This window comes from Salvia hispanica, chromosome 1 (genome assembly GCF_023119035.1).
Source record: "Salvia hispanica cultivar TCC Black 2014 chromosome 1, UniMelb_Shisp_WGS_1.0, whole genome shotgun sequence".
NCBI lineage: Eukaryota > Viridiplantae > Streptophyta > Magnoliopsida > Lamiales > Lamiaceae > Salvia > Salvia hispanica.
Genome location: NC_062965.1, coordinates 3,137,081 through 3,204,369, shown reverse-complemented (window position 1 = coordinate 3,204,369; position 67,289 = coordinate 3,137,081). Strand labels below are relative to the sequence as shown.

Here is a 67,289-nt window from a genome sequence, read left to right as displayed (position 1 = left end):
GATGCTTTCTTCCACTTCCCAAACTAATGTTGAGATTGAATATTTGTTTGAGGGGATAGATCTATTTTCGACTATCACTCGTGCTAAATTTAATGAACTCAACATGGATTTGTTCAACAAGTGTATGGAACTGGTTGAGAAATGCTTGAGTGATGCAAAGGTGGAGAAGAGCAGCGTGGATGAGGTGGTGCTGGTGGGTGGGTCGAGTAGGATTCCCAAAGTGCAGGAGATGTTGAAGGAGATTTTCAATGGGAAGGATGCATGCAAGACCATTAATCCAGACGAAGCTGTGGCATATGGTGCTGCAGTATTGGCTGCCAAGTTAAATGGAGAAGGCAATGAGAAGGTGCAGAATGTGGTTGTTTCAGATGTTACTCCTTTGTCTCTTGGTATTGAATGCAATGGAGACGTGATGACTGTAATTATTCCGAGAAACACACCTATCCCAACTAGGAAGGAGAGAAATAAATTCACAACAGCGGTAGACAATCAGACCGCTGCTATGTTTCGGGTGTATGAGGGTGAAAGAAGCAACACAACATACAACAACCTGCTGGGCAAGTTCAGTCTCGAAGGCATTCCAGCTGCGCCCAGAGGTGTTGCTAAATTCAAAGTGTGCTTCGACATTGATGAGAACGGTATCTTGAAAGTGTCAGCGGAGCATGTGGGGACAGGAGTGAAGAACAACATCAGCATTACCAACTACAAGGGCAGGCTTTCCGAGAAAGAAATAGAGACGATGGTGAAAGATGCGGAGAAGCACAAGAGGGAGGACGAGGAGTTCAGGAAGAAGGCTGAAGCGAGGAGAGCTTTGGAGAACTACGCCTACGACATGAGGAACAACACCAGAAGTGCAGCCGGGATTGTAGCAGCCGACAAGGAGAAGATAGAGAAGGCTTTCGAGTCTGTTATGAAATGGTTGAAGTCAAACAAACTTGCAAAGGTCGATGCTTTCAAAGAGAAGATGGAGGAGCTTAAGCTGATTTACAATCCCATCGTTGCCAAGATGCACCATGGTCCCATCCCAAGTATTTTAAAGCAGATTAGTAGAATCAAGAATTGGTTTAAGAGGGTAATGCCATGATCGTTGTGCATAGTCCTTTAATTTCTTTTTGTTAAGAGAAAATGTTGGTCGGTTTCCTTTAATTACACAATTAGTACTATAGGTTAAGGTTTGCCTTCGGATTGTTATGATGCACTACTTTTTAGTATAAGTCCATTGCTTGGTTTCAACTTTAATAATTAAAAGTGGTTTTGTACTACTGAGATTTGATATACTGAGCGTTTATTTTCACATCATTAATATCTTATTTTATTTTACTCCTTTTTTTTTTTTTTTCATTTTCTTTCTCTTCTTCCCAAACGCTTCGTTGTAATCCTTTCTCCTGCAACAAATCCTTGGAATTTCTTTTCCGTTGAAGTAATAATTGAATTTTTGGCTAAAAGTAACTCTCTTTCTCTCTCTCTATCTATCTTACTTTATTCTTTCTAACTTTATTCACAATCCATTTTAACACACTATTCTTAAATGGAAAGAAATGTCTCTATTACTAAGTAACGAAGAGAGTATTTATTTGGAACGTAGAAATATATAAAATGCCCTCAACCTTTGGTGGGCATTTTAGTCCAAATAAATTGTACCAAAATTCAAAAATATACCTTAATATGCAAAGATCAAAGCTTAGGGATTTTCAATGATAATTATGCAATGTGCAGAATTTAAATTTTAGGGGGCTATGTGCGTGCTTTTTCATTGTTCGGACTTGTGGAGTTACTGATAAACTTGTGATTTAATTTCACGACTGTATATAATTAATTACCTAAACAAATTTTTCTTTTTATTTTGTAATTTAAAATAATTAATCTTAAATAGAACTAAAATGACCAAATTTAAAAGGTCCAAATAAGTCATATAGTTGATAGATATCAAAATCTATCTATCCATAATTAATTAATACAGTTAAACAAATCCATGTAGGACTAGGACTCGGACTCTCTCAACGTGCGCTATTTAACTCTGCCTATATATATGCGCTAGTTTTATACTTTGCACATACGTTTCGTGAATTCTAGTCGTTCCTTGTTCAAAATATCACGGTTTCAAAGAGCAACTAACCTCGTTTGGATCAATGGCCGGAAAGGAGGAAGGACGGGCGATTGGGATTGATTTGGGCACGACTTATTCGTGCGTGGCAGCATGGCAGCACAACCGTGTCGAGATCATACCCAATGATCAAGGCAACCGCACCACGCCCTCCTGCGTCGCTTTCACCGAGAACGAGCGTCTCATCGGAGAAGCCGCCATGAATCAAGTCGCCAGTGCTCCAACTAACACCGTTTTCGGTTAGCGCTCTCTCTCTTCTAGCACTTACTAGTTAGTAGTCACTATCTCAACATCCATGTACTTACTTTAGTACAATGGAATAAAAACTAATTAATACTGGTAGTAAAAGACAATAACAATTGAAATATTTATAAAAATAAATAAATAAATAAACTACTTGTGTTTTGTGATAGAGAGATTGGAGAAGCGAATGAGTAAAATTTTCTTCATAAAGTTAAATAATAAGTACTATTTCTATTTGTATCCTATTATATGTAAGAATTTATTCTTGAAATATTCTTTTTTTTTTCCTGCCCTAAGAGTTGTTGCATTCTTTCTAATCTCTATCTCTACTATAGTTAATGTTTATTATTTCTCTCTTCAGATGCAAAGAGGCTGATTGGCCGTACATTCAATGACTCAATGGTCGAAAGTGACATGAAACTATGGCCATTCAAGGTCATTCCTCACCCTACTGACAACAAGCCTATGATAGTAGTAAGCTATAGAGGGAAGGAGAAACGGTTTTCAGCTGAGGAGATCTCTTCGATGGTGCTGTCTAAGATGAAGGATATTGCCGAGGCCTATCTTGGTTCATCTGTCAAGAATGCTGTCATCACCGTGCCTGCTTATTTCAACGACTCCCAGCGTTGTGCCACCAAAGATGCCGGAACCATTGCTGGCCTCAACGTTGTAAGGATCATCAATGAGCCTACTGCTGCAGCCATCGCATACGGTCTAGATAAAGGGGGTGATGTGCCTAAGAATGTGCTTATTTTCGACCTTGGTGGTGGCACATTTGATGTGTGTGTGGCTGCGATTGAGGCGGGTATCATAGAAGTGAAGGCTATAGCTGGAGATACTCATCTAGGTGGGCAAGACTTTGACAGTAGGATGGTGAATCATTTCGTGAAAGAGTTTGATAGGAAGACCGGTAAGGATATTAGTATGAATATTAGAGCTATTAGGAGATTGAGGAGTGCTTGTGAAAGAGCCAAGAGGATGCTTTCCTCCACTTCCCAAACTAATATTGAGATTGAATCTTTGTTCGAGGGGATTGATCTGTTTTCGACTATCACTCGTGCTAAATTTAATGAGCTCAACATGGATTTGTTCAACAAGTGTATAGAACTGGTTGAGAAATGCCTGAATGATGCAAAGGTGGAGAAGAGTGGCGTGGATGAGGTGGTGCTGGTGGGCGGGTCGAGTAGGATTCCAAAGGTGCAGGAGATGTTGAAGGAGATTTTCAATGGAAAGGAGGCGTGCAAGACTATTAATCCAGATGAAGCCGTGGCGTATGGTGCTGCAGTGTTGGCTGCCAAGTTGAGTGGTGAAGGCGATGAGAAAGTGCAGAATGTGGTTCTTTCGGATGTTACTCCTTTGTCGCTTGGTATTGAATGCAATGGAGATGTGATGACCGTAATTATTCCAAGGAATACACCTATCCCAATCAAGAAGGCTAGAAATAGTTTGACAACTGTGGAGGACAATCAGACCAGCGTGGCGTTTCTGGTGTATGAGGGTGAAAGAAGCAAGGCAACAGACAACAATCTGCTAGGTGAATTCACACTCAAAGGCATTCCAGCAGCGCCCAGAGGTGTTGCTAAATTCAAAGTGTGCTTCGACATTGATGAAAATGGTATCTTGAATGTGTCAGCGGAGCACACAAAAACTGAAGTGAAGAACAACATCAGCATCACCAACTACAAGGGCAAGGACAGGCTTTCTGGAAAACAAATAGAAAAGATGGTGAAAGATGCAGAGAAATACAAGAGGGAGGATGAGGAGTACAGGAAGAAGGCTGATGCAAGGAAAGCTTTGGAGAACTACGCCTACGACATGAGGAACGCCACAAGATGTGCAGCCGGGATTGGAGCAGCAGACAAGAAGAAGATAGAGAAGGCGTTTGAGTCTACTGTAAAATGGTTGGAGTCGAACAAACTTGCAAAGGTTGATGCTTTGGAGAAAAAGATGGAGGAGCTTAAGAGGATTTACAAACCCATTGAAGCCATGATGCAACCCAGCAACCCATAATCCACTATTGAAGAAGTGGATTAGTTATTAGCAAATGTGCAAGGGCATGATCATGTGCAGTGTCTTTTTTTTTGTGTGTGTGTTTTCCTCTTTGTCAATTAATTTGTTGGTTTATGTTTTTTTTACACATTTACAAAATTAATAAACTTTTATTTACGTTTAAATCGTGATATGATTTTGTCTCTTTGCTTTCTTTGCTTTGTTTTGATTGCAATCATTGTATTTTGTTCGACAAAGTATGAATTGTTACTTCTTTGTATTACTAGTATTTCCGAAAAAGCTTTGTAGGCATATTCCATGTTATTTTGTTTTCTTTATTGGAAATAAACATAAAATTAACTGTTACTTTACGGTAGATTAGAACTCATCACCTTTGGTTCAAGCATCAATCACTCTATCATCCGGCCAATGCATCCGCACCTACTCAAATTTGTTTTGTTATGCGTAATGGTTTTGGGTGTTTTTTAATTCGTTGAGAAATTACTACATGTCCTTGTCCAATTAGTGTGTGCTAAGGGAGGAGGTGGAGACGTGGAGTGATAGGAGATTAGTCATATCAACTAGAAAAATAAGACTACACGAGGTGTCACTAGAGCATAGAGAGCGGGGTATATAGGGTTCTAATATCATCAACATCTTATTTTGTTTTCTTCCTTTTTCTTTATTATTCTCCAATTTTCTTTCTCTTGGTCTTCTTCCCAAACGCTTCTTCTCTGCAGTCCTTTCTCCTGCAACAAATCCTTGGAATTTCTCTTCCGTTAAAGTAATAATTGAATGCACCTAGAAACTTTCCCCTTTGAGCAATTGCAATAAAATAGGGATTGATATGAATAAAAAGTATTTTTCCCATTTTAAAAAATAGATTATATTTACCATTTTCGAATGTCTACCAAAATTAAACTAATTCTAAATATGTTTATTTAACCTATCATGGTCATATTCTAATGCTCATAGCACCCTAATCCAAAATCAAGACCAAATCTTCATCCTTAGATTTTAATATGAGTGGATGAGATTAAATCTTACGAATCTCAATAAATAGTAAACAAAATATCAACAAAAGGATAATATCGTCATTATGTTATCATATGATAATTTTCGTGAATGTTTTTCTATATCAACATAGTGTATTACAAATATCAACAATATGACACAAGAATATCAACACTAGTACAAGAAAATATCAACACATTTTTATTGAGATTTTTACATGGTTTTATTGAGATTTTTTTGATGTATTTTTTGATAAAAAAAAATCTGGTTATCAACATTTACGAAAACTAAAATAAAAAATATCAAATTTCATCATCCGAACTTCATGGGAACATATGCAATTGAGATTTTGTTGGAATCCTTATAAAATTATCTTTAATTTGATATATTTTTTTGCGAAAAAATAATTTAAATCGAGGGAGTCACGTAAATTTAAAGTTTTAAGATGATTTTAATGAGAGGGAATTGACATTAATAACCTCTAATTTTATTTATTAATTTTCTTAATTAAAAATATAATTCATGTGACATTATTTCAACCACTAAATCTTTTAATCTAATGGCTAAGATTTAGTCTTAGTTTGAGATTGTTAATTAGTTATATCAATTGACCACTCCCTTTTAAATATTGACCCCAGAATTCTTTATCTTTTTTTTCATAAACATATTTACATATTTAAAAATATATGTCAGGTCAACTAGCTAGTGACAAGTAATGATGGACGAATGGAGCATTAGGAATAATATAGTATCTTCCAAAAAGATATCAAACAAAACTAGTACTCCCTCCGTCCCATTAAAGATGATCCACTTTCCTTTTTGATTTGTCCCAACTAAGATGACTCATTACTTAAAATGAAAACACCTTTATTTCTACTTTATTCTCGCTCTCTTACTTTACTCTCTCCTCTTAACACACAAAATATAATTATATAAAATCTTGTGCCGCCCAAGAAAGGGGTCATCTTCCTTTGGACGGATGGAGTACTTTATTTATCCCATTTTACTTAGGGAAAATGGAAAATTAAGAAATTATGTTAAATAGATTAAATGAAACATAAAAAAAGTATGCAATGCGCAAAATTTAAATTTTAGGGGACTACGTGCGTGCTTTTTAGTTGTTCAGATTTGTGGAGTTCTGTAAACTTGTGATTTAATTTCACGGCTCCTGATATAGTATGTGTTGTGAAAAGTAAATCGAGGACTCCCGACTCGGTATATAATTACCTCAACAAATTTTACTTTTTATTTTTGAATTTAAAATAATTAATCTTAATTAGAACTAAAAAGACCAAATTTAAAAGGTCCAAATAAATCCTATAGTTGATAGATATCAAAATCTATCTATCCGTAATTAATTAAGACAGTTAAATAAATCCATGTAGGACAAGGACTCTCTCAACATGTGCTATTAAAATCTGCCTATATATATGAACTAGTTTTATACTTTGCACATACGTATTGTAGTAGTTCCAAAGAGCAACTAAACTCGTTTGGATCAATGGCCGGAAAGGAGGAAGGACGGGCGATCGGGATTGATTTGGGCACGACTTATTCGTGCGTGGCAGCATGGCAGCACAACCGCGTCGAGATCATACCCAATGATCAAGGCAACCGCACCACGCCCTCTTGCGTCGCTTTCACCGAAAACGAGCGTCTCATCGGAGAAGCCGCCATGAATCAAGTCGCCAGTGCTCCAACTAACACCGTTTTCGGTTAGCGCTCTCTCTCTTCTAGCACTTACTAGTTAGTAGTCACTATCTCAACATTCATGTACTTACTTTAGTACAATGGAATAAAAACTAATTAATACTGGTAGTAAAAGACAATAACAATTGAAATATTTATAAAAATAAATAAATAAATAAACTACTTGTGTTTTGTGATAGAGAGATTGGAGAAGCGAATGAGTAAAATTTTCTTCACAAAGTTAAATAATAAGTACTATTTCTATTTGTATCCTATTATATGTAAGAATTTATTCTTGAAATATTCTTTTTTTTTTCCTGCCCTAAGAGTTGTTGCATTCTTTCTAATCTCTATCTCTACTATAGTTAATGTTTATTATTTCTCTCTTCAGATGCAAAGAGGCTGATTGGCCGTAAATTCAATGACTCAATGGTTAAAAGTGACATGAAACTATGGCCATTCAAGGTCATTCCTCACCCTACTGACAACAAGCCTATGATAGTAGTAAGCTACAAAGGGAAGGAGAAACGGTTTTCAGCTGAGGAGATCTCTTCGATGGTGCTGTCTAAGATGAAGGATATTGCTGAGGCCTATCTTGGTTCATCCGTCAAGAATGCTGTCGTCACCGTGCCTGCTTATTTCAACGACTCTCAGCGTCGCGCTACCAAAGATGCTGGAACCATTGCCGGCCTCAACGTTGTGAGGATCATCAATGAGCCTACTGCTGCAGCCATCGCATACGGTCTAGATAAAGGGGGTGATGTGCCTAAGAATGTGCTTATTTTCGACCTTGGTGGTGGCACATTTGATGTGTGTGTGGCTGCGATTGAGGCGGGTATCATCGAAGTGAAGGCTATAGCTGGAGATACTCATCTTGGTGGGCAAGACTTTGACAGTAGGATGGTGAATCATTTCGTGAAAGAGTTTGAAAGGAAGAACGGTAAGGATATTAGTATGAATCCAAAAGCCTTGAGGAGATTGAGGAGTGCTTGTGAAAGGGCAAAGAGGATGCTTTCCTCCACTTCCCAAACTAATATTGAGGTTGAATCTTTGTTTGAGGGGATTGATCTGTTTTCAACGGTCACTCGTGCTAAATTTAATGAGCTCAACATGGATTTGTTCAACAAGTGTATGGAGCTGGTTGAGAAATGCCTGAGTGATGCAAAGATGAATTGGAGGAGTGTGGATGAGGTGGTGCTGGTGGGCGGGTCGAGTAGGATTCCGAAGGTGCAGGAGTTGTTGAAGGTGATTTTCAATGGGAAGGAGGCGTGCAAGGCTATTAATCCAGACGAAGCAGTGGCGTATGGTGCTGCAGTGTTGGCTGCCAAGTTGAGTGGTGAAAGCAATGAGAAGGTGCAAAATGTGGTTCTTTCAGATGTTACTCCTTTGTCTCTTGGGATTGCAGGCGTTGCAGATGTGGTGCACGTGATTATTCCGAGGAATACACCTATACCAACAAGGATGGAGAAAATTTTCACCACAGAGAAGGACTATCAGACAGGTGTAACAATTAAGGTGTGTGAGGGTGAAAGAAGCAAGGTATTAGACAACAATCTACTAGGAGTATTCAGTCTCCAAGGCATTCCAGCGGCACCCAGAAGAGTTCCTAAAATCAAAGAATGCATCGACATTGATGCAAATGGTATCATGAGTGTGTCAGCGGAGCTCATTGGTACTGGGTTGAAGAACAAGATGAGCATAACCAATTACAAGGGCAGGCTGTCTAAGAAAGAAATAGAGAAGATGGTGAAAGATGCAGAGAAGTACAAGAGGGAGGACGAAGAGTATAGGAAGAAGGCTGATGCAAGGAAAGCTTTGGTGAACTACGCCTACGACATGAGGAACAACACCAGATGTGCAGCCGGGATTGGAGCAGCCGACAAGAAGAAGATAGAGAAGGCGTTTGAGTCTACTGTAAAATGGTTGGAGTCGAACAAACTTGCAAAGGTTGATGCTTTCATAAAAAAGATGGAGGAGCTTAAGAGGATTTACAAACCCATTGAAGCCATGATGCAACACAGCAACCCATAATCCACTATTGAAGAAGTGGATTAGTTATTAGCAAATGTCCAAGGGCATGTTCATGTGCGGTGTCTTTTTTTTTTTTCTGTGTTTTCATCTTTGTCAATTAATTTGTTGGTTTATGTTCTTTTTACACATTTACAAAATTAATAAACTTTTAATTCGAGTTTTACGTTTCAATCGTGATATGAATTTGTCTCTTTGCTTTATTTTCATTGCTAACATTGTATTTTGTTCGACAAAGTATGAATTGTTATTACTTCTTTAGATTATTATATTCGAAAAAGTATTATAGGCATTTTCCTTATTATTTTGTTTTTGTTTGGAAATAAACATAAAATTAACAGTCACGTCACGGTTGATTCAAACTCATGGCCTTTGGTTCAAGCATCAACCACTCTATCATCCGGCCAACACAACTACACCTACTCAAATTTGATTTGTTATGCGTAAAGGTGGGGAATTTGGGTGTCTTTTTTATTGGTTGGGAAAGTACATTTCCTTGTCCAATTAGTCTGCTAAGGGAGGAGGTGGAGACGTGGAGTGATAGGATATTACTCGTATCAACTAAATAAATAAGACGACGAGGGTGTCAACTAGAGCATAGAGAGTGGAGACATACCCAAAAATAAATGATAGTGTCTATTACTACCTCCGTCCCCCAAAATTTGATACACTTTGACCCGACATGAGTTTTAAGAAATATAATGAAAAGTGAGTTGAAAAAGTTGGTGGGAGGTGGGTCCTACTTTTAAAGTATTAGTTTTATAATAAAATGTGGGTAGGAATGAGTTAGTGGAATATGAGGTCCACTATAAAAAATGGTAAAAGTGAAGTGTATCAAATTTTTAGGGACGAACTGAAATAGTATACTGTATCAAATTTTCAGGGACAGTAGTACTATATAGGTTTCTAACTTTCTATATGGCTTAACTCTTTTGTGCAATTCAAAAAAAATTGACAAGGAAATATGAAAAGGGGCTTATAATCCACTCAATTGATTACAATAATAAAGTAAATATTTTCTTGGAAATAACAAATACATATTTTGATTAGAACAGGTTTTTATCTTATTTTGTAAAGTGTTACTATTATGGAGCAGTACATTCCTGATCTTTAAAGTCGGTACGATTATTTTTTATTTTGAAAATTATTGAAATGTGTTTTTATATATTTATACGTAATAAGGTTTCATTTATTTATCTTATTCTAATTAACAAATTTTTAATTTTATGCATCATTATCTCCTCCTCTTTTTCCTCAGTTTTATTTTATTTTACACAACTCATCATAAATTAAAAGTGTATAAAATCGTTTGCCGAATATGAAATACTTTATTTAAAGTGGGATGAGAGAAGTATATTTCTCTTTTTTGTTATTGTCTATTAGAGCATTCCCAATGTTCTCCCTAAAAACTCTCTTATTTCTCCCTAACTCCTGCCACATCAGCACCAAAATTTATCCCCAGTTTTTAGCCAACTGCTCCAATGGTTTCTCCCTTATTTTTCCCTAACTCAACATTTCATTTTTACATCATCACTAATATTGTTTAAGTTTTCCTACAAATGTGTTTAATAAATAGATTTATAATGAACAATTCATCGTTGTATTAATCATTGGAAAATATAATACAACGAGAAAAAAAAATACAAATAAAAAATCATAAAAAATAAAGATTTAAAAAAAAAAACGCCGAAAAATCGCCGAATCGCGCCTACAGTGGGCGCAGATGATTCGGCGATGAAACGGGAGTTGGCGTTAATTCTACCGAATTAACGCCGAAACACTCCCAACGGTCGGCGATAACTCGGCGATTTTCGGCGAAAAATCGCCGAGTGTTATCGCCGTACCATTGGGAATGCTCTTATGTTTTGAATTGTTTACATGTTCTTAACTATAAACATCATTATACTCCATTTGTCCTCTGATTTTTTTTTTTAATTTTAATTCGCTCATGTTAAAATTTATCTTCATTATTTGAAAAATTTTATGACCCGTGCATAGCACGGGCGGTAATACGAGTGAATTGAAAAGAGGAGCAATAAGTAAGTAGGAATGGCATGTCTCTTCCACTTCCTGTGTATTCCACTTCCCAACAATTTATCACGTTAATAAATGTATTTAACCATCACCAGCAAATAAATTGAAATAAATTGATCACTAATTAAATGAAGCTTTCTTGATTTGGACAATAATCTATCCGTTCACGAATAAGAGTCATTCTTTTTTTTGGCGCAAGTTCTAGCAAATATTAACAACGGTGGATGAGAAAAAGGTTAGTGAAATATGGTCCCATTTATATACTGTATATAGTTTTAAATAAAATGTGAGTATAATGAGTTAATAGAATGTGGGACATATATATCATTTATCATAAAAATGTAAGATCATCATTTAATTAACATATTATAATTTTCTTGTTTTTTTATATCGACATAGTGTATTACAAATATCAACTGACATGGGAATCTCAACAAGTACAAAAAAAATATCAACACAGTTTTATTGATATTGTATATACATTATATTAAGAATATTCGATACTTTTATTGATAAAAATATGTTTATCAACATATATGAAAACTTAAATAAAAATTATTAAATTTTATCATCCAAACATCTTCGAACATATGCAATTGAGATACTTTAAAAAAGAAGATGGAGGAGCTTAAGAGGATTTACAAACCCTTCGCAGCAGTGTTTTGTACCAAATTCACTATGGAAGAAGTGGATTAGCTAATAGCAAATGTGTAAGGTCTTGATCTTGCACTTGTTTTCTTTTTTCTTTTCTGTGTTTTCCTCTTTGTCATTGAGTAGTAATAATTGAATATTCTGTATTCTGTAATAGGCTTGAAAACCTATGCCGGCCCATTCCACCTCTTACCCAAATCCTTTTCGATTTAGTTAATTATCATACAATATATAGTTTCTTTATAAAACGCATTCCCTAATGGAAAGATTATTAGAAAAGATATCATATATTCATATTTACCTCTTCTTCATATAAAAGGTAAATATAGCAATTATTTACCCCTTTGATTTACCTTGTTTCCTTGTGGACTCACTACCTTTTAAGAAATTATATTTACCTTAAATATACTTTCATAATTTCCTTCTTCCCGTTCTCCTCACTACTTTTTAACAAATTATATTTACCTTAAATATACTTTATTAATTTCCTTCTTCCCGTTCTCTTAAGATACTCTAATTAGATCAAACTCCGCCGTATAATAGCACATTACCATCCAATTTATTCCCACCCTTTCAACTCCTAAACCCTAACCCTAATAAAAGTAACTAGGTTTTTACCTTCTCGTATATATCTACGTGAATTCAGAGTTCCTTGTTCAAAATTTAACTGTTTAAAAGAGCATATAATTAAACTCGTTTGCAACAATGGCCGGGGAGGGGGCAGGACGGGCGATCGGGATCGATTTAGGCACGACATACTCATGCGTGGCAGCATGGCAGCACAACCGCATCGAGATCATAGCCAACGATCAGGGCAATCGCACCACACCCTCTTGTGTTGCTTTCACCGACAACGAGCGTCTCATCGGAGAAGCTGCCAAGAATCAAGTCGCCAGTGCTCCAACTAACACCGTCTTTGGTTGGTTTTTTCTCCTTAAAGCACTTATTATGTTCGTTCAAGTTACTTTTCCTGGTGAACTATTCTCACAATACTCTAAATCTCTAATTATATTACTTAATAAATACTTATCTAAGCTAGTATAATGACAACGGAAATCATAAAACTAACTGTAAGTGGAGTCCAGAAATCCTATTTTCACAATAAGAATTACTCGAATTGACGGCGTTACTGATTCTTACTTTGCTTCGCAGATGCAAAGAGGCTGATTGGACATGAATTCAACGATCCAACGGTTCAGAGTGACATGAAACAATGGCCATTTAAGGTCATTCCTCACCCCACGGACAACAACAAGCCTATGATAGTAGTGAACTACAAAGGAGAGGAGAAACAGTTCTCAGCTGAGGAGATCTCTTCAATGGTGCTCTCCAAAATGAAGGATATTGCCGAGGCTTATCTTGGATCATCTGTGAAGAATGCTGTCGTGACGGTGCCTGCTTATTTCAATGACGCTCAGCGTCAGGCAACAAAGTCTGCTGGAACCATTGCCGGCCTCAACGTTGTAAGGATCATCAACGAGCCTTCTGCTGCAGCCATCGCATACGGTCTAGATAAAGGGGGTAATGTGGCTCAGAATGTGCTGATATTTGACCTTGGTGGTGGCACGTTCGATGTGTCTGTGGCCACAGTTGAGGCGGGTGTCATTGATGTGAAGGCTATTGCCGGTGATACTCATCTTGGAGGGCAAGACTTTGACAGTAGGATGGTGAATCATTTCGTGAAAGAATTTGAAAGGAAGAACGGTAAGGATATTAGTATGAATCCAAAAGCTATTAGGAGATTGAGGAGTGCTTGTGAAAGGGCCAAGAGGATGCTTTCCTCCACTTCCCAAACTAATATTGAGGTTGAATCTTTGTTTGAGGGGATTGATCTGTTTTCGACTGTCACTCGTGCTAAATTTAATGAGCTCAACATGGATTTGTTCAACAAGTGTATAGAAATGGTTGAGAAATGCCTGAGTGATGCAAAGATGAATTGGAGGAGTGTGGATGAGGTGGTGCTGGTGGGTGGGTCAAGTAGGATTCCAAAGGTGCAGGAGATGTTGAGGGAGTTTTTCAATGGGAAGGAGGCGTGCAGGAGCATTAATCCAGATGAAGCCGTAGCATATGGTGCTGCAGTGCTGGCTGCCAAGTTGAATGGTGAAGGCAATGAGAAAGTGCAGAATGTGGTTCTTTCGGATGTTACCCCTTTGTCTCTTGGTATTGAATGCAATGGAGATGTGATGAAGGTAATTATCCCAAGGAATACACCAATCCCAACAAGGAAAGAGAGGAAAGATTTCCACACGACATATGACAATCAGACCAGTGTGAGGTTTACAGTGTATGAGGGAGAAAGAAGCAAGGCAACAGACAACAATCTGCTAGGTGAATTCAAACTCAAAGGCATACCAGCAGCGCCCAGAGGTGATGCTAAATTCAAAGTGTGCTTCGACATTGATGAGAACGGTATCTTGAATGTGTCAGTGGAGCACGTGGGGACTGGAGTGAAGAACAAAATCAGCATAACCAACTACAAGGGCAGGCTATCTGAGAAAGAAATAGAGAAGATGGTGAAAGATGCAGAGAAGTACAAGAGGGAGGACGAAGAGTACAGGAAGAAATCTGATGCAAGGAATGCTTTGGAGAACTACGCCTACGACATGAGGAACACCACAAGATGTGCAGCCGGGATTGGAGCAGCAGACAAGAAGAAGATAGAGAAGGCGTTCGAGTCTACTGTGAAATGGTTGGAGTCGAACAAACTTGCAAAGGTTGATGCTTACAAAGAGAAGTTGGAGGAGCTTAAGCTGATTTACAATCCCATCGTTGCCAAGATGCACCACAGTCCCAGCCCAAGTATTGAAAGGCAGAGAAGTAGTATCAAGAATTGGATTAAGAGTGTAATGCCATGATCTTGTCATCGCGTGCATTGTCTCTTTAATTTCCTTTTATTAAGAGCAAGTGTTGGTCGATTTAATTTAATTAGTCAATTAGTTTAGTTTATGGTTTGCAAAGCTTTCGGGTTATTATGATGCACTTCTTTTTAGTTTAAGTCCATTTGAGCTATCCCACTATAATTGTTCATTTTTCTTATTTAGCTAAAAACAAAATTTCAATCATCTCTTACTTTATATTCCCTCTTTGTTACCTCATTTATTTTTGACTAAATTTCCTTTTTGGTCCTTAAAATATGACAATTTTTTTTATTTTGGTCCATAACATTATCTTTTGAATTATTTGGTCCTTAACAAATAAAAATCGGTTACATTTGGTCCGAAATTGACGGAACTGTTAAAAATTAACGGTCAACGAATTTTAAATCAATTTTAATAATAACTAATAAAAATCGGTCAGATTTTGGTTAATTAGTTATTAGACATTAATTAAAATTGATTTAAAATTCTTTGACCGTTAATTTTTAACAGCTCCATCCATTTCGGACCAAATGTGACCGATTTGTATTTATTAAGAATCAAATAATTCAAAAGATAATGTTATGGAAAAATCGTCATATGTTAAGGACCAAAAAGGACCTTTACTCTTTATTTTTATCTCTCTTACTTTTTCATTTCTCATATTTTATTCTCTCCACTTTAATTCAATATATATCATTTTCTTAATTCTTATGTCCGAAAGAAATCAATCACTTGAAATATGACGGATGGAGTAATTAAAAAGGGTATAGTGCTGCTGAGATTTGATATGCCACATCATCAATATCTTATTTTGTTTTCTTTTTTTAATTTATTATCCTCCAATTTTCTTTCTCTGTCTTCTTCCCAAACGTTCTATGTAATCTCTCCTGCAACAAATTCTTGGAATTTCTCTTCCGTTAAAGTAATACTATTTGAATGCACCTAGAAACTATCCCCAGGAGCAATTGCAATAATTGTACTGAAATGATAATCTCATAAAATTATTTTCAATTTAAAAATAATTTAAATTGGTAAATATATACTTTCTCCGTCCCACAAGCATATTCACTTTCTAAATTTGTAAACAATTTTTCTTAATAAGGTGGGACTCATTTTCTACTAATAATACTTTAATTAATTACTCTTTTTACTTCTCTTTTATTTTACTAATTAATATACATTAAAACTCATACCCAATCAAAATTAATATACATTAAAACTCATACCCAATCAAAAGTGCATATTTTTGTTTAACGGATGGAGTACAATGTGCTGTGATATATACTGTAGGTTCTGTTCAACTACAATGCTAAAGCATAAATATATATTTCTAATAACACAAAATCTATGAAATTTATGTAAAATAATTTAGGCTGAACATATCCTTTAATGCATTGACTTTGATTGTTTATTTCAATAGATCCTTAAACAATTTTTCTATTTTAGTAAGTTCTTGTACTTTTATATTCGATATATTTCAATCCTTATTTAACGCATCTGTTAACTTTTTCCGTTATAAAATACCACCTCCGTCCACGAAAATTTGTCCCGGTTTGACCGAGCACGGGTTTTAAGAAATGTAATGGAAAGTGAGTTGAAAGAGTTAGTGGATTGTGGGTCCTACTTTTATATATTAGTTTTGTAATAAAATGTGAGTAGGAATGAGTTAGTGGAATAAGGAGTCCACTACCAAAAATGGTAAAAGTAAAATGGGACAAATTTTGGAGGACGGACGGAAATGAAAAAATGGGATAAATTTTCATGGACGAATGTAGTAACACATTATTTATTAAATATTTAAATATATTCTTAAGTCATTGTACTTTGATTGTTTTATTTCAATAGATCCTAAAACAATTTTTCTATTTTAGTAAGTTCTTATAATTTTATATTCGATATATTCCCATCCTTATTTAACGCATCCGTTAACTTTTCTGTTATAATAAAATAAAACATTATTTATTAAATATTTAAATCAAAGTTAACGGTTCAGTTAAATAAGGATTGGAAAAGTTATCTATGTAATGAAAAAATGGGATAAATTTTCATGGACGGAGGTAGTAACACATTATTTATTAAATATTTAAATATATTATTAAGTCATTGTACTTTGATTGTTTATTTCAATAGATCCTAAAACAATTTTTCTATTTTAGTAAGTTCTTATAATTTTATATTCGATATATTCCAATCCTTATTTAACGCATCCGTTAACTTTTCTGTTATAATAAAATAACACATTATTTATTAAATATTTAAATCAAAGTTAACGGTTCAGTTAAATAAATTGGAAAAGTTATCAAAGTTAACAGTTCAGTTAAATAAATCAAAGTTAACTTTCCAACTAGGATATTAGGTGAAATATATTTAAATAATTAATATATGATGGGGTATTTTATAATGGAAAAGTTAACGGTTCGGTTAAATAAGGATTGGAATATATCGAATATAAAAGTAGAAGGACTTATTAAAACAGAAAAATTGTACAAAGATCTATTGAAATAAACCATCAAAGTATAAGGATTTAAACATGTGTTTTGCCAGTAATTTAAATCAATTTAGTGCACAATATTATAACAATACATACTCTCTCCGTCCGGCATTAGGAGTCACAGTTGAGTTGGGGGCTAGTTTTAAGAAATGTTTGAGTTTGTAATAATTGAAGTGTGCGATAATGGAATGTGAGACCCATTGCATTATTATTTGATTTATTCTTTGGATCTGTTTTTACTTGTGTTTTTTAGTGTTATTTTATAATATTTTTATTTCACTTTCTATGAAAATGTCTAACTGAGACTCCTAATGCCGGACGGATGAAAATGGTCAACCAAGACTCCTAATGCTGGACGGAGGGAGTACAATTTAGTGCACAATATTATAACAATGCAATGTATGTCGTCACTAAATTGATAGGAGTATAAATTATTTTATATAGATTTCATATATTTTGTGTTATTAGCAATATATATTTATGATTTAGCATTGTAGTTGAACAAAACCCGGCGGTATTTATTTAAACGGTTTTTACCTTGTCATGCCTATTGTGAACTATACTCTAGGTCCTTGTTAAAAAATTCACGGTTTGAAAGAGCATCTAAACTCGTTTGCATCAATGGCCGGGGAGGGGGAAGGACGGGCGATCGGCATCGATTTAGGAACGACGTATTCATGCGTGGCAGCAGGGTAATCGCACCACACCCTCTTATGTCGCATTCACCAACAACGAGCGTCTCATCGGAGAAGCTGCCAAGAATCAAGTCGCCGGTGCTCCAACTAACACCGTCTTTGGTTTGTTTTTCTCTTCTATGCACTTAAAGCATGTTGATGGATAGATAACTCATCTAGGAATGAAATTCTATGAAAAAGATGTCATTTCTTAATAAAATTTTATTCTTATATGAGTTATATACCGTACCTAATATGCACTTAATATATCACCTAGTACTAACATGTAGGGTTATTATTAGAAATGAGTCACTCACCCCTTAAAGGCCTCGTAATTGGGAGGGTTATCCATACTTATATAGAAGAGCTAGGATTATCACCAAGCCGATGTGGGACAATGATTTAGAGAATTTAACAGTTATTAACTCATTAAAGGATGGAATTCATTTCTGTTCATAGAATTTCGTGAATTATCTATCCCATCAAACATGCACTTGTTATCTCTTCAAATTAATTGGCGTATTAATTATTACCTTGCTTCGCAGATGCAAAGAGGCTGATTGGACGTAAATTCAATGACCCAATGGTACAGAGTGACATGAAACTTTGGCCATTCAAGGTCATTTCTGGTGTTGACGACAAGCCTATGATCGTGGTGACCTACAAAAATGAGGAGAAACAGTTTTCAGCCGAGGAGATCTCTTCAATGGTGCTCTCCAAGATGAAGGATTTCGCCGAAGCCTATCTTGGATCATCCGTCAAGAATGTTGTCGTCACTCTGCTTATTTCAATGACTCTCAACGCCAGGCCACCAAGGCTGCTGGAGACATTGCTGGCCTCAATATTGTAAGGATCATCAACGAGCCTACTGCTGCAGCCATCGCATACGGTTTGGATAAAGAGGGTAATGTGGCTAAGAATGTGGTTATTTTCGACCTTGGTGGTGGTACGTTCGATGTGTCTGTGGCCACGATTGAGGCAGGTATCATTGAAGTGAAGGCTATTGCCGGAGACACTCATCTTGGAGGGCAAGACTTTGACAGTAGGATGGTGTATCATTTCGTGAAAGAGTTTGAAAGGAAGAACGAAAAGGATATTAGTATGAGCCCGAGAGCTATTAGGAGATTGAGGAGTGCTTGTGAAAGAGCCAAGAGGATGCTTTCCTCCACTTCCCAAACTAATATTGAGATTGAATCTTTGTTTGAGGGGATGGATCTGTTTTCGACCATCACTCGTGCTAGATTTAATGAACTCAACATGGATTTGTTCAACAAGTGTATGGAACTGGTTGAGAAGTGCCTTAATGATGCAAAGGTTGAGAAGAGTAGCGTGGATGAGGTGGTGCTGGTGGGCGGGTCAAGTAGGATTCTGAAGGTGCAGGAAATGTTGAAGGAGTTTTTCGATGGGAAGGAGGCATGCAAGACTATTAATCCAGACGAAGCCGTGGCTTATGGTGCTGCAGTGCTAGCTGCCAAGTTGAGTGGTGAAGGCTATGAGAAACTGCAGAATGTGGTTCTTAAGGATGTTACTCCTTTGTCTCTTGGTATTCAATGCTCAGGAGATGTGATGTGTGTAATTATTCCAAGGAACACACCTATACCAACAAGGATGGACAAAATTGTCACCATAGGGAAGGACAATCAGACAATTGTAGCAATTAATGTGTATGAGGGTGAAAGAAGTAACTCAACAGACAACAATTTGCTAGATGAATTCATACTCCAAGGCATTCCAGCAGCGCCCAGAGGTGATGCTAAATTCAAAGTGTGCTTCGACATTGATGAGAACGGTATCTTGAATGTGTCAGTGGAGCACATGGGGACTGGAGTGAAGAACAACAGCAGCATAACCAACTACAAGGGCAGGCTGTCTGAGGAAGAAAAAGAGGATATGGTGAAAGATGCGGAGAAGCACAAGAGGGAGGACGCGGAGTTCAGGAAGAAGGCTGACGCAAGGAGAGCTTTGGAGGACTACGCCTATGACATGAGGAACAACACCAGATGTGCAGCAGGGATTGAAGCAGCCGACAAGGAGGAGATAGAGAAGGCATTCGAGTCTACTATGAAATGGTTGGAGTCAAACAAACTTGCAAAGACTGATGCTTTCAAAGAGAAGATTAAGGATCTTAAGCTGATTTACAATCCCATAGTTGCCAAGATGCACCACAGTCCCAGTGCCAGTGCCAGTATTATGAAGTGGATTCAGAGTGTGTAATACCAATTAGAATAGTTCAAGGTTTTCCAAGCCTGTGTTGTTATGACTTTTGAGTAATATTTCATCCAAAATACATTTGAAGTTAATTAGATTCGAACTCATTACCTTTGGTTCAAGCATAAAATCACTCTATCATCCGACCAACACACCCCACTACACCTATTCAATTTTGTTTTGTGATGTGTTAAGGTGGGGATTTTGGGTTAAACTCGTGCCGAGTCAAAATGGCTATTTAAATAGTAGACGGAGGGTGTTCTATTTTTGTGGATATACCAAAATGACAAAATGATACTCCATCCACCCCCACAAAAGATGTCACACTTGTGGGACGACATGGAATTTTAGGAGGTTTTGTTTTATGTGTTAAATGGAGAGAGAAAATATAATTTTTATATTCACGTGAGAGAGAACTTTTTCCAAAAAGGAAGTTTAACATCTTTTGTAGGACAAACCAAAAAGGAAAGTGTGACATCTTTTGTAGGACTGGGGGATTCAATGACGGAGGGTTTATAAAGCCAAATGCCCTTTATTTCAAATATGGTTTGAGCCTAATGATTAATGATTGCAATCAGGAGTTAACTACACTCAATTGTTTGCCCCTTAATTTATTGTAATTCATTTATAAAAGATTAATTAAAGAATATTTCATTTATCTACCATCCGCGCCTACGGTCTTTATTGAATCAAACAATAGCATACTACTCCGTACTAATTTGTTTAATATTGATTTTACAAATTAAGATTATATATTCAGTCGCATCAAGCTTATTTTAAAAGTAGTAGTATTATTATAAATAAATTTTATATTCTAATTTAAAATAATAGTTAGAGCATAATGATTGCAATCAAGAGCTACTAGTTTCAATTGTAAATTTAAACCAAAAGATCTCTCATATTTAAATTTATTTATTCTCAGTTATAATAATTAAGTGAATACTCCCTCCGTTTCGCCATAGTTGAGGCGAAACTTTTCGTCACAGAGTTTTAGAAAGAAATATTGAGTATGTTAAATAAATAGATAAAATAGTACAAGAGAGGAAACCGTAGAGAGTATAAAGTATAAAGTATAAAGTAAATATAGTAAGAGAGAGTAAAGTAAGAAAGAGAAAAAAGTTACCATATATAGAAATGACTCAACTATGAAGAAACTTCTCGAAGTGGAAAAATGACTTAACTATGAAGAAACGGAGGGAGTATTAAAATAAGTAATTGGTGATTAAAGTGTCTCGTTGAGAAACAGTATTAGCTACTCGACAAGCAGTGTCAACTTTGTGGTTGATACTCCCTCCGTCCCGCTTTAGGAGTCTCGGTTGAGTCGGGCACATGTTTTAAGAAAAAAGTGTTTGTGTGTAATAAATAAATATTGTAGTGGATGTTGGGACCCACTTTTAATTAAGTGTTTAATAAATAAATGTTGTAGTGGATGTTGAGATCCACTTTTAACACTTTTTTATTAGGTGTAGTGGATATTGAGACCCACTTTGAACACTTTGTAGGCATTTTTAATTAATTTATCTCAACCGGGACTCCTAAAGCGGGACGCCCAAAATTGATCAACCGGGACTCCTAAAGCGGGACGAAGGGAGTACTAATTTTGTGCCCAATTAGCTTGCACATGTAGAATTGTTGATATGACGTTTGAATTACCAACGATAACAACTCCCTCCGTCCATTATTTAAAGTCATGTTGACTCGGTACGAGTTTTAAGAAATTATTTGACTTCGTGGAGAAAAGTAAAAGGAGAAAGTGAGTGGAAGGTGGGACGCATTTAAAGTATTACTACTAGTTTTATATTGGATTGTGAGTGTAAAAATGTTGGTGAGATGTGAGATCCACGTACTAAAAGTGGAATAAAGTTAATAGCTCTATAAATCGTGAAAAAACTAAAATGGCAAAATGGTTCTCTAAATCGTAGACGAAGGAAGTATTATTTCTAAAAATAGAAAGTTTCTACCCATTTTTTCTCACTTTTTCTCCTCTTGTACTTTTTACCCATGTTTTCTTCCGACCTCACTTGCTTTATCCACTTTTTTCTCATCTTCTCTCTTACTTTAACAATTTATCATTAAAATTGTTGTCGTTCACAAATAAGACTATTTTTGTGGACGGAAGGAATACATAGATGCCAGTAGGGCTGTCAAAATGGATGTGGGGAATTGGATACCCGATATCCAAACCCGAAATATCAGATAATTGGATACCCAATACCCAATTTTTTGGGTTTCGGGATCGGTTCGGGTATAGAATTTTTGGATTATTGGGTATTGGGTAACCTGATATCCTATCAGGTATACCAAATTACCCAAATTACCAAATTTTTTTAATTATTTTTAAATTTAATAAATTATGTATCTATTTTATTATTTAAAAAATCAAATGTACTCCCGAAATCCTTCACTCATAAGTCACATTTAGAGTTAAGGTATGAATTATGAAGTTTATTAAGGATGAATGATATGAAATTTTCATTTCTAATAATTTACAGTAGTTTTTTTTTTTTTTTTTTTTTTTTTTTTATCTTAAACTAGAACTACTTCAAGTTTGTATCAAATTCGAACTACAAGTTTGTATTTCAAAAAATTTGTAGTTAATTTTCTTTAAAAAATATACAAAAAAAATCTACAATCGGGACTGGATACCCGAGTTGGGTATCTGGGTACCCGAAATTATTTTCGGATAAGGTATCAGGTATTTAATTTTGGGAAATGCGGGATCGGGTATCCGAAATTTTCGGATCGGATATCCGCTGGTACCCGATTTCACATGCCTTGATGGCAGGTTTATAATTCCAACAATTCTAAATACTTGTTGACCTAAACGGCGCCGTATCACAGCACAGGACCCTCTACTGCTTTATCTAGGTCTTTTACATCCTTCTACCCGTAGTAAACTCTAGTTCAATATTTCACCATTTGAAATAACATCTAAATTAATTTGCAATTGCATCAATGGCCGGGAAGGAGGAAGGACGAGCGATCGGGATCGATTTAGGCACGACGTATTCGTGCGTAGCAGCATGGCAGCACAACCGCGTCGAAATCATAGCCAACGATCAGGGCAATCGCACCACACCCTCTTGTGTCGCTTTCACCGACAACGAGCGTCTCATCGGAGAAGCTGCCACGAATCAAGTCGCCAGTGCTCCAACTAACACCGTCTTTGGTTGGTTTTTCTCTTCTTTATGCACTTATTATTTCTTCCTTCAACCTATTTTTCCCGTTATGTTTTTGTGTAGAAAAACATTGGAAATCATAAAACTATTGTAAATGGAGTAGAAAAATCCAATTTTTAAAATACAAATCACGCCCCTGCTCATTGAATTGATGTGTTATATCTTACTTTGCTTCGCAGATGCAAAGAGGCTGATTGGCCGTAAATTCAATGATCCAATGGTTCAGAGTGACATGAAACTCTGGCCATTCAAGGTCGTTTCTGGTGCTGACGACAAGCCTATGATCGTGGTAACCTACAAAGGAGTGGAGAAACAGTTTTCAGCTGAGGAGATCTCTTCGATGGTGCTCTTCAAGATGAAGGATATAGCCGAAGCCTATCTTGATTCATCTGTGAAAAATGCAGTCGTCACCGTGCCTGCGTATTTCAATGACTCTCAGCGCCAAGCAACCAAGTCTGCGGGAACCATTGCTGGCCTCAACGTTATAAGGATCATCAACGAGCCTACTGCAGCAGCCATCGCATACGGTCTAGATAAAGGGGGTGATGTGGCTAAGAATGTGCTGATTTTCGACCTTGGTGGTGGCACGTTCGATGTGTCTGTGGCCACAATTGAGGCTGAAATTGTTGAAGTGAAGGCTGTTGCTGGCGACACTCATCTTGGAGGGCAAGACTTTGACTGTAGGATGATGAATCATTTTGTAGAAGAGTTTGAAAGGAAGAATGGTAAGGCTATTAGTGGGAATGCAAGAGCTATAAGGAGATTGAGGAGTGCTTGTGAAAGAGCAAAGAGGATGCTTTCTTCCACTTCCCAAACTAATATTGAGATTGAATCTTTGTTTGAGGGGATTGATCTGTTTTCAACAATCACTCGTGCTAAATTTAATGAACTCAACATGGATTTGTTCAACAAGTGTATGGAATTGGTTGAGAAATGCCTGAATGATGCAAAGGTGGAGAAGAGCAGCGTGGATGAGGTGGTGCTGGTGGGCGGGTCGAGCAGGATTCCGAAGGTGCAGGAGTTGTTGAAGGTGATTTTCAATGGGAAGGAGGCGTGCAAGGCTATTAATCCAGACGAAGCCGTGGCATATGGTGCTGCTGTGCTTGCTAATCAGTTGAGTGGTGAAGGCAATGAGAAGGTGCAGAATGTGGTTCTTTCAGATGTTACTCCTTTGTCTCTTGGTATTGCAGGCACTGCAGATGTGATGCACGTGATTATTCCGAGGAATACACCTATACCAACAAGGATGGAGAAAACTTTCACCACAGAGAAAGACAATCAGACCAGTGTAGTAATTAAGGTGTATGAGGGTGAAAGAAGCAAGGCATCAGACAACAATCTGCTAGGTGTGTTCAGTCTCCTAGGCATTCCAGCAGCGCCCAGACGTGTTCCTCAAATCAAAGAGTGCATCGACATTGATGCTAATGGCATCGTGACTGTGTCAGCGGAGCTCATTGGTACTGGGTTGAAGAACAAGATCACCATCACCAACTACAAGGGCAGGTTGTCAGAGAAACAAATAGAGAAGATGGTGAAAGATGCAGAGAAGTACAAGAGGGAGGACGAAGAGTATAGGAAGAAGGCCAATGCAAGGATTGCTTTGGAGAACTATGCATACGACATGAGGAACGCCACCAGAGTTGCAGCCGGCATCGGAGCAGCTGACAAGAAGAAGATAGAGAAGGCTTTCGAGTCTACTATGAAATGGTTGGAGGCAAACAAACTTGCAAAGATTGATGTTTTCAAAAAGAAGATGGAGGAGCTTAAGAGGATTTATGAACCCATAGTTGCCAAGATGCACCACAGTCCCAGTATTAAGAAGGGAATGAGTATTAAGAAGTGGATTCAGAGTGTAATGCCATGATCATATGCATTTCTTCATACAAGAGTGGAAGAAGTTGATTAAATAAGGGAAGGTGTTGGTCAATTTTCTTTTAGTCAATTAGAATAGTCAAGGTTTGCCAAGCCCCTTCTGGTTGTTATGATGCACTACTTTTTAGTTCAAGTCCATTGCATTGTTTTAAAGATTTAGAGTGAACTACAAATTAAGGATCTACGTGACATTTCGAACGTCATAAGTACCTAAGTTTAAAAAATATTATTAGAAGGACCTATATATAGGTATAAGTTTTCACTATTTCGGGTTTTTTTTGTCATTTTCTCTCTTTTAACCATTATGTCACTCGAAGGGTATTTAAGTCTTTCCGTAAAACCTCTATATCTGCATCTGTACTAATATAAATGAAGAGTTTTGAGACTATGTACAACAATGTCATTTTAGAGAAAAACATCGTTATTGGTCAATAATAAAAAAAAAAAATCACTGAATATCACCATTATCCAGTAATAAAATGTACTAACTCCGTCTCTGAAAAGTTGTCACTTATTTTCATTTTCGTCCGTTCCTAAAAATTTGTCACTTTTCACTTTTATATTTTTTGGTAGCGAACCCCACGTTCCACTAACTCATTCTTACTACTCCCTCCGTCCCAGAGAAGTTGGCATACTTTGAAAATGGCACGGGATTTTAGGAGGTTTTGTTTTGTGTGTTAAATGGAGAGAGAAAATATAATTTTTATATTCATGTGAGAGAGAACTTTTTCCAAAAAAGGAAATGTGACATCTTTTGTGGGACAAACTAAAAAGGAAAGTGTGCCAACTTCTCTGGGACGGAGGGAGTACCATTTTATTTTAAAATTAATATATAAAAGTAGGACCCACATGTCACTAACTTTTTCAACCTATTTCCTATTAGTACATTTCTTAAAACTCGTGTCAAGTTAAATGGTGCCAAATTTTAAGGGACGAGAGGAGTAAAAGAGTTCGTTAGTCAAAGATTTTGTAAACCTCTATGGTCTAATTGATTTACTATATGTTTTACAGGGGTTTGTTTAATTGTTTATTTTTTATGTATATATAAAAATTGATGTGTATTAGAAGATAGAAAGTTAATTTAACAAATAAATTCAAGTATAATTTGCATTATGTATTCTCCTATATTTTGTAGTATTTGTTATTTTCTATATTTAAATTGTATGAATAATGGAATATCGGGTTGATTTTTACAAATCGATTCAATCACACTTGCATTTGCACTATCCTAACTTTGCAGCTATTAGTTTATTGTGTATAATTGTTTTCCAAATCTTATGATCTACTGTTTTATAGTTACCATGTGTTTTATGTACTAATGAGTTTGTTGATATCTTTTTTATTAATTATTGTTCTCCTTGTAGTAGATATCCAATCGTGTTATAGTCAATTTATTATGTTTTTTAAAATTAAATAAACATATATTTTTGTTACACACTCTTATTATATACATTTATTATATTTTAAATTAATGTAATAATAAAATTATGTTAAATCAATTTTGAAAAATTAACTGAACCATATATAGCAGAATGTGAATACTAGTCTTAATGTAAGAAACAATATAATTTTAGGTACTCAAACTATAACATAATATCATTCTAGGTTCTCAAAATTTTTAAAAACATTTCATAAGATATTAAGTAAATTTCTAAGTGTGAGGAATAGAAACATTTAATTTATTTCATTGTAATATCACACTTTTTTTTATTATAGCATTCAACAGAATTCATTGTAGTGCGAATTGCGAGTGATACTTACGTATATATTTTCCATACAAAATTTTTCGTATAAACATATGAAATTGTTATTTCAGTACAATTCTCATAAAATTATTTTCTATTTAAAAATAATTTAAATCGATAAATATATATATTGTAAATCATATCAACTCTACGAAATTATAACAATACAATGTATGTTGTTACTAAATTAATACTATTATAGATTTCATAGATTTTGTGTTATTAGCAATACATTATTTTTTATTTATTATGTTGACCAAAACCCTGCGGTATCATAGCACGTTATATATTTATCAATTAAACGGTTTTTACCTACCGTGGACACTACTCTAGTTCCTAACTGTTTGAGAGAGAATCTAAACTCGTTTGCAATTGCATCAATGGCCGGGGAGGGGGAAGGACGGGCGATCGGCATCGATTTAGGAACGACTTATTCATGCGTGGCTGCATGGCAGCATAACCGTATCGAGATCATAGCCAACGATCAGGGCAATCGCACCACGCCCTCTTATGTCGCATTCACCAACAACGAGCGTTTCATCGGAGAAGCTGCCAGGAATCAAGTCGCCAGTGCTCCAACTAACAACGTCTTTGGTTGGTTTTTCTCTTCTATGCACTTATTATATCTTCGAATTGATGTATTAATTATTACTTTGCTTCGCAGATGCAAAGAGGCTGATTGGCCGTAACTTCAATGATCCAATGGTTCAGAGTGACATGAAACTATGGCCATTCAAGGTCATTTCTGGTGCTGACGACAAGCCTATGATCATGGTAACCTACAAAGGAGTGGAGAAACAGTTTTCAGCTGAGGAGATCTCTTCTATGGTGCTCTCCAAGATGAAGGATATAGCTGAAGCCTATCTTGGTTCATCGGTGAAAAATGCAGTCGTCACCGTGCCTGCTTATTTCAATGACTCTCAGCGCCATGCAACCAAGTCTGCTGGAGACATTGCTGGCCTGAACATTGTAAGGATCATCAACGAGCCTACTGCTGCAGCCATTGCATACGGTCTAGATAAAGGGGGTAATGTGGCTAAGAATGTGCTTATTTTCGACCTTGGTGGTGGTACGTTCGATGTGTCTGTGGCTACTATTGAAACGGATATCATTGAAGTGAAGGCTATTGCCGGAGACACTCATCTTGGAGGGCAAGACTTTGACAGTAGGATGGTGAATCATTTCGTAAAAGAGTTTGAAAGTAAGAACGGTAAGGATATTAGCATGAATCCGAGAGCTATTAGGAGATTGAGGAGTGCTTGTGAAAGAGCCAAGAGGATGCTTTCTTCCACTTCCGAAACTAATATTGAGATTGAATCTTTATTTGAGGGAATTGATCTGTTTTCGACTATCACTAGTGCTAAATTTAATGACCTCAACATGGATTTGTTCAACAAGTGTATGGAACTGGTTGAGAAATGCCTGAGTGATGCAAAGGTTGAGAAGAGCAGCGTGGATGAGGTGGTGCTGGTGGGCGGGTCAAGTAGGATTCCGAAGTTGCAGGAGATGTTGAAGGAGTTTTTTGATGGGAAGGAGGCGTGCAAGACTATTAATCCAGACGAAGCCGTGGCTTATGGTGCTGCAGTGCTGGCTGCCAAGTTGAGTGGTGAAGGCAATGAGAAGATGCAAAATGTGGTATTTGTGGATGTTACTCCTTTGTCTCTTGGTATTTCAGGGTCTGGAGATGTGATGTGTGTGATTATTCCGAGGAATACACCTATACCAACAAGGATGGAGAAAATTGTCACCACAGCGAAGGACAATCAGACTAGTGCAGCAATTAATGTATATGAGGGTGAAAGAAGCAGAGCAACAGACAACAATCTGCTAGGAGCATTCAGTCTCCAAGGCATTCCAGAGGCGCCCAAAGGTGTTGCTGATTTCAAAGTGGGCTTCGACATTGATGAGAATGGTATCTTGACTGTCTCAGCGGAGCACGTGGGTACTGGTTTGAAGAATATGATCAGCATCACCAGCTACAAGGACAAGGGCAGACTGTCTGAGGAAGAAAAAGAGAGGATGGTGAAAGATGCGGAGAAGTACAAGAGGGAGGACGAGGAGTTCAGGAAGAAGGCTGAAGCGAGGAGTGCTTTGGAGAACTATGCCTATGACATGAGGAACACCACCAGATGTGCAGCCGGGATGGGATCAGCCGACAAGAAGAAGATAGAGAAGGCTTTCGAGTCTACTATGAAATGGTTGGAGTCAAACAAACTTGCAACGGTTGATGCTTTCAAAGAGAAGATGGAAGAGCTCAAGAGGATTTACGATCCCATAGTTTCCAAGATGCACCACAGTCCCAGTCCCAGTGCCAGTGATAAGATGGGAGTTAGTATTAAGAATTGGATTCAGAGTGTAATGCCATGAGCCCATGATCATGTGTATTGCTTCATACTACAAGAGTTCTTTTAGTCAATTAGAATAGTTCAAGGACGATATGAGATATCCAGTGTTGATTCAAAGATTGATTCAATAAAATATTTAAGAACATGAGAAATGTAATTGATTTATATATTTAATGTGGGTTTGTTAAATTATTTATTTTATGGTGTTGATAAAATATTTTAAAAATTACTTTAGTTTGTTGACATGAATTTATCTTAAGTTTTATTTATAAAATTAAAAAAGCAATGAAAATGATATTTAAATAATATTCCTTCCATCTCATCGAAGATGACTCACTTTCTTTTTTGATTTGTACCAACTAAGATGACTCATTACTAAAAAATAGAAACACCTTTGATCTCTACTCTTTCCACTTAACACACGATAAAAGCATGATCAAACAATAATAATGATAACAAATGGTTGGAGTCAAACAAACTAGCAAAAAGGTTGATGCTTTCAAGTTTCAAAGAGAAGATGGAGGAACTTCAGAGGATTTACAATCCCATCGTTGCCAAGATGCACCACAGTCCCAGCCCAAGTATTGAAAAGCAGATTAGTAGCATCAAGAATAGTCTCCTTCCTTTTACTAAGAGCAAGTGTTGGTCTGTTTCCTTTAGTCAATTAGAATAGTTCAAGGTTTGCCAAGCCTGCTAGTGGATACGATGCACTATTTTTTGGTTCAAGTCCTCTGCATGGTTTTAATAATTTACAGTGAACTAGTACAAATTAAGTATGCATATGACATTTCGAACGTCATATGCACCCAAAATTAAAAAAAAAATTATTACAAGATCTAGGGTGTACTTCAAAAATAACTCAAATTAGAATCACAACATCCTTTCAACCATATGTTGTCATATGCAACAAAACAATATTATTAAGCAACAAACTTGGTGGATGACTTAGATGAGCGGATTGCATAAAAAACTGTCTATATGTTGCATTAAATGCAATTTATTTTGCATTATAGACTAAAATGCAAAATAAATTGCATTTAATGCAACATAAACTGTCTTTAACGCAATCCGAGATAATTCTTATGTGTCATCCTTTGTTGCTTAATATTGTTATTATGTTGCTTATACCTGCCACATGCCAACATGTGATTGGAAGGATATTGTGACTCTAAGGGTGAAGGACACTAGTTTTGAATTTTTTATGCCCTTTTTTCTCTCTTTTAACCATTATGCCACTTGAACATTCAACTCTTTTTCATTGAAGAGAAACATGGTTATTGGTCAACACTCCATCTGTCTTATTTTAAGTGGAGCATTTTCAATTCAGTACGGAATTTTATATAGTATTGTTTTGTGAGTGAAGTGGATAAAATAAAATAAGAAAGAGTGAAAAGGTAGAGAGTGATATTTGTATATTTAGAAGATCTTGGTCCTAAACATACGACCAAAATACGATTTTAGTCCAAAACATTCACTTTTTGAAAAACATGTCCATAACAAATAAAATCCTTGTCGATGTGGTCCTTTTTTTACTGTTACGTCAAAAAGCTAACGGTCATGCCACTGTGTAATTAGCGTTGACCGTTAGTTTTTTGGCATAATCGTAAGAAAAATGACTACTTCAGCCACATTTTTATTTGTTATGGATCTGTTTTTCAAAAAGTGAATGTTTTGGATCAAATTCATATTTTGATCATATATATAAGGTACATTTCCTAATATTATTGGTATTTAGTAAATCAAATTTATTATGGAACATTTTAATTGTTTTTTATTCATACTTATAGATGTAACCATTTGTAAAATAAAATTAATACTCATATTTGTATTATTGATGATAGTTTTTTATTCTGTATATCATTATCGTTGGCTATAAAATATTTTTCAAATTGTATTACATAATATAGTATTATGACGAGAGAGTAGCGATAAAATGCAAACTCATATAAACTTTTCAACACAGTATCAACACTGTCAACACAATGTAAAATTTTAAGATTTTGATGTCAACGCAATGTTTAGAGTTTGTATAATAGTTAGAGTTTGCATTTGATCACATTCCTATAAGATTTACTAATTTTGAATTTTTTTTAACGTATGTACATAATTCGACGTGTATCAAAATAGTGAGTTAATTTAATAAATAAATTTAAGTATATTTCGCAATGTGTATTCTCCAATCATTTTGTAGTATTTGTTATTTTCTATATTTAAATGGTATGAATAATGCAATATCATGTTGATTTTTACAAATAAATTCACACTGCACTTTACACTATCCTAACTTTGAAGCTATTAATTTATTGTGTATAATTGTTTTACAAAACTTATGATCTACTGTTTTATAGTTACCGACTTACCGTGTTGTGTTTTATGTACTATAGGAGTATAAATTATTTTATATAGGTTTCATATATTTTGTGTTATTAGCAATATATATTTATGATTTAGCATTGTAGTTGAACAAAACCCGGCGGTAGCATAGCACATTATATATTTATTGACTAAACGGTTTTTACTTTGTCATACCTATTGTGAACTCTACGTGAAAGAGCATCTATAAACTTGTCTGCATCAATGGCCGGGGAGGGGGAAGGACGGGCGATCGGCATCGATTTAGGAACGACGTATTCATGCGTGGCAGCATGGCAGCACAACCGTATCGAGATCATAGCCAACGATCAGGGCAATCGCACCACACCCTCTTATGTCGCATTCAGCAACAACGAGCGTCTCATCGGAGAAGCTGCCAAGAATCAAGTCGCCAGTGCTCCAACTAACACCGTCTTTGGTTTGTTTTTCTCTTCTATGCACTTAAAGCATGTTTGATGGGTAGATAACTCATCTAGGAATGAAATTCTATGAAAATAATATCATTTTTTAATAAAATTTTATTAGAGTTTTATCTACCCTAACAAACATATAGGCACTTAGTATATCACCCAGTACTACATCACTACATGTTAGGGTAGATATCTCATTTAGGTATGGAATTCATTTTTCTTCATAGAATTTCATCTGTGGGTAAATTATCTATCCCATCAAACATGCACTTATTATCTCTTCGATTGACATATTAATATTACCTTGCTTCGCAGATGCAAAGAGGCTGATTGGACGTAAATTCAATGACTCAATGGTACAGAGTGACATGAAACTTTGGCCATTCAAGGTCATTTCTGGTGTTGACGACAAGCCTATGATCGTGGTGACCTACAAAAGTGAGAAGAAACAGTTTTCAGCCGAGGAGATCTCTTCAATGGTGCTCTCCAAGATGAAGGATTTCGCCGAAGCCTATCTTGGATCATCCGTCAAGAATGTTGTCGTCACTGTGCCTGCTTATTTCAATGACTCTCAACGCCAGGCCACCAAGGCTGCTGGAGACATTGCTGGCCTCAACATTGTAAGGATCATCAACGAGCCTACTGCTGCAGCCATCGCATACGGTCTGGATAAAGAGGGTAATGTGGCTAAGAATGTGCTTATTTTCGACCTTGGTGGTGGTACGTTCGATGTGTCTGTGGCCACGATTGAGGCAGGTATCATTGAAGTGAAGGCTATTGCCGGAGACACTCATCTTGGAGGGCAAGACTTTGACAGTAGGATGGTTAATCATTTCATAGAAGAGTTTGAAAGGAAGAACGGTAAGGATATTAGTATGAACCCGAGAGCTATTAGGAGATTGAGGAGTGCTTGTGAAAGAGCCAAGAGGATGCTTTCTTCCACTTCCCAAACTAATATTGAGATTGAATCTTTGTTTGAGGGGATTGATCTGTTTTCGACCATCACTCGTGCTCGATTTGATGAGCTCAACTTGGATTTGTTCATGAAGTGTATGGAACTGGTTGAGAAATGCCTGAGTGATGCAAAGGTTGAGAAAAGCAGCGTGGATGAGGTGGTACTGGTGGGCGGGTCAAGTAGGATTCCGAAGGTGCAGGAGATGTTGAAGGAGATTTTCAATGGGAAGGAGGCGTGCAAGACCATTAATCCAGACGAAGCTGTGGCATATGGCGCTGCCGTGTTAGCTGCCAAGTTGAGTGGTGAAGGCAATGAGAAAGTTCAGAATGTGGTTCTTAAGGATATTACTCCTTTGTCTCTTGGTATTTCATGCAATGAAGATGTGATGACTGTAATTATTCCGAGAAACACATGTATTCCAATAAGGAAGGAGAGATATTTCGGCACACATGACAATCAGACCATTGTGAGGTTTTCAGTGTTTGAGGGAGAGAGAAGCAAGGCAACAGACAACAATTTGCTTGGTGAATTCGAACTCGAAGGCATCCCAACGGCGCCAGGACGTGATAAGAATTTAAAAGTGTGCTTCAACATAGATGAGAACGGTGTCATGAATGTGTCGGCCGAGCATGTGGATGCTGGGTTGAAGAACAAGATCAGCATCTCCAACTACAAGGGCAGGCTCTCTGAAAAAGAAGTAGCGAAGATGGTGAAAGACGCAGAGAAGTACGAGAGGGAGGACAAAGAGTTTAGGAACAAGGCTGATGCAAGGAATGCTTTGGAGAACTATGCCTACGAAATGAGGAACACCACCAGAAGTGCAACCGGGATTGAAGCAGCCGACAAGGAGGCGATAGAGGACGCTTTCGAGTCTACTATGATATGGTTGGATTCAAACAAACTTGCAAAGGTTGATGCTTTCAAAGAGAAGTTGGAAGAGCTTGAGCTGATTTACAATCCCATAGTTGCCAACAGTCCCAGTGCCAGTATTAAGAAGTGGATTCAGAGTGTAATGCCAATTAGTATAGTTCAAGGTTTTCCAAGCCTATGTTGTTGTGACTTTGTTAAAGTCATACAGATATTAAAGGTTTATGGAGAATAAGAGAGTTGATATTTGACTCAATAAAATATTTATGGAGAATATGAAATATCTAACTGTTTCATATATTTAATGGGGGTTTATTTAATTGTTTATTTCATGGTGTTGATAAAATATTCTAAAAAGTAGTACTCCTCCGTAGTTAATTACTATAGTTATTAACGTGAATTATTTGAATTTTATTAATTAAGTTAAAAAAAATAATAAAAATAAAATTTATAAAATAATAATTAAAATTATACTAATATTAAAAAATACTATCTCAGTCCCCAAAAAGATATCATTATGAGTTCGGCACGAATTCTAATGCAAAATTAGTAAAGAGACGGGTAGACAGAAAAAATAATTAAGTATTGTTAGTAGAGAATGTGTTCCATTTCATTAGAGAGAAAGAATTTTCAAAATTAGAAAGTGCATATTCTTGTGGGATACACGAAAAAGTGGAGAGTGCATATTCTTATGGAAAAAAAAAGAGTGCATATTCTTATTGAACGGGGATAGTATATTAATAAATGCATGATTGAACAATAATAATGATAACTAATGCGATATATAATGAATTAAAAATGAAATATTTTAGAATATTAAAATCTTGCTCGCACTAACGAATTAAATTCGTATATTTTCTCCATCCTAAGGTAGTTGAGTTATTGACTCGCTTTTATTTAAGGCATGAGTTATACTAGCAAGGGTACAGAGTTAGTGTAGTAAATACTCCTTATGTCCGTCATTAGGAGTCTTATTTGAATTTAACATGAGTTTTAAAAAATACTAAAGGAAGTGGGTACAAAAAGATAGTAGAATGTGGAATTGTGGCGGATCCAGGATTTTTGTTCATGAAATACGGTAATATTATACCAATTTAAAGGTTTAGAATCCATTTTTAATCTTCAATTAATATACACTACTTTTTCATTAAGAAGACTCACTATCTAAAAATGATAATAATTTGAAAATGATAAAAATGAATAAACTCAAAACAAAATTAAAAACACTATAAAAATTTAAATGCATGACAAATAGACAATATAAAAAAATTAAATATATCAAAAGAATTAAATTTTATAAGAAAGTAATGAAAAGATAGAAAAATTTATTATATTAACAGAATATATTAAAAAATGATATAATAAAATATTGGGGAGTGTTATATTGCTAAGTCAATACCTAATTGCTAACTACGAATAAATAACAGCCATTAGATATTCAAATTAAAGGTCTAGATCATCAACCACGAAATGTCAATACGATCAACAAAAAACGTCAATAAAGCCATAGGATTAATTCCATAAAATATCAATAGGGGTATTAATGTCAATTAACTACATGTTTAGTTATAACTAACTTTTAAAAGAAATCCCAAAACGTTAAATTCATATAACATATATCAAATTAAAGATAATTTTATAAGGATTCCAACGATATCATACATGCATATGTTCCGACGTCAAAATTTGAAAAAAATTCGAAATCTTTTTCTATTTTTTCGTAAAGCAGAAATGTCAACATACCATATAAAATATGTCAATATAATACATGTAGAATGTCAATATAAGCAATGGGTTAACATTCTTAAAGCATTGTGTTAATATTCTCAAAGCATTGTGTTGATATTTTCGAAACACTATATTGACATTTTCATCTATAACCCTAATTTGGCATTTTTTTTTATCTTTTTTTATTTTATTAATGAAAATGAAAATTACATCTGGCAAATTGTAGACCACACGTTTTCTAAAATCCTATAACCTTAAATTAGTTGTAGTTAGCAATTAAGTGATGAGTTAACAATTGATCACTCCCCATAAAATATTAGTGGCATTATATATATTAAATGAATTAGTAATAGGAAAACAATAGATTAATCTCAAAAGAGTAGGAAATTATAAAATGCTCCTCCGGTCGAACTCACGCCTAGAAATAGAGAGGAGAGTATTCTACCACTGGGCCATCACTGATAACTAGTATCACACCCGTGCGTTGTACAATACATTCGATTTCCCTCGCACTTATTTTACACCCTAAAATAATCCTTGAAATGATAAACATACCATCATACAAATCTAAAAGCATAAAATATATGCTAAAAAATCATTAAGAATTAATCTGCATCGATCTTCTCTTCTATTCCACTATGCATTGGTCTTACTTCTAATCTCTCCCAACCTTTTTTATCTGTCTGTCTCTATCTCCAATAGCCTCCTTTTCCGTTCATCATCTCCAGCACTTTCATCATCCTATGTTGATGTCATCTTCTCCATCTTGTCAGATTGCTTCTAGCTATATAAGAACTTCAAACAAAAAATAACAAAACTCGTCTTTTATAACCCTACCATTTTGTCATGGAACACACACCAATGCAATGACAATTGATTTGTTATCGGGCTTGGCCATCTCAAAAACGCGTACATATCTCACTTTGATGACCGATGGAGTATTGTTTGGCTATAATATTCATTAAGGAATGTGATATTCATATGGAAAACAATGTCTTGTTGGAGAAAATCCAATAATGGAAAGGGAAAAGCCAATGAAAAAGTGAGTAAGAAGGTAGCAAATTGGACATATTTATAGAGGGTTTAGGTTATATATTACATTACAACCTCTCAACCAAATTACGCTAATGAACTTATTTGGATTTCACTAATAATTAGTTACAAAGTCTTCATAGGAATTAAATTAGATTAAATAAATTTTCATGAATGGAATTGTTGTGTAACGACTTATAAATTGATACATACTATCATTTGTACAATAATTGTAATAAAGTCACTTAATTTAAATTAGTGTCTAAAACCATACAACCTCCCATTACTAACGGCAAAGTTAGTCAAGCTATGACTATAAGGTTGTAACTTTGCATTTAAATGATATAAGAAATTAATTTAGTTTTACTGTAATTAATTATTCCATAAATATTCAAATTGATCCATAATTTATAGATATATCAAAATAAGGACAAAACTTACAAATATTTCAAAAAATGGCCAAAACTCGCCTTTTATATATGTATAGATTGGTTAAAATGGGATCCTCGATATTATTACTATGAAGATTTGGGTTACAGTTGTATCTCCCGATTCTATTCTCCCTCCGCCAATGACGTGAAACACATTTTTTATATTAATTTTATAATAAAAAGATGAGTGAAATAAGTTAATGAAATATGAGATATATCAATTATTCATGAACTTGGACTCCTAACAACCGACACACTAAATTAGTAAACAGTGACTCATGATAGCGAACAAAGGGAGTAACAAGTAAACGTAAAAGAGACTATAGTATCAATACCTACAATACAAAAATTGTGTGTTTTAGCTAAGGAATTTAACAACGGTGACTCTAGTCCATCGGTCGGTCAGTATTGGCAGCATATACGGATTATCAGTTAGTAAAAATATAAGTTGTGAAAATAATTTTTAGTAAAGATAATAAAGTAAATTATGAATGAAAATCTCTGTAGAGGAATTTTATTCGATCATTATCTAGACAATCAAAGAAGGTAGGTTCTACAATGAAAAATAAAAATAAAATAAAAGAACTAAATAGTGAGAAACAAAAAATAAATAAAAGAAAATGGAATAATCAATTACAAAAAAGTAGAAAATAAAAAAATAATTAAAGAAATTGTAGAGATAGTAAAATCGCAGCCTCAAAGAAGGATAGGTTCAGGAACCGACGGTTACGGTTCGGAACCGCCAGTTCCGATTTTGGAAACTGTTGGATCGGAACCAAATCGCGAGGGTGTTTCGCGGTTACGGTTTTGGTTCCAAAACCGCCGGTTTCAGTTTCGGTTCTGAATCGACGGTTTTTCAGCGGTTTCGAACGCCGATTTTTTGCGTTTCTGGCTTGATTTAACGGTTTTCCGGTGATTTTTCTCGGTTCCGGCACGGTTTCCGTTCGAAAATTTTTGAACCTGAACCGAACCACGTTCAAAAATCGACGATTTTGGTTCGGGTCAATTCTCACAGTTTCGATTCGAAACCGTAACCGGCGATTACGGGTTTGGTTTTAACCGCCGGTTCGATAAACTTTGGACAGATCTACCCACAACACTTAAATAACGTAATATTAATAATTTATAAAAACAAGAAAGATAAAAAAAAATACAGTAAATAATTTATATTTTGTTTCACACGTGCCAATAGCGGCGGGGGCAGCCTTGGCAAAAAATCAAAGAAATCTCTGGAACTTCCTCGAATAGTCAAGAAGAAACCGTGATCACATCGTAGAAGCGAGTATATTCCAGACTCCTCCACTTTCGCCTATTTAGCTTCTATCTTCTTTTGATTCTTCACAACGATTCAATCGGCATTCCAAATTCTCAAAGCTCACAGCAATCACTTCTCTCAATTTTCTATACTTCGATTTTTGCTTACTGTTTAGATTGTTTTCGGCATCAATGGCGGGAAAGGGCGAAGGACCGGCGATCGGCATCGATTTGGGGACAACCTACTCGTGCGTCGGAGTGTGGCAGCACGACCGCGTCGAGATCATCGCCAATGACCAGGGGAACCGCACCACGCCGTCGTATGTGGCGTTCACGGACACCGAGCGTCTCATCGGCGACGCGGCGAAGAACCAAGTCGCAATGAATCCGATCAACACTGTCTTCGGTGAGTTATCTATTCTTCGATCTACGGCCTTATAGTTTATCTGTTGATTTAATTTTGTGTTTATCGTTTCTGCCGTGGTTTCGATTTCCTGCTGCGATTATGTCTAGCTGTAAGGTTGAGATTTGTGGATTTAGCTTCTTTGCTTCTATTTGCGGTTTATTAGTTATGGTTTAGCTGAATAATCTGGATTTTCATTTGAAATTGCTAGCTGTAAGGTTTAGATTTAGCTAAATTTATTTTTCAAAATCGCCGGTTTTAAGTTTTTGAATTTCATCAATTTTGGCTTCTTTGGAGTATCTGTATCATTATTTAACTGTGAATGTGAATGTGAATGTGAATGCTTATATCTGCGTTTACTCTGCTTTGCAGATGCTAAGAGGTTGATCGGCCGTAGATTCTCTGATCCGTCGGTTCAGAGCGACATGAAACTCTGGCCTTTCAAGGTTATTGCTGGCCCTGCCGACAAGCCTATGATAGTGGTATCCTACAAGGGGGAGGAGAAGCAGTTTTCGGCTGAGGAGATATCTTCCATGGTGTTGAACAAGATGAAGGAGATTGCAGAGGCGTATCTCGGGACCACTGTGAAGAATGCTGTTGTGACCGTGCCTGCTTACTTTAACGATTCTCAGCGTCAGGCAACCAAGGATGCCGGGGTGATCTCTGGCCTGAACGTTATGAGGATTATCAATGAGCCTACTGCTGCAGCTATCGCGTATGGTCTGGATAAGAAAGCCACCAGCACCGGTGAGAAGAATGTGCTCATCTTCGACCTTGGTGGCGGTACATTTGATGTGTCGCTCCTCACGATTGAAGAGGGAATTTTCGAGGTGAAGGCTACTGCTGGTGATACGCATCTTGGTGGTGAGGATTTCGATAACAGGATGGTGAATCACTTTGTTCAAGAATTCAAGAGGAAGAACAAGAAGGATATCAGTGGCAACCCGAGAGCTCTTAGGAGGCTGAGAACTGCTTGTGAGAGGGCGAAGAGGACTCTCTCCTCCACTGCCCAAACAACAATTGAGATCGATTCATTGTTTGAAGGCATTGATTTCTATTCCACCATTACTCGTGCGAGGTTCGAAGAACTGAACATGGACTTGTTCAGGAAGTGTATGGAGCCTGTTGAGAAATGTTTGAGGGATGCGAAGATGGACAAGAGCACTGTCCACGATGTTGTGCTCGTTGGTGGCTCGACTAGGATTCCGAAGGTGCAGCAGCTACTGCAGGACTTCTTCAATGGGAAAGAGCTTTGCAAGAGCATCAATCCTGATGAGGCAGTGGCGTATGGTGCTGCTGTGCAAGCTGCAATCTTGAGCGGTGAAGGAAACGAGAAGGTGCAGGATCTCTTGCTTTTGGATGTTACTCCTTTGTCTCTTGGTCTTGAGACTGCTGGTGGTGTGATGACTACATTGATTCCGAGGAACACAACCATCCCAACAAAGAAGGAACAGATTTTCTCGACCTACTCCGACAACCAGCCCGGTGTGTTGATCCAAGTGTACGAGGGTGAAAGAACTAGGACGAAAGACAACAACCTGCTCGGGAAGTTTGAGCTCACAGGCATCCCACCGGCTCCTAGAGGCGTACCCCAGATCAGCGTGTGCTTCGACATTGATGCAAATGGCATCTTGAATGTGTCAGCAGAGGACAAGACAACCGGCCAAAAGAACAAGATCACCATCACCAACGACAAGGGCAGGCTGTCCAAGGAAGAGATCGAGAAGATGGTGCAGGAGGCTGAGAAGTACAAATCTGAGGACGAAGAGCATAAGAAGAAGGTGGAGGCCAAGAATGCGCTGGAGAACTACGCCTACAACATGAGGAACACCATTAAAGATGACAAGATTGCAGCCAAGCTCCCTGCAGACGACAAGAAGAAGATTGAGGATGCCATCGAGTCTGCTATCCAGTGGCTGGACACAAACCAGCTTGCAGAAGCTGATGAGTTTGAAGATAAGATGAAGGAGCTCGAGGGCCTCTGCAATCCTATCATTGCCAAGATGTACCAGGGCGCTGGTGGTGATGCTGATATGGGCGGTGATGGCCCGTCTGCTGGTGCCGGAGGTGCAGGCCCAAAGATTGAAGAAGTCGATTAAGTGTGTTCATGTTGTGATGGTTTTCTGATTTTTTGGATGGTTTTTTGCAAAAATGTTTGATGTTGTTTATCAAATAATCTAGATTTCTAAATACTATGCCGTTTTGTACCAAAAAGCAGCTTCACTTTAGATATACAGAATCGAAATTACTTCCATAAGTGAAAAAAAAAAAGCAAAGAAATAAACTACTACTAAATTTCATTGTATATCATATAACTTCTGTAATGAGCGGGGAATCATCATTGTTTAAACGGAAATGACCAAAATCTTGAGATGAATAAAACTGAAAATATTTAAGTAATTCTGATAAATAAAAATGATCTTTCAATCCTTGAGGGATTATCATCGTTCATTCTTATTTCAACTTGGCAAGGAGGGGATTGAAAACAGTTTTGAGCTCCTTCATCTTGTCTTTATAAACATCAGCCTTTGCGTGTTTGTTGGACACCAACCACTTTGTGAAATACTCGAAAGCATCCTCCAGATTCTTCTTTTCTGTTGCTTTGAGCTTGGTTGCATTTCTGATGGCGATTCTCGTGTTGTAGGCATAGTTCTCCAAATCAAACATAGCCTTAACGTTGTTCTCGTGTTCCTTATCCTTCAACTGGTACTTCTCCGCATCCTTTATTACCTTCTCGGTTTCTTCCTTGGACAGCCTGCCCTTGTCGGTGATGGTGATGTTGTTCTTCACTCCACTCCCTATGTGCTCCGCGGACACATTCAAGATACCATTTTCATCAATGTCGAAGCACACTTTGAGTCCAGCAACTCCTCTGGGTGCCGCTGGAAAGCCACAGAGGACGAATTCACCTAGCAGATTGTTGGTTGTTGCCTTGCTTCGTTCACCCTCATACACATTAACAGCTGAAGTTGTCTGATTGTCCATCGCTGTGGTGACAATTTTCTCCATCCTTGTTGGTATAGGTGTATTCCTCGGAATAATCACGTGCATCACATCTGCAACGCCTGCAATACCAAGAGACAAAGGAGTAACATCTGAAAGAACCACATTCTGCACCTTCTCATTGCTTTCACCACTCAACTTGGCAGCCAGCACTGCAGCACCATAAGCCACGGCTTCCTCTGGATTAATGGTCTTGCACGCCTCCTTCCCATTGAAAAACTCCTTCAACAACTCCTGCACCTTCAGAATTCTACTCGACCCGCCCACCAGCACCACCTCATCCACGCTGCTCTTCTCAACCTTTGCATCACTCAGGCATTTCTCAACCAGTTCCATACACTTCATGAATAAATCCATGTTGAGTTCATTAAATCTAGCACGAGTGATGGTCGTAAACAGATCAATCCCCTCAAACAAAGATTCAATCTCAATATTAGATTGGGAAGTGGAAGAAAGCATCCTCTTGGCCCTTTCACAAGCACTCCTCAATCTCCTCATAGCTCTCGGATTTGTACTAATATTCTTTCCATTCTTCGTTTCAAACTCTTTCACAAAATGATTCACCATCCTACTGTCAAAGTCTTGCCCTCCAAGATGAGTGTCACCAGCAACAGCCTTCACTTCAACAATTTCCGCCTCAATAGTGGCCACAGCCACATCAAACGTGCCACCACCAAGGTCGAAAATCAGCACATTCTTAGCCACATCACCCCCTTTATCAAGACCATATGCGATGGCTGCTGCAGTAGGCTCGTTGATGATCCTTAGAACGTTGAGGCCAGCAAGGGTTCCTGCAGACTTGGTTGCATGGCGCTGAGAGTCATTGAAATAAGCAGGCACGGTGACAACTGCATTCTTGACAGATGAACCAAGATAGGCCTCGGAGATATCCTTCATCTTGGAGAGCACCATCGAAGAGATCTCCTCAGCTGAAAACTGTTTCTCCTCTCCTTTGTAGGTTACCATGATCATAGGCTTGTCGTCAGCACCAGAAATGACCTTGAATGGCCAGAGTTTCATGTCACTCTGAACCATTGGATCATTGAATTTACGACCAATCAGCCTCTTTGCATCTGCGAAGCAAAGTAAGATATAACACATCAATTCAAAGAGCAGGGGCGTGATTTGTATTTTAAAAATTAGATTTTTCTACTCCATTTACAGTTAGTTTTATGATTTCCAATATTTTCTACACAAAAAACAAATAGGTTGAGATAATAAGCCCATAAAGAAGAGAAAAACCAACCAAAGACGGTGTTAGTTGGAGCACTGGCGACTTGATTCTTGGCAGCTTCTCCGATGAGACGTTCGCAATCGGTGAAAGCGACACAAGAGGGCGTGCTGCGATTGCCCTGCTCGTTGGCTATGATCTCGACGCGGTTATGCTGCCATGCTGCCACGCATGAATACGTCGTGCCTAAATCGATCCCGATCGCCCGTCCTTCCCTTTCCTCGGCCATTGATGCAAACGAGTATAGATTCTCTTTCAAACAGTTAAATTTTGTACAAGGAAACTAGAGTAGAGTTCACGATAGGTATGAGAAGGTTAAAACCGTTTATATAAATAGATAATGTGCTATGAAATATATGTAAAATACAATGCTAAATCATAAATATATTGCTAACAACATAAAATCTATGAAATATATGTAAAATAATTTTTATCAATTTAGTGACGACATACATGTATTGTTATAATATTGTGTACTGGATTGATTTAAATTATTTTTCATAAATTTCATTAATTTGATATGAATCACATATTTATTTATTTATTTAAATTATTTTTCATAAATTATTTAAATTGAAAATAATTTTTTGAGACTCATAATTTCATATGTTTATACGAAAAAAATTAAAATAAGTGCGACATTACAAGAAGTAAATTAAATCTGGCTATTCCTCTTACTTAGTAATTTACTATTATCGTATGAATTGTTTATAAAAATTTGAGAACCTAGAATGATACTATGTTATAGTTTTGGTAACTAGAATGATATTATGTATTAGATTAAGAGTAGTATTCACGATGCACAATTCAGTTAATTTTCCAAAATTGATTAAACATAATGTTATATTACATGAATTTAAAATATAATAGTGTACATAATAAGAGTTTGTGTGACAAAAAGATACAATTATTTAAATTTTTTCCAAAACAAACACAATAAATTGACTATAACACGATTAATAATCTGCTCTAAGGAGAACATTAACATGTTATACTCCATCTGTCCTAAAAGAATATGCACTAATCTTTATTGGTTGGACATAGTTTTTAATGCATAATTGGTAAAGTAAGAGAGAAGTAAAGAGAAAAAATAATAAAAGTATTGTTAGAGAGAAAATAATTTTTAAAATTAGAAAGTGCATATTCTTATGAGACGAACTAGGAAAAAATCCATATTATTGTGGAACGAAGGAAGTAATAATTGATAAAATCAACAAATTCATATAGTACATAATAAAACACAACACGGTAACTATAAAACAGTAGATCATAAGTTTTGTAAAACAATTATACACAATAAATTAATAGCTTCAGAGTTAGGATAGTGCAAAGTGCAAGTGTGATGGAATTTATTTGTAAAAATGATATTGCATTATTCATACCATTTAAATATAGAAAATAACAAATACTACAAAATGATTGGAGAATACACAATGCAAAATATACTTAAATTTATTTATTAAATTAACTCACTATTTTAATACACATCAAATTATGTACATACGATTGAAAAAAATTAAAATTAGTAAATCTCTATGATAATGTGATCAAATGCAAACTCTAACTATTATACAAACTCCAAACTATGATTTGGATCGTTAAAAAATATCAACATATGATAAAATAATAGCAACAAAAAATGTCAATACAATGTCAACAGTTGATGATGTGTTGAAATTATGCAGACATTGTGTTGACATCTGTATTGACATTGTGTTGATACTATGTTAAAAAAAATTTATGAGTTTACATTTTATCGCTCCCCTCTCATCATAATACAATATTATGTAATACAATTTGAAAAATATTTTATAGCCAACGATGATGATATACAGAATAAAAAACTATCATCAACATTACAAATATGAGTAATAATTTCATTGTACAAATGATTACATATGTAAGGCCATCTCCAACCATTTACGTCAAACTCAAACTCATTTTTGAGTATATGTCACACCAAAAAGTAGTTTTACTCCAACCATTTACACCATCTTTAAGTTTACACCATTTTTGAGTATTTGTCTAACAAAATTTTGGAGTAAACACCATATTTGGTGTTATTCCATTGAAAACCCCAAAAATGGGTTTGAGTTTGGTGTACGGTTGGAGAAATTATTTACACCAAAAATGAGTTTTGGTGTACGATTAGAGATGGTCTAAGTCTAAATAAAAAATAATTAAGATGTTCCACGGTAAATTTGATTTACTAAATACCAATAATATTATGAAATTTACCTTATATATGACCAAAATATGAATTTGGTCTAAAACATTTTCTTTTTGAAAAACATGTCCATAACAAATGAAAATGTGGCCGAAGTAGTCATTTTTCTTACGATCCTGTCAAAACACTAACGATCAACGCTAATTGCACAGTGGCATGACCGTTAGCTTTTTGACGTAACCGTCAAAAAAGGACCACATCGACAAGGATTTTATTTGTTATGGACCAGTTTTTCAAAAAGTGAATATTTTGGACTAAATTCATATTTTGGTCATATGTTTAGGACCAAGATCTTCTAAATATAGAAATATCACTCTCTACCTTTTCACTCTTTCTTATTTTATTTTATCCACTTCTCTCACAAAATAACACTACATAAAATTACGTACTGAATTGAAAATGCTCCACTTAGAATGAGACGGATGGAGTGTTGACCAATAACCATGTTTATCTTCAAAATGACATTCTTGTATATAATCTCAAAACTCTCCTTTTTATATTAGGTTCAATGAAAAAGACTTAAACATTCTTGTATATTACAATTTAAATGCAATTTATTAATGCAAAATAAATTGCATTTAATGCAACATAGACAGTCTTTTATGTACTTGATGGTTAGCACTAGGCCTGATATTGTGTATGCTGTGTCTTGTCTTAGTTGATATATGTCAAATCCTGCTGTTCATTGTTCATTGGGAAGCTCTGAAATGGCTTTTGAGATACTTGAAATTAACTGTCAAGTATGGGTTATGCTATTCTAAGTGTGATGAAGGTGTTCTACTAATTGGTTTTGTGGATTCCAATTATGCTAATGACAGGGATAAGAGGAAGTCAACTACTTCTTATGTGTTTACAGTTTGTAAGTCTTGCATAAGTTGGAAATCTCAACTGCAGCACATAGTGGCTTTGTCTATTACTGAGTCAGAGTATATTGTCATTACTGAGGCAATGAAAGAGGCTGTTTGGTTAAAGGGAGTACTCTCTGAAGTTAAGTTTGTGAAGTCTTCTCCTGTTGTGTTCTCTGATTCTCAATTTGCTATTCAGTTATGTAAAAACCCTGCTTTCCATGATAGGACAAAGCATATAGATGTAAGGTTCCATTACATCAGGGATATTGTAGAGAAAGGTAAAATTTTTCTTCAAAAGGTGCATACAGATTAAAACCCAGCTGACATGGGAACTAAGCCCTTACCATTAGAAAAACTTCTTTTCTGCATTAAATATTTGCACTTTGATCTAGGATAGGTTGCATGTCCCGGGAGAAAGACCTCGGCCACCTTATCAGTTGTGGTAAGGGTGGTAGGTGGCTGGAGGCATGAAGTCCTTTAGACTAATGGGTGTCAGCGCCTCTGATGTCTAATGGTAACTTGGTGGGTCCCAAAATGCTTGTGGACTTAGTCCTTTGGTGCTGAGGGATTTGCCTTGTAGGCTGTGATGATTTTTTTACCTTAGCTTATAACCAGATTGGTTTCCTAGAATAAAGTCCAAGGTGGAGTATGTTGGATATTGATGGACTTTCTATTTGGGTTGGTTATTTATTTTGGCCCATGTGTTATTGATTAGGGCTGAGCCCAAATTACTTACCTTTTGCTCCAGATGCTGCCACGTAGACTCTCACCCAGATCACGGCCCTAAGCCGTTGAATTGTGGAGTGTGTTAGTTATGTGGTGGAGAGACTATTGAGTCTCTCATTCAATCGAACCCTACTCTCTCTCTCTTCTCTCTATAGATCTAGAACTCTCTCTCTGTGTGCCCTTCTTTTCCGATGGTTCTTCTGCCATTCTTGAGTGATCTTTCACGGTTTCTTCAGTGATTGACTAAGTGTGAGTGGTGGAAAAGGAAACTACTTCGGTTGCTGTATGTGGTGAAGACCTAGGGTTTAGTGTGTGAGACTTTTCTGTGTGAGTTTGTGTTCGAGGTGTCCAGTCCCTGTGTGGTGGAGTTCTGTGGTGTTGGTATCTACATAAGAGGTTGATCTCTGTTCAGATTTCAACGGTGCTCCCTTGGATTGGTTTCTGGTAGAATAGATCTGGTTATTAGCGAGTTTCTGAGCCATCTTTTGATCTATTCAGTTTTTCTCTTGTTTCTTGTGTTTACCGGATTATCTCATTTGATCCGAGAGGATCTTGTTTGTTGTTACTAATCCGTTTATTCAGTGTGCAGGCTTCTTAGGAGAAATTTGCTGATACTTCAAGAACCCTAGATTACTATATTGACTATATTTGTAATAGTTGATAGTTCTTTGGTTGTAATCTTGATAACTCAACAAAATCAGTCGCGTGGTTAAAGTTTAATTGAGTTCTCCTAATGAAGAACAAAGAGGTCTTGGTAAATAGTGAAGCCGTACCTAATTTGATCCCTTAAAAGGGGGGAAAAAAGCAAAGAAATAAACTGCTACTACTAAAAATCAATGTATATAACATAACTTCTGTAATGCGCGAGGAATCATCGTTGTTTAAACGAAAATGAAAAAAATAATCTTGTGAATGATAAAAGTGAAGGATACTTGAGTAATTCTCTGATAAATAAAAGTAATATTTCAATCCAAGAGGAATCATCATTGTTCATTCTTATTTCATCTTGGCAACGATGGGATCGAAAACAGTGTGGAGTTCCTTCATCTTGTGTTTATAAACATCAGCCTTAGCGTGTTTGTTGGACTCCAACCACTTTGTGAAAGACTCGAAAGCATCCTCCATCTTCTTCTTGTCTTTTGCTTTGAGATTCGCTGCACTTCTGATGGCGTTTCTCGTGTCGTAGGCATAGTTCTCCAAATCAAACATAGCCTTAACGTTCTTCGTGTGTTCCTCATCCTTCAACTGGTACTTATCCGCATCCTTTATTGCCTTCTCGGTTTCTTTCTTGGACAGCCTGCCCTTGTCGGTGATGGTGATGTTGTTCTTCAATCCAGTCCCTATATGCTCTGCGGACACATTCAAGATACCATTCTCATCAATGTCGAAGCACACTTTGAGTCTACCAACTCTTCTGGGTGCCGCTGGAAAGCCACTGAGGACGAATTCACCTAGCAGATTGTTGGTTGTTGCCTTGCTTCGCTCACCCTCATACACCTTAACAGCTACCCTTGTCTGATTGTCCGCCGTTGTTGACAAAATATGGCTCACATTCCTTGTTGGTATAGGTGTATTCCTTGGAATAATTACTCTCATCACATCTCCATAGGTTGAAACACCAAGAGATAAAGGAGTTACATCCAATAATACCACATTTGGCACCTTCTCATTCCCTTCACCACTCAACTTGGCTGCCAACACTGCAGCACCATACGCCACGGCTTCGTCTGGATTAATGGTCTTGCACACCTCCTTCCCATTGAAAAACTCCCTCAACAGCTCCTGCACCTTCGGAATCCTGCTCGACCCGCCCACCAGAACCACCTCATCCACACCCCCCCGCTTCATCTTTGCATCACTCAAGCATTTCTCAACCAGCTCCATACACTTGTTGAACAAATCCATGTTGAGTTCATTAAATCTAGCACGAGCGATAGTCGAAAACAAATCAATCCCCTCAAACAAAGATTCAATCTCAACATTAGTTTGGGAAGTGGAAGAAAGCATCCTCTTGGCTCTTTCACAAGCACTCCTCAATCTCCTAATGGCTCTTGGATTCGTACTAATATCCTTACCATTCTTCCTTTCAAACTCTTTCACGAAATGATTCACCATCCTAATGTCAAAGTCTTGCCCTCCGAGATGAGTATCACCGGCAATAGCCTTCACATCAATAACACCCGCCTCAACCGTGGCCACAGACACATCGAATGTGCCACCACCAAGATCGAAAATAAGCACATTCTTAGCCACATCACCCCATTTATCTAGACCGTATGCAATGGCTGCAGCAGTAGGCTCGTTGATCATCCTTACAACATTGAGGCCGGCCATGGTTCCAGCTGCCTTGGTTGCCTGGCGCTGAGAGTCGTTGAAATAAGCAGGCACGGTCACGACAGCATTCTTGACAGATGATCCAAGATAGGCCTCGGCGATATCCTTCATCTTAGATAGCACCATTGAAGAGATCTCCTCAGCTGAAAACTGTTTCTCCTCTCCTTTGAAGGTCACTACAATCATAGGCGTGTTGTTGTCGGTGGTGTGAGGAATGACCTTGAATGGCCATAGTTTTATGTCACTCTGAACCGTTGGATCATTGAATTTACGGCCAATCAGCCTCTTTGCATCTGAGAAGCAAAGTATGAAAAAATACATCAATTACAGTTAGTTTTGTGAAAATAGGATTTCTATCCGTTCACTATACTAGCGTGTATGGAGTAGTATTTATGGAATGTAATATTGAGAGTATTGTTTGTATACATTTTATCTTTTTTCTACACAAACACACAATAGGAAAAATAGGTTGAAGGAAGATATAATAAGTGCATAGAGAAGAGAACAATTAAACCAACCAAAGACGGTGTTAGTTGGAGCATTGGCGACTTGATTCTTGGCAGCTTCTCCGATGAGACGCTCGTTGTCAGTGAAAGCGACACAAGAGGGTGTGGTGCGATTGCCCTGGTCGTTGGCTATGATCTCGACGCGGTTGTGCTGCCATGCTGCCACGCATGAATATGTCGTGCCTAAATCGATCCCGATCGCCCGTCCTTCCACTTCACCGGCCATTGGTGCAAACGAGTTTAGATGCTCTTTCAAACAGTTAAATTTTGAACAAGGTACTACTAGAGTTCACGATTGGTATAAGAAGGTAAACGTTTACTAATACGATCATTATATATATTCACATTACATATTAATGTAGTCCAAGCAAATATATGTAATTGATAGTGAATAATTAAAGAATATATTTTACAAGAAATTATTTGTAATTGATAGTAAATATATTAAAGAATATATTTTTGTAAAAGGAGAGGAGAGCTTTATTAAAATTTGGAATATCATTGGTAGTACAACATATCTATACATTTATTGAAAATAGTACTATAAAAATAAAAGTGAAATCACAAAATTAATAAAAATTAAAACTCAATTTGTTGTTTTATTCATTTATTTAAAGTGGTAAAGAAAACGAACAAATTGAACTTTATTGTTTTATTAACTAGTGCTAGTACCTGTGCTACACACAGACCAAAGAATTTTCAACTAATGTATAAAAATTGTAAATAATAAAAAAATTATCATTACATACACATACACTTTATTAAAAAAAAATGGTCCTCTAATAGTAATCTAAACAAAAAAATTTCCTATTCAAAATAAAATTTGATGCATTTATAATTTATGAGAAGAATTACTCCCTCCGTCCCAGATAATTCGTCCCAATTTTCCATTTTGGTCCGTCCCACATAATTTGTCCTACTTCATTTATACCATTTTTGATAGTGGACCTCATATTCCACTAACTCATTTCTACTCACATTTTATCATAAAACTAATATATAAAGGTGGAATTCATATTCCACTAAATTTTTCAACCCACTTTTCATTACAATTCTTAAAACCGGTTCCCGATCAAAGTGATCCGAATTATCCGGGACGGAGGGAGTAATAATTACTCACTCAACAATAAAAAAGTGTGTCAAATGTCGAGATTAGTGTTAACATATATAGCATATTATTTTTTCCAATTTTATTTTACTTTGTCAACTGCGTCACCCGTAATAGGTGTTTTTAGTTAAAAAAATAACTTTGTCAATTACGTCGATTTTTTTCCTAAGAGCATCCTCATCCGTGCTCTTAATTAAGAGCACAGAAGTGAGTCAGGACTCCAGACTTACTTTTACTCCTTGTCCTTAGCTAAGAGCACAACACCCCTAAGGACAAGCTCAATGGTCCCACCATTCTATTATTCAATTTAAATAAAAACATTTCCACAATATTAAAATGCATTAAAATTTAAAATTAAATAATTAAAATCCTAAGAGAAATAGTAAAGTAAAAAAGAGAATAATGTTGAGAAGACTCTTGTCAACATTATTCTCTCTTACTTTACCATTTCTCGAATTTAACTATTTTTTATAATTTTTATAAAACGGGTGCGCAAAATTGACTGAGACTCCTAATCGCGGACGGAGGGAGTAGATGATAGAATAGATGAGAATGTGATTTTTTTTTTTGTTGAAGTAGGGGTATTTATAGATGAACATGTGAATTTTGGAGAAAAAAAATTGAAAAATAAATTAAAAGTGGATAGAAAACGGATATAATTTTTTGGAAAGTGGGAAAATATAATTTTTTTTTAAAACATTTTTTTGAATAAATTTCGATTTTTTTTTTAAATCGAATTTGCCAACGGCTATGCCGTTGGCCAATCAGACGCCGCCACGTAGGGCTGCTCAGCGGCACGGACGTAGTCGTAGCTAAGAGCAGCGCCGTGTCGCTGGCACGGACGGACGAGCTGCAGCGGCGGACGGACGCCGTCTGCTCAACGGCGCGGACGGACGGATAGCGATAAAAGCACCGCTGCGGAGACTCTAGCTAGCATGCAAATCACTTACCTAATTTCACAAAATTTGTTAATATTTATTTATAGCAACATATAAATAATTTTGTATAATTATGCCAATCTAATTTTTTACAGCAACATATAAACTTTTTTAAAATTAAAATGAGTTAATTTTATAGCATGAATAAAAAAAGAAATTATTTTAGTATTTATTTCACACGTGCCAAAGCGCGGGGGCGCCTTGGTAATTTAAAAATCAAAGAAATCTCTAGAACTTCCTAGATTAGTAAAGAAGAAACCGTGATCATATCGCAGCGGCCAGAATATTCCAGACTCCTCCACTTTCGCCTATATACCTTCGTCTTCTCTCGATTCCTCACAACAATTCAATCCGAAGCTCGCAACAATCACTCCGATTTCTCTGCTCTCATTCTTCTATACTTCGATTTTTGCTAAACTCTACTGTTATTCTAATTGTTTTCGGCATTAATGGCGGGAAAGGGCGAAGGACCGGCGATCGGTATCGATTTGGGGACTACCTACTCGTGCGTGGGAGTGTGGCAGCACGACCGCGTCGAGATCATCGCCAATGACCAGGGTAACCGCACCACGCCGTCGTATGTGGCGTTCACTGACACCGAGCGTCTCATCGGCGACGCGGCGAAGAATCAGGTCGCTATGAATCCTATCAACACTGTTTTCGGTGAGTTTTTTATTCTGCGATCTGCGGCTGTGTGGTTTTCTTCTGCTGTGATTGTGTCGTAGCTGTGAGGTTTAGGTGGATTTAACTTCTTTGCTTCTGTTTGTGGTTTATAAGTTGTGATTTAGCTGAATAATCGGGTTTCTTAGCTAAAATTGCCAGTTGATGATACATAATTGGTGTTTCTTTGCTTTTGATTTTGTCATTAAGGTTTAGGTTGATGGATTTAGCTTCTTTGCTGCTATTTGTGGTTTGTTAATTGTGGTTTAGCTGAACAATCCGGTTTCAGAACTGCCAGTTCATACGTTTTGAATTTCATCAATTTTGATTGGATAAATTAGGGATTCACTCTGTTTGATATTCATCTTGCATATAGTAGTTAGGGTATTGATTCTGAGGGATGGATTGTTGGCTCCTTTGGAGTATCTGTGTCATGATTTAACTATGAATGCTTATATCTGCGTTTACTCTGCTTTGCAGATGCTAAGAGGTTGATCGGCCGTAGATTCTCTGATCCGTCGGTCCAGAGTGACATGAAACTCTGGCCATTCAAGGTTATTGCCGGCCCTGCCGACAAGCCTATGATAGTGGTATCCTACAAGGGGGAGGAGAAGCAGTTTTCAGCTGAGGAGATCTCTTCCATGGTGTTGAACAAGATGAAGGAGATTGCCGAGGCGTATCTCGGGACGACTGTGAAGAATGCTGTTGTGACCGTGCCAGCTTACTTCAACGATTCTCAGCGACAGGCAACCAAGGATGCTGGGGTGATCTCTGGCCTGAACGTTATGAGGATTATCAACGAGCCTACCGCTGCAGCTATTGCGTATGGTTTGGATAAGAAAGCAACCAGCACCGGTGAGAAGAATGTGCTCATCTTCGATCTAGGTGGTGGTACGTTTGATGTGTCACTTCTCACGATCGAGGAGGGCATTTTCGAGGTGAAGGCTACAGCTGGTGACACTCATCTTGGGGGTGAGGATTTCGATAATAGGATGGTGAATCACTTTGTGCAAGAGTTCAAGAGGAAGAACAAGAAGGATATCAGTGGCAACCCGAGAGCTCTTAGGAGGCTGAGAACTGCTTGTGAGAGGGCGAAGAGGACTCTCTCTTCCACTGCCCAAACAACAATTGAGATCGATTCATTGTATGAAGGCATTGATTTCTATTCCACCATTACTCGTGCGAGGTTTGAAGAATTGAACATGGATTTGTTCCGGAAGTGTATGGAGCCCGTTGAGAAGTGTTTGAGGGATGCGAAGATGGACAAGAGCACTGTCCACGATGTTGTGCTCGTTGGTGGCTCGACTAGGATTCCGAAGGTGCAGCAGCTACTGCAGGACTTCTTCAATGGGAAGGAGCTTTGCAAGAGCATCAATCCTGATGAGGCAGTGGCGTATGGTGCTGCTGTGCAAGCTGCAATCTTGAGCGGTGAAGGAAACGAGAAGGTGCAGGATCTCTTGCTTTTGGATGTTACTCCTTTGTCTCTCGGTCTTGAGACTGCTGGAGGTGTGATGACTGTGTTGATTCCGAGGAACACAACCATCCCGACGAAGAAGGAACAGATTTTCTCGACCTACTCTGACAACCAGCCTGGTGTTTTGATCCAAGTGTACGAGGGTGAAAGAACTAGGACTAAAGACAACAACCTTCTCGGGAAGTTTGAGCTCACCGGCATCCCACCTGCCCCAAGAGGCGTACCACAGATCAGCGTGTGCTTTGACATTGATGCGAATGGCATCTTGAACGTATCAGCCGAGGACAAGACAACCGGACAGAAGAACAAGATCACCATCACCAACGACAAGGGCAGGCTGTCCAAGGAAGAGATCGAGAAGATGGTGCAGGAGGCCGAGAAGTACAAATCCGAGGACGAAGAGCATAAGAAGAAGGTGGAGGCCAAGAATGCTCTGGAGAACTACGCCTACAACATGAGGAACACCATCAAGGATGATAAGATTGCGGCCAAGCTCCCTGCGGACGACAAGAAGAAGATCGAGGATGCTATTGAGGCTGCTATCCAGTGGCTGGACACCAACCAGCTCGCAGAAGCTGATGAATTTGAAGACAAGATGAAGGAGCTCGAGGGCCTCTGCAATCCGATCATAGCCAAGATGTACCAAGGCGCCGGTGGTGATGCTGATATGGGCGGTGTGAACATGGGAGGTGACGGCCCCTCTGCTGGTGCCGGCGGTGCAGGCCCCAAGATTGAAGAAGTCGATTAAGTGAACATGTAGATGGTTGGATGTTCGTTTGTTGTGATGGTTTTCTGCTTCTGATCTGTACTCTTTTTTCAACCCTGTATTTGCTATTTCCTTTTGGTACTCCCTTCATTTACTATGTTTTGCTAAAGGAAACCTACGTTTAGTTTTTTTTGTCACATCTTTGGTGTAGTTTGCTTCAAATTTAGGTGTTCTCAGTCATACTTCCAATTTGCCTTGAACATTTTAGCCGAGAAGGCCAAGTTATTTCACACTATGATTCAAATAATAGTGTGAAATGAATACATACTTTGCTGGGGTTGATGATTGCAAATATGGCCAATTTGAAGTCGTTTTCTCTCTTTTGATCAACTGTGAAATTTTGACGAGAAAATGACTATGATAATTATATGATTGTCTATTTGCACTAATATTTTTGAATGTGCCGTTTCGATTATTAACAATTGTATAAGTTCTCTTACCAATTAATTAAGGTCATGTTTGGTAAGTGTGATAACTCATCTAAGGATGAAAATCTATTAATAAAAATGTTAAGTCATCTTGGGATGGAAATACATGAATAAAGTAATTAGATTATAGGCAATCTAATGTCCTAATTCATCGATCACAATGTTTGCCGAACCAGTGACCAGAAGTCGTGCGAATAAGTACAAGAATAAATTGAATAGATTTATTTTAGAAATGTTTAGTAAAAAATTATCCAAAAAGCACAAAATAATTGATTAAACATTGCATTAATTTTAACTTAATTACAAGTAAGTGGGCCACAAATTAAAAATAAACGAAGAAAATAGCCCAATTAGAGCAAACAATGAAAAGATTTGCCAAAACAAGAGTGTAAAATCCAAAAATCCCATTAGATTTTCTATTTTTATTTTTGTTTTTATTTTTATCATCTAATTTTGATACTCTTTCCTTTTAATTTTTATTTTTATTTTATGAAGAGTTGTATTAATTAATTTTGATACTCTTTCCTTTTATCAATTAAAATTTTAATTCAATATATTTTCGTATTTGCTTTGCTCTATCCTTATATCTACAATATCTTTATAATTTATTTCCTTATTTCCTTTCAATTTTATATCCATATTTATGGGCATTCCCTTTTTGCGAATATAGACGGCTTATTTGACTCGTTTGCCACCCTTTCACACCACCGTCAACTAACGCCGTCAGTTTATCGACACGGCGGTTCCAACTGGTGCAGGTCTCTCTCTCAATATCTTCCTCCTTTTTTCCACCGCCTCTCTCTCTCCCTCTCTCGTCGTCACTGAGGTACACACATCTGCTCTCTCTTGATTTTATGCTGCGATTTGTTTATGTTCTCGATTTCGATTTCTACTAGTGCAACCAATGAAGCGTTTCCCCTTTCTATCCGATTGCAGAATGAGCTGTTCCCAAATCTAACCTAAAATCGATTTTGATGGTGTTTGCGTGTGTCTCTATTTTGGACGTCGATTGAGATTGCTGTAATTCTGAATTAGCTTCGAATTTTAGGGCTTGTAGATCAGATCACTGTTTCCGTTTGATTTGAATCGTGTAAAGATGTGTTTTTGCTGCTTTTGTGCTTGATTGCTGCTGAAAGAGGTGGGGCTTTTGATTTCACTGAAACATTCGCATAAGGATGCCTACAAAAGAGCAGATTGGGGATAATTTACTCACAAACTTATCCATGGAGAGCAGCCATTTATCCACTCTGTTATCCATGGATTCGAGCTCTTCGAATCAGGATGAGAGGGTGAGAGAGTTCAATCGATGCGTTAACCTTTTGCATCTCCCTCCGGATATCAATCTGCCCCTCTGTGCTGAGCCCAGCCCCCCTCCCCAGCATACATGGAATGATGCTTGTGAAATGTTGGAGGTCAGCCTTGCGCCTCAGAACTACGACGTTGAGATCACTGGTAACGGTGTGTCTAAGGTTGGGAAGAAGTGTGCGAACGCGAAGCGCCTTGACAGCGTTTGGGGGGCGTGGTTCTTCTTTAGTTTCTACTTCAGGCCTGCTCTGAATGAGAAGTTCAAGGGGAAGATTGCGCGGGAGGCTAATGGGGTTTGCGATGGGTATGATAAGACGGATTTGAAGCTGGAGGTTTTCCTGGTGCAGCATGATATGGAGAATATATATATGTGGGTGTTTAAGGAGAGGCCGGAGAATGCTTTGGGGAAGATGCAGTTGAGGAGTTATATGAATGGGCATTCGCGCCAGGGGGACCGCCCCTTTCCGTTTAGTGCGGAGAAGGGTTTTGTCCGATCTCATAGAATGCAGAGGAAGCAATATAGGGGGCTTTCTAATCCTCAGTGTGTTCATGGCATAGAAATTGTTCCATCTCCTGTTCTTGCAGGACTTGACGAGGAAGATAGGAAGAGATGGAAGGAGCTGACGGGGAGAGATATTAATTTCTCAATCCCTCCCGAGGCTAGTGATTTTGGGTCGTGGAGAAACCTCTCTACAATGGAGTTTGAGATTGAGCGACCTTTGCAGCTGAAAGGTAATGTGAATTCACAGGTCAAGAAACTTCACAATGGTCCTGCTCTGAATCTGTCAGCTAAGCCTCGGGATAATCTAAACGGTGAGGTAATGGAGCTGAAGGGAGCTGCCCCTGCTGCTAAGCGTAAAAAGAACTTCTTTCCACACGGAAGTGACGATGATTGTGATTTGGCGAGCGACTCCCAGGACAGGATCTTGGAGATTCATGCCATCGAGCCCTCTTGGCTAAGCGAGTTTGGTGGTGTTATGAGGAGTGCATATGGCCCGGTGACAGCTGCAAAAACTATTTATGAGGATGATAAAGGATTCTTGATTCTCGTCAGCATGCCGTTTGCTGATCTGCAGAGGGTGAAGGTAACATGGAGGAACACTCTCTCACATGGGATCGTGAAGATATCCTGCGTGAGCACTGGTTGTATGCCGATTATCAAGAGAAAAGATAGGACATTCAAGCTGACCGATACAGCACCTGAGCACTGCCCTCAAGGGGAGTTCATCAGGGAAATTTCGCTTCCAACTCGCATCCCGGAAGACGCCAAACTGGAGGCGTATGGGGACTCAACGGGGACTATGCTCGAGATCCTCGTGCCAAAGCATCGCGTTGGGCCAGAAGAGCACGAGGTTCATGTGTGCCTCCGCCCTTCTCCTTGGACTGATCCAGCTTATGTGGATTGGACAGAAGCCTTGGTATGAAATAGTCCTTAGATTCTTTTCAATTATTTGATTATCTGCTGCTATCATTCTGATTCAGCCCTTAAAATGTTATATATTTCTTGTTTTTCAAATGTCTCTTTCTGTTTGTCGCTACTTCACTTAATCAAAGAAAACATTGTCACATTGCTCTGTGTTTTATTTCATCTCATCTTAATAAAATGGTAATAATAGTAGTAGAAGCAGGCAAATAGATGGTGACTTCCCATAAAATAAAAGTCAATAGTAACATTCTTGCTATATCCGTCACCAAACTCAAACAAACACACCAACAAAGCCATGGCAGATGACGAAAACAACGGCCTCGTGCTCAAGCTGATCATCTGCCTCATCGCGGCCGCGTCTGCTGCGGTCGTCGTCACCGTCTACCACTGTGTCACGGCAAGGTACGCGCGGCCGCAGCCTACCCCGAGCCGGCGGTGGCTGCCGCCGTTGGAGGTGCAGCAGCACGAGATGAGTGTGAGTCTGGAGCACTCCGTGGCGGAGCTCCTCCCGGCTCATAAACACAGCAAGGGCGCGGGATCGGACAGGGTGGATGACAGTATGTGTGCAATTTGCTTGTGTAAGTTTGAAGAGGGCGAGGAGCTCCGGACCCTGCCGGAGTGCTCGCACTCGTTCCACGTGGCGTGCATCGATATGTGGCTTTGTTCGCATTGGAACTGCCCGATCTGTCGCTCTGCAGTTGGGGTGTTCGGTTCGGCTGCGCCGAGGCTTATGCACTTGCTCAATCCGAGCAGTATAACGCAAAATACAAGCCCCATTGAAACATTGTGATAGTTACACTTTCTTGTCTCAATTTCTTTGAAATATTCGATCCGTTGGATTTTTCTGGTAATATGCAAAGGAGAATTCTTCAATTTGGTGAGCTTGTTTTCTTGAAAAATCAATGGAGTAATAATTTTTCATTTAACTGTAACTACAGTGATTCAAATTTCGACGACATATTAAACAGAAATTTTGCATTTTAGCAATTGAGTTACAATTTGCAGCTCTCTGAGGATGAAGCATAATATCATGGCCACTTTTTAAGAAGGAAGCATTGATTGAAATTTTCCAACCTGCAATCTCATTCTCTCTCTCCAATTTTTCTTTTTACTGTTTTTCTTCAAATTATTGTTTGTTTTCTGGTATCACGGTTTGCCTTTGGAATCCTGATCAGGATCTATGTTCAGTTTGTAGCTTATTTCTTAGTTTATTCTTTTGTAAAATGCACAAAATATTGGTGTCATAAATTTAAAAACTTGACAACACTTTGCATTTGCTATTTCGTAAGTGATTTTTTTTCATGTGAGGTGCAATGTTTGAATTAGATATTTTTAACAATGTACTTAAATACATAAATAATTGTTTGCAAATATAATGTTTTTTAAACTAATAATAGTACATTTGAATATGAAAAGTACATCGCAAATTATGTTTTTATTTATATAAACTATAAATTGTTGTGTTCAAGAGAATCAGGATTAATGTTCAAAAGACATGTCATTTTCCATCAAATGGATTTTTGGTGTATGAGGGAAAGAAAACAAAGATTTTTATTAAATAGGAGGAAAATAAAAGATAAAAACTTCTGAAAAATAAAAATAAAGTAAATATCACAGCTCAATTACATACTATATGTATGACAAAAATTTTGGTAAACATTCACCTACATGACAAAAGTGAAATTTTTTCAATCATTATAGTCTTCGTTAATTTTAGAATAGGCTAAATTCCTTGTTCACTTAGATGGATCCAACCTACAATTTGAGCTAATTTGCCTGATCCATCTCACTTATTAATATTTTAACCTGAGATATATTGATCATTGGTTTGGTTCTGACAATCTAAAAGCATCTCCAATAGCGGCTAGCCCAGGGGCTAGTCGATTCGCGTCGCTAGCTAGCCGAACCATTGGAATCGGCCAGCGCGTTTTCAGCGAGAGAATAGGCGAGCGCACGCTGATTTGTGGGCGCTCGCCGATGCGCTGACCGCCATTGTGGCGTGCCGATCGGCCAGCGCCCATTATTTATTTATTTTTTTTGAAATTTTTTTAAAAACAATATATACGCGATTTTAGTTTCATTTTCATTTGCACCACTTGTTTTAACGGGTTTTCTCTCTCTCTAAATTTCTGTACAAGAGCAACATCGAGCAATGGACATCCCACGACCTCCCCGGATGCTAAGGAGTTTCCGACCCCTCCATCCTTTGCTCGTCGCCCTCGCCGGTTGGCCAAAAGCGGGCGCAACGGGCGAGAGGGGATCCTCCCCTCTATCGCCCCCGGAGGTCATCTCGGCACCCCCCCCACGCGCGTACACCTTATTCTCGCGTCAAAAAATGGAGGAATGGATGTACGCGGTCTTCCAAGAGTGGAGGGCCGCAACTGACCCTACGGAGAAGAGGTTTCTTCACTCGATGCTCGAGAACATGCAGGTGGATTTGGTACCACGAGGGCACTGATGGGGGGCTCAGATACCCCCACCGATGTGGAGGTCCCGGGTGGCGGCAACGATGAGGAGTAGAGAGCGGTGGGGCTCGTGTGTGGAATCCCGTTTTTTTTTTTAAATCATGTATTTTTTTTATCTATGTACCTTTTTTTTAATCAAACGAATGAATTTCACGTATATGTCTCGTAAATTTAATTCCGTAATTTATCGTAAATTTAATTCTGTAAATGTAGTTGTTTTTGAATTATTTTTATTGCGGCTGGCCTTAGGCTAGCCTATTTGAGTAAAATGATGATGTGGCGGGTGGAATTTTAGTGCTGATGACGTGGCAAAATTAGAGGGTATTAATGTCAATTCTCTCTAATTAAAATCATCTTAAAACTTTAAATTTACATTACTCTCTCGATTTAAATTATTTTTTCTCAAAAAATATATCAAATTAAAGATAATTTTATAAGGATTCCAACGAGATGTCAATTGCATATGTTCCGACGACATTCGGATGATGAAATTTGATATTTTTTATTTTAGTTTTCGTAAATGTTGATAACCAGATTTTTATCAACAAATACATCAAAAAATCTCAATAAAACCATGTAAAATTCTTAATAAATATATGTTGATTTTTTCTCATTCCTAGTGTTAATATTCTTATGTCATACGCTATATTAATACACTATATTAATTAAAATAACATCCGATATTTATGTCATTTATCTTTTCTCTATTGATAATATGATAGGGTTAGTTTGAGAGATATATATTAGTATAAAAATATTATACTACTATATTGATACTTTGAAAACGACATTGAAAATATGCAAATAGAATTTGTTTGAAGTGAAATGAGAGTTAAAGCATGCAAATAGGAAGAGTGGTGCGGTTCAAAAATTGAGCGAATAACAAAGGAGCTGTAAATTCGGAGCTATGGAATAATCAGGTCCACTCCTCTTTGTATATAGTTACACATTCATTCGCAATCTCTCCAGATCGATTCCCTAATTCTGTATTCACAATTTTGCGTAGGTGTATTTTCACTTTCTCTCTCATGCTTTTCTGCTGCTGCATTTGGATTTTGATGTGTTGATGTAATTTTAATCCAGATATAGCTAAATGCATTTAGATTTGATTGGATGATGAAATTGTTTGCATGAAAAATGATTTTTTCCTTTGAAGAAAATTGGGTAGTTAATTGCGCATATATGATCCGATCGTTAATTTGATCCAAAATTGATTATTCTGGTTTTGTTGGATTATTGTTTTTGGAAATCGTATTTTGTTGTTCGAGCATGTTTTGGTTTGATTATTCATAGCGACGCTATCTTTTCTGTGTATGTGCTTACTGTTAATCTGTTTTCAGCTGAAAAACTAGTTTAAAATGGCGGAATCCGAGGATATTCAACCACTCGTCTGTGATAATGGAACTGGAATGGTTAAGGTATAGATAAAAAGTGTTATCAGTGTGATGAGATCATCGATTTTGTTGATTTGATTATGCATTAGTGAATGGTATCAAATTGAGGTATTGTTTGTATAGGCTGGCTTTGCTGGAGATGATGCTCCACGAGCTGTGTTCCCTAGCATTGTAGGGAGGCCCCGCCACACCGGTGTGATGGTTGGTATGGGCCAGAAAGATGCATATGTTGGGGACGAGGCTCAGTCGAAGAGAGGTATTCTGACTTTGAAGTACCCCATCGAGCATGGTATTGTCAATAATTGGGATGACATGGAGAAGATTTGGCATCACACGTTTTACAATGAGCTCCGTGTGGCCCCGGAGGAGCACCCAATCCTTCTCACAGAAGCGCCCCTGAATCCAAAGGCTAACAGGGAGAAGATGACTCAGATCATGTTTGAGACATTCAATGCTCCTGCCATGTACGTCGCTATCCAGGCCGTCCTGTCCCTGTACACCACCTCAGCAGAGCGAGAAATTGTGAGGGACATGAAGGAGAAGCTGTCCTACATTGCTCTTGACTACGAGCAGGAGCTTGAGACTGCAAGAACCAGCTCCTCAGTGGAGAAGAGCTTCGAGCTGCCTGATGGGCAAGTCATTACCATTGGCAATGAGCGTTTCCGTTGCCCTGAGGTCCTCTTCCAGCCTTCAATGATCGGTATGGAAGCAGCGGGTATCCATGAGACCACCTACAACTCCATCATGAAGTGCGACGTGGATATTAGGAAGGATCTCTACAGCAACATTGTTCTCAGTGGTGGTACTACTATGTTCACTGGTATTGCTGATAGAATGAGCAAGGAGATCACCGCCCTTGCTCCCAGCAGCATGAAGATTAAGGTCGTCGCTCCTCCTGAGAGGAAATACAGTGTCTGGATTGGAGGCTCCATTTTGGCCTCTCTCAGTACCTTCCAACAGGTTACTTCTTTTACCAATGATCAATTTTCAATCAACCAAACTTCACTTTTAGTCTTCTAACTTGACTATCTTATGTATACAGATGTGGATATCCAAATCCGAATATGATGAGTCGGGTCCATCCATTGTTCACAGGAAATGTTTCTAAGCAGGCCATCTCACAACGTTTTGGCACTGGTGATCTATCGGTGGTCAAGATCAATTTTTGGATTTTAATTTTCATTGAGATGGTAAAGAGTGTTTTTTTTTTCATTGTTCCTATTCTTTAATTTGTTCTTCGTTTAGCTACAAAAAAATTGGTATGGAAAGTAGATGTCCGATAACATGGGCATGTCCTGGTAAAAGTTAGATAAATAACTTGACGTTCCAGTTTGATTGAGGAAGAGTAGAAGTCCATGCAACTATAGATGAGGTCTTGATCATTTTCTGGGGAATATTTGGTTCATCTTGAGCTGGTACTAAGAGCGCATTGTATGCCATCTCTGCAACTCATGTCGCGCTCTGCTGTTTTTCCTCAAATCTACAAGGGATGTTAAGAGAAATAAATTAGGATGGATTTGTATTCTTTTATGCTTTTATTACATCTTTTAGTGTGTAGATTTTGTTCAAGATTCTTAATAAAATGTTGCGTTATTTCATTGGAAGAAAGTGCTCTTTCTAAGTTCAGTTGTTGAATTTTTTTCATTATCACATACACACACACGCATACACACTGTATAACATGCATATAATACAGCATTGTCCAATACATAAATATTTGTGCATGAAAAGATTTGGATAATTTTGTTCTTGATGAAGTTAGATAAAACCAACCAAGGACTTTTACTTGAATAAAAACCAGGAATTCCTATCAGCAACTATATAAATTGGTGCATCTCTATTTCCTCTTTTATTTGGTTCAATTGAGGTTGTAAACTAGACTCATTCTTTTCTTGCTATATACTACTCCATATTAACTCCTGGAACTAGTCCTTTGATTGACTGGATAAAGGATTTTCTGCAAATAGATTTACAGCAGGTGTTGGGGCAATCACCTATCAAGCTCTTCAATAACGACAGATGGTACCAAGTGTAATCCCCTGCTTCGAAGGTCAGACATTTCTTCTCCTGTCTGCATTGTTGTTTGGTCTCTTGATATAATGTAAAACATGTCCTGGAAGTATATAGCGAAAATGTGAAACACTAAGCAAAGATGGCCTGAGAAGGAAAAGCCGCGGAAGATACTAGAAACGATTAGGTTGTGTGAGCTATAAGACATTTAGAACAAGCTATTGTAAAACACCTTAATCTGGTCTTAAGTGCTTGGATTGAAACAGAGCCTCAAGCAGACTAAGGCTGTGTCTGTCTGGAAAAGAATTGAAGCACTGAGAACAAAATAGAAGCAGATATAGTTTGATTATCTGTTGTTGCAAATTATAAGCTGTTCTGTCAGTTGCTACCTTGACATCAATTAAGTAATGTTCAGATGCACCATACTCAAATAACTATGGATAGTATTTATTCAATTTAACATAAAGAGAGGATGCTGAAAGAAATTGCTGTTTGTGTGATTCGTGTCGCAGTAATAGGGTTTGTTTCATTTATTTCTGCTGTAATTTTTCTTTGTTCATTTGACTTGCTTGTAGTATTAGTTTTCATTGGTAAGTAGGAGTACTATAATTACTTATATAGCAAAAAGCAGATAATATTTATTAAGAGTAAGGACCCCCAACATCATCTAATCTATGTAGTCAGCTACTTCATCCCAATCAACTACTTAATCCTCTTCATAAATCTTGGTGATGATGGGATTATAAACTCTCTCGAGCTCCTTCATCTTATGTTTAAAATCATCAGCCTCTGCAGATTTGTTTGAAACCAACCACTGTATAGTAGACATCAAAGCATCATTGATCGTCTTCATGTCATCTGCTGTGAGCTTGGCTGCAATCTTGTCATACTCAATTGCTTTGAACATGTTGTACATATACTTTTTCAAACCATTCTTGGCCTCAGCTTTCCTTTCCTTCTCCAGACCCTGCATCATCTTCCTTATCTCTTCCTGGGACAGCCTACCCTTGTAGTCGATTGTGATCTCGTTCTTGACTCCGGTCGCCATGTCTTCTGCCGATACATTCATGATACCATCTGCATCAATGTCGAAGCACACATTGATTCCAGGAATGCCCCTTGGCGCCGGGGGTATGCCTTTGAGCTCAAATTTCCCTAACAGATTATTGCCTCTTATCGTTGTTTTTTCACCCTCGTACACCTTGATCTCCACACTGGTCTGATTGTCCGCGCACGTGGTGAATATCTCCTCACTTGTTGTCGGGATGGGGGTATTCTTCGGAATTAAAACTTCCATCTGACCTTCAACTCCACGAATGCCGAGAGAGAAAGGAGTAACATCCATCAGAACCACACTCTCCACTTTCTCATTGCCTTCACCACTCAGCTTGGCAGCTAGCACTGCAGCACCGTAGGCCACAGCTTCGTCTGGGTTTATGGTCTTGCACAACTCCTTCCCATCGAACAAATCCTTAAGCATCTGCTGCATCTTGGGAATTCTCGTCGATCCTCCCACCAGCACGACCTCATCCACGTTGCTCTTATCCATCTTTGCATCACACAAGCATTTCTCAACCTGCTTAATACACTTTCTGAATAAATCCATGTTAAGTTTCTCAAATTCAACACGAGTGATAGTCGAAAACAGATCAATCCCCTCAAACAAGGAGTCAATATCAAGTGTGGTTTCGGAAGCCGAGGAAAGTATCCTCTTGGCTCTTTCACAAGCAGCCCTCAATCTCCTCAAAGCCCTTCGGTTCCCACTGATATCTACATCATTGATGCGTTTGAACTCTTGCACGAAGTGATTCACCATCCTGTTGTTGAAGTCTTGCCCTCCGAGATGGGCATCACCAGCAGTAACCCTCACCTCAACAATATCCGCCTCTATCGTGGCCACGCACACATCGAAAGTGCCACCACCAAGGTCGAAAATCAGCACATTCTTAGCCACACTACCCCCTTTATCAAGACCGTATGCGATGGCTGCAGCAGTAGGCTCATTGATGATCCTCACAACGTTAAGGCCAGCAATGTTTCCAGCATCCTTGGTGGCCCGGCGCTGAGAGTCGTTGAAGTAAGCAGGCACGGTGATCACAACATTCTTGACAGATGATCCAAGATAAGCCTCGGCGACATCCTTCATCTTAGAGAGCACCATCGAAGAGATCTCCTCAGCTGAAAACTGTCTCTTCTCTCCTTTGTAGGAGACTTCTATCATAGGCTTGTCGATATTAGGGTGAGGAATGACTTTGAATGGCCATAGTTTCATGTCACTCGTAACCATTGGGTCACTGAATTTCCGGCCAATCAGCCTCTTTGCATCTATAACAACATAATAAGAGCAAGTGTAACTAACTAAAAAATCAGCTAAGTTAGTTTTAAGCATGTAAAGAGAGAACTAATTATCTTACCGAAAACTGTGTTAGTAGGATTAAGGGCGACTTGATCTTTAGCGGCGTTGCCGACGAGACGCTCGGTGCGGGTGAAGGCGACGTAAGAGGGCGTGGTGCGGTTGCCCCGATCATTCGGTATAATCTCAACGTGGCCGTGCTTCCAAACTGCGGCGCATGAATATGTCGTCCCCAAATCTATCCCGATCGCCCGTGCTTCGCCATTTTCCGCCATTGATGATTCGATAAACAAACAATTTTGTTTTGTGGAAAGAACTACTAAAATGCAAGATTTATAAACCTCAGCAGTATAGATAAGCTCTGCAGGAAATCTAGAATGAAATCTAAGGTTCACACCACCTCTATAAATAAGAGCAATGATAGCCTCTTTCCATATCTGCATACGATCATATCTACATGTGCCCAACTCGACTTAACGTCTTGTAATAAATCAATTGTCATGAGAATATTTACTTCATTTGTATAAAAAAAATACAGTTAAATTTTTGTTATTTCGGTCCATCCTTAAAATAGCGCATTTTATTTTGGTCCATCCTTAAAGTAAGAGTCATTTTTTTTACTAATGATATTTGAATAACTTTTTCCTCTTATTTCACTTTACCATTTATATAGAAATCTATGACATTCTCAAATTCTCTATTTTACGAGACAGATGGAGTAAGAATAAGATTAATATTCCATTCGTACGGGATTAGGAATCTCAATTGAGTTCGGTACAAGATCTAAATGAAACATGAATTGTAAAAAACAGTAGAATGTGATTATCGCGTTAAACGTGTATCAGACGAAGATAGTGCTCACATAATCACATAAGATAATATAGCATATCATTTCTTTTATACGTTCAATTCAAATAATTCTAAGTTAACGTGTCTATTTAAGAAATAAAGGATGAAATTGTTTTTTGTGCTAAGTTTGTTGTTTATAATATTTCCTTGTTCTTCTGGCCCTTTCAAATTTTATACAGGTAAATTTCTAAGCTCTATTTTATACTACTGTTAATAGTAGTACTATTTTAATTAATTTTTTTAGAGAAAGCATTCCCTAACTTTTTTAAAAGACCGCGTCAAGATCTGAATTGAATTTGAAACCATTAATTTTGGACATTAATCATTTTAGACATTTTACTATTACTAGTACTATTTGGCCACATTTTTTTCAGCTAGATTTATTTTCACATCGCACTCCACGTTTCAAATTACTCATTATTATAACTTGACTGTATTATCAATCGATTTCAGTTCAGCCTATCAATCAATCAGATAAGTCACGGTTTCGACTTCTATGGCAAATTCTGCAAACAACGAATATGGCTAATAATATCTCCCACGAATACACACATGCATATAGAATTAATAATTTAAATATTACTTCTCTTCTCCAGTCCTATTCAAGACGTCTATCTTTCTATTTAAGTTTGTCTAAATGTTCATTTTCTAAGTTAACATA

At 37.5% G+C, this 67,289-nt stretch overlaps 14 protein-coding genes and 1 pseudogene across 17 annotated transcripts in view; 12 read left to right on the top strand and 3 right to left on the bottom strand.

The window, feature by feature from the left end:
• Positions 1-1,130, top strand: part of LOC125207975 (heat shock cognate 70 kDa protein-like) — a 2,164-nt gene extending 1,034 nt beyond the window's left edge. The window contains exons 2-3 of one of the 2 annotated variants that reach the window (XM_048107507.1): positions 1-346; positions 737-1,130. The exon at positions 1-346 is cut by the window's left edge and continues 619 nt beyond it. In XM_048107507.1, coding sequence (XP_047963464.1) covers positions 1-346; positions 737-1,084 — 694 coding nt within the window. In that variant the 3' untranslated portion in view covers positions 1,085-1,130. The other variant, XM_048107515.1, reaches the window with a different exon arrangement.
• A 999-nt stretch (positions 1,131-2,129) lies between these two features.
• Positions 2,130-4,357, top strand: LOC125224385 (heat shock cognate 70 kDa protein-like). Its single transcript, XM_048127785.1, has 3 exons — positions 2,130-2,343; positions 2,709-3,821; positions 3,867-4,357. Exons 1-3 carry the CDS (start codon positions 2,130-2,132, stop codon positions 4,355-4,357), a joined length of 1,818 nt encoding a protein of 605 aa, XP_047983742.1.
• Positions 4,358-6,851: 2,494 nt separating this feature from the next.
• On the top strand, positions 6,852-9,107 carry LOC125207888 (heat shock cognate 70 kDa protein-like). Its single transcript, XM_048107397.1, has 2 exons — positions 6,852-7,065; positions 7,431-9,107. Exons 1-2 carry the CDS (start codon positions 6,852-6,854, stop codon positions 9,068-9,070), a joined length of 1,854 nt encoding a protein of 617 aa, XP_047963354.1. The 3' UTR covers positions 9,071-9,107.
• Positions 9,108-12,457: 3,350 nt separating this feature from the next.
• LOC125207872 (heat shock cognate 70 kDa protein-like) lies at positions 12,458-14,648 on the top strand. Of its 2 annotated transcripts, XM_048107385.1 has the most exons (3): positions 12,458-12,671; positions 12,905-13,869; positions 14,263-14,648. In XM_048107385.1, exons 1-3 carry the CDS (start codon positions 12,458-12,460, stop codon positions 14,605-14,607), a joined length of 1,524 nt encoding a protein of 507 aa, XP_047963342.1. In that variant the 3' UTR covers positions 14,608-14,648. The 2 variants fall into 2 exon arrangements, with proteins under 2 accessions (XP_047963342.1, XP_047963334.1); XM_048107377.1 differs by having other exon boundaries at positions 12,905-14,648.
• Positions 14,649-18,343: 3,695 nt separating this feature from the next.
• Positions 18,344-25,026, top strand: LOC125207834 (annotated as a pseudogene).
• Positions 25,027-27,156: 2,130 nt separating this feature from the next.
• Positions 27,157-29,146, top strand: LOC125224378 (heat shock cognate 70 kDa protein-like). Its single transcript, XM_048127774.1, has 2 exons — positions 27,157-27,373; positions 27,444-29,146. Exons 1-2 carry the CDS (start codon positions 27,160-27,162, stop codon positions 29,144-29,146), a joined length of 1,917 nt encoding a protein of 638 aa, XP_047983731.1. The 5' UTR covers positions 27,157-27,159.
• Positions 29,147-31,701: 2,555 nt separating this feature from the next.
• On the top strand, positions 31,702-33,964 carry LOC125224369 (heat shock cognate 70 kDa protein-like). The gene is made up of 2 exons (XM_048127765.1): positions 31,702-31,915; positions 32,223-33,964. The coding sequence occupies exons 1-2, from the start codon at positions 31,702-31,704 to the stop codon at positions 33,962-33,964; spliced, it is 1,956 nt and encodes a 651-aa protein (XP_047983722.1).
• A 4,282-nt stretch (positions 33,965-38,246) lies between these two features.
• LOC125207862 (heat shock cognate 70 kDa protein 2-like) lies at positions 38,247-40,791 on the top strand. Its single transcript, XM_048107367.1, has 2 exons — positions 38,247-38,580; positions 38,950-40,791. Exons 1-2 carry the CDS (start codon positions 38,367-38,369, stop codon positions 40,674-40,676), a joined length of 1,941 nt encoding a protein of 646 aa, XP_047963324.1. The 5' UTR covers positions 38,247-38,366; the 3' UTR covers positions 40,677-40,791.
• Positions 40,792-41,031: 240 nt separating this feature from the next.
• On the bottom strand, positions 41,032-43,040 carry LOC125224359 (heat shock cognate 70 kDa protein-like). The gene is made up of 2 exons (XM_048127755.1): positions 42,827-43,040; positions 41,032-42,653 (listed from the first exon to the last, which is right to left on the bottom strand). Exons 1-2 carry the CDS (start codon positions 43,038-43,040, stop codon positions 41,032-41,034), a joined length of 1,836 nt encoding a protein of 611 aa, XP_047983712.1.
• A 4,537-nt stretch (positions 43,041-47,577) lies between these two features.
• LOC125207907 (heat shock cognate 70 kDa protein-like) lies at positions 47,578-49,678 on the bottom strand. The gene is made up of 2 exons (XM_048107419.1): positions 49,465-49,678; positions 47,578-49,239 (listed from the first exon to the last, which is right to left on the bottom strand). Exons 1-2 carry the CDS (start codon positions 49,676-49,678, stop codon positions 47,609-47,611), a joined length of 1,845 nt encoding a protein of 614 aa, XP_047963376.1. The 3' UTR covers positions 47,578-47,608.
• Positions 49,679-51,794: 2,116 nt separating this feature from the next.
• On the top strand, positions 51,795-54,535 carry LOC125207851 (heat shock cognate 70 kDa protein 2). Its single transcript, XM_048107356.1, has 2 exons — positions 51,795-52,161; positions 52,639-54,535. The coding sequence occupies exons 1-2, from the start codon at positions 51,948-51,950 to the stop codon at positions 54,378-54,380; spliced, it is 1,956 nt and encodes a 651-aa protein (XP_047963313.1). The 5' UTR covers positions 51,795-51,947; the 3' UTR covers positions 54,381-54,535.
• Positions 54,536-55,493: 958 nt separating this feature from the next.
• On the top strand, positions 55,494-57,699 carry LOC125207966. Its single transcript, XM_048107496.1, has 2 exons — positions 55,494-55,652; positions 55,763-57,699. Exon 2 carries the CDS (start codon positions 56,002-56,004, stop codon positions 57,553-57,555), a length of 1,554 nt encoding a protein of 517 aa, XP_047963453.1. The 5' UTR covers positions 55,494-55,652; positions 55,763-56,001; the 3' UTR covers positions 57,556-57,699.
• Positions 57,700-57,852: 153 nt separating this feature from the next.
• Positions 57,853-58,347, top strand: LOC125224345 (RING-H2 finger protein ATL51-like). The gene has a single exon (XM_048127732.1). It carries the CDS (start codon positions 57,853-57,855, stop codon positions 58,345-58,347), a length of 495 nt encoding a protein of 164 aa, XP_047983689.1.
• A 2,638-nt stretch (positions 58,348-60,985) lies between these two features.
• Positions 60,986-63,012, top strand: LOC125207991 (actin-75-like). 2 transcript variants are annotated; one of them, XM_048107523.1, is made up of 4 exons: positions 60,986-61,028; positions 61,363-61,440; positions 61,540-62,376; positions 62,459-63,012. In XM_048107523.1, the coding sequence occupies exons 2-4, from the start codon at positions 61,381-61,383 to the stop codon at positions 62,522-62,524; spliced, it is 963 nt and encodes a 320-aa protein (XP_047963480.1). In that variant the 5' UTR covers positions 60,986-61,028; positions 61,363-61,380; the 3' UTR covers positions 62,525-63,012. The 2 variants fall into 2 exon arrangements, with proteins under 2 accessions (XP_047963480.1, XP_047963491.1); XM_048107534.1 differs by having other exon boundaries at positions 61,000-61,024.
• A 1,120-nt stretch (positions 63,013-64,132) lies between these two features.
• LOC125224335 (heat shock cognate 70 kDa protein-like) lies at positions 64,133-66,054 on the bottom strand. Its single transcript, XM_048127720.1, has 2 exons — positions 65,841-66,054; positions 64,133-65,751 (listed from the first exon to the last, which is right to left on the bottom strand). Exons 1-2 carry the CDS (start codon positions 66,052-66,054, stop codon positions 64,133-64,135), a joined length of 1,833 nt encoding a protein of 610 aa, XP_047983677.1.
• Positions 66,055-67,289: the final 1,235 nt, after the last annotated feature.

What these genes read in the sequence shown, in the direction of transcription:
- LOC125224385 (XM_048127785.1), top strand. Translation starts at nt 2,130, where the DNA reads ATGGCCGGAAAGGAGGAAGGACGGGCGATTGGGATTGATTTGGGCACG. An exon ending in TCCAACTAACACCGTTTTCG is followed by an intron (nt 2,344 to 2,708) that starts GTTAGCGCTCTC and finishes TTCTCTCTTCAG; the next exon opens with ATGCAAAGAGGCTGATTGGC. An exon ending in TGTGGAGGACAATCAGACCA is followed by an intron (nt 3,822 to 3,866) that starts GCGTGGCGTTTC and finishes GCAAGGCAACAG; the next exon opens with ACAACAATCTGCTAGGTGAA.
- LOC125207888 (XM_048107397.1), top strand. Translation starts at nt 6,852, where the DNA reads ATGGCCGGAAAGGAGGAAGGACGGGCGATCGGGATTGATTTGGGCACG. An exon ending in TCCAACTAACACCGTTTTCG is followed by an intron (nt 7,066 to 7,430) that starts GTTAGCGCTCTC and finishes TTCTCTCTTCAG; the next exon opens with ATGCAAAGAGGCTGATTGGC.
- LOC125207872 (XM_048107377.1), top strand. Translation starts at nt 12,458, where the DNA reads ATGGCCGGGGAGGGGGCAGGACGGGCGATCGGGATCGATTTAGGCACG. An exon ending in TCCAACTAACACCGTCTTTG is followed by an intron (nt 12,672 to 12,904) that starts GTTGGTTTTTTC and finishes TTTGCTTCGCAG; the next exon opens with ATGCAAAGAGGCTGATTGGA.
- LOC125224378 (XM_048127774.1), top strand. Translation starts at nt 27,160, where the DNA reads ATGGCCGGGGAGGGGGAAGGACGGGCGATCGGCATCGATTTAGGAACG. An exon ending in TCCAACTAACAACGTCTTTG is followed by an intron (nt 27,374 to 27,443) that starts GTTGGTTTTTCT and finishes TTTGCTTCGCAG; the next exon opens with ATGCAAAGAGGCTGATTGGC.
- LOC125224369 (XM_048127765.1), top strand. Translation starts at nt 31,702, where the DNA reads ATGGCCGGGGAGGGGGAAGGACGGGCGATCGGCATCGATTTAGGAACG. An exon ending in TCCAACTAACACCGTCTTTG is followed by an intron (nt 31,916 to 32,222) that starts GTTTGTTTTTCT and finishes CTTGCTTCGCAG; the next exon opens with ATGCAAAGAGGCTGATTGGA.
- LOC125207862 (XM_048107367.1), top strand. Translation starts at nt 38,367, where the DNA reads ATGGCGGGAAAGGGCGAAGGACCGGCGATCGGCATCGATTTGGGGACA. An exon ending in TCCGATCAACACTGTCTTCG is followed by an intron (nt 38,581 to 38,949) that starts GTGAGTTATCTA and finishes TCTGCTTTGCAG; the next exon opens with ATGCTAAGAGGTTGATCGGC.
- LOC125224359 (XM_048127755.1), bottom strand. Translation starts at nt 43,040, where the DNA reads ATGGCCGAGGAAAGGGAAGGACGGGCGATCGGGATCGATTTAGGCACG. An exon ending in TCCAACTAACACCGTCTTTG is followed by an intron (nt 42,654 to 42,826) that starts GTTGGTTTTTCT and finishes TTTGCTTCGCAG; the next exon opens with ATGCAAAGAGGCTGATTGGT.
- LOC125207907 (XM_048107419.1), bottom strand. Translation starts at nt 49,678, where the DNA reads ATGGCCGGTGAAGTGGAAGGACGGGCGATCGGGATCGATTTAGGCACG. An exon ending in TCCAACTAACACCGTCTTTG is followed by an intron (nt 49,240 to 49,464) that starts GTTGGTTTAATT and finishes TTTGCTTCTCAG; the next exon opens with ATGCAAAGAGGCTGATTGGC.
- LOC125207851 (XM_048107356.1), top strand. Translation starts at nt 51,948, where the DNA reads ATGGCGGGAAAGGGCGAAGGACCGGCGATCGGTATCGATTTGGGGACT. An exon ending in TCCTATCAACACTGTTTTCG is followed by an intron (nt 52,162 to 52,638) that starts GTGAGTTTTTTA and finishes TCTGCTTTGCAG; the next exon opens with ATGCTAAGAGGTTGATCGGC.
- LOC125207966 (XM_048107496.1), top strand. Translation starts at nt 56,002, where the DNA reads ATGCCTACAAAAGAGCAGATTGGGGATAATTTACTCACAAACTTATCC.
- LOC125224345 (XM_048127732.1), top strand. Translation starts at nt 57,853, where the DNA reads ATGGCAGATGACGAAAACAACGGCCTCGTGCTCAAGCTGATCATCTGC.
- LOC125207991 (XM_048107523.1), top strand. Translation starts at nt 61,381, where the DNA reads ATGGCGGAATCCGAGGATATTCAACCACTCGTCTGTGATAATGGAACT. An exon ending in ATGGAACTGGAATGGTTAAG is followed by an intron (nt 61,441 to 61,539) that starts GTATAGATAAAA and finishes TTGTTTGTATAG; the next exon opens with GCTGGCTTTGCTGGAGATGA. An exon ending in CTCTCAGTACCTTCCAACAG is followed by an intron (nt 62,377 to 62,458) that starts GTTACTTCTTTT and finishes TTATGTATACAG; the next exon opens with ATGTGGATATCCAAATCCGA.
- LOC125224335 (XM_048127720.1), bottom strand. Translation starts at nt 66,054, where the DNA reads ATGGCGGAAAATGGCGAAGCACGGGCGATCGGGATAGATTTGGGGACG. An exon ending in TCCTACTAACACAGTTTTCG is followed by an intron (nt 65,752 to 65,840) that starts GTAAGATAATTA and finishes ATGTTGTTATAG; the next exon opens with ATGCAAAGAGGCTGATTGGC.